At 50.2% G+C, this 67,828-nt stretch overlaps 8 protein-coding genes across 11 annotated transcripts; 5 read left to right on the forward strand and 3 right to left on the reverse strand.

Annotated features, from left to right (window-relative positions):
• Positions 1–11,724: 11,724 nt before the first annotated feature.
• Positions 11,725–13,284, reverse strand: LOC120709877 (protein FAR1-RELATED SEQUENCE 5-like). The gene has a single exon (XM_039995513.1). It carries the CDS (start codon positions 13,282–13,284, stop codon positions 11,725–11,727), a length of 1,560 nt encoding a protein of 519 aa, XP_039851447.1.
• Positions 13,285–14,401: 1,117 nt separating this feature from the next.
• LOC120709878 (vegetative cell wall protein gp1-like) lies at positions 14,402–20,643 on the forward strand. Its single transcript, XM_039995514.1, has 3 exons — positions 14,402–15,077; positions 20,151–20,314; positions 20,485–20,643. Exons 1-3 carry the CDS (start codon positions 14,402–14,404, stop codon positions 20,641–20,643), a joined length of 999 nt encoding a protein of 332 aa, XP_039851448.1.
• On the forward strand, positions 20,628–21,728 carry LOC120709599. The gene is made up of 2 exons (XM_039995277.1): positions 20,628–20,770; positions 20,863–21,728. Exons 1-2 carry the CDS (start codon positions 20,678–20,680, stop codon positions 21,178–21,180), a joined length of 411 nt encoding a protein of 136 aa, XP_039851211.1. The 5' UTR covers positions 20,628–20,677; the 3' UTR covers positions 21,181–21,728.
• Positions 21,729–22,211: 483 nt separating this feature from the next.
• LOC120709879 (proline-rich protein 36-like) lies at positions 22,212–23,985 on the reverse strand. Its single transcript, XM_039995515.1, has 3 exons — positions 23,961–23,985; positions 23,249–23,847; positions 22,212–22,550 (listed from the first exon to the last, which is right to left on the reverse strand). The coding sequence occupies exons 1-3, from the start codon at positions 23,983–23,985 to the stop codon at positions 22,440–22,442; spliced, it is 735 nt and encodes a 244-aa protein (XP_039851449.1). The 3' UTR covers positions 22,212–22,439.
• A 2,669-nt stretch (positions 23,986–26,654) lies between these two features.
• LOC120709601 (casein kinase I-like) lies at positions 26,655–31,301 on the forward strand. Of its 2 annotated transcripts, XM_039995280.1 has the most exons (14): positions 26,661–26,998; positions 27,122–27,162; positions 27,818–27,887; positions 27,985–28,133; positions 28,229–28,324; positions 28,436–28,506; positions 28,716–28,777; positions 28,879–28,942; positions 29,034–29,118; positions 29,209–29,335; positions 29,438–29,517; positions 29,602–29,662; positions 30,226–30,365; positions 30,471–31,301. In XM_039995280.1, the coding sequence occupies exons 1-14, from the start codon at positions 26,923–26,925 to the stop codon at positions 30,765–30,767; spliced, it is 1,419 nt and encodes a 472-aa protein (XP_039851214.1). In that variant the 5' UTR covers positions 26,661–26,922; the 3' UTR covers positions 30,768–31,301. The 2 variants fall into 2 exon arrangements, 1 of the variants encoding a protein (XP_039851214.1); XR_005689765.1 differs by lacking the exon at positions 29,438–29,517 and having other exon boundaries at positions 26,655–26,998; positions 30,471–31,284.
• Positions 31,302–38,124: 6,823 nt separating this feature from the next.
• LOC120709600 (carbamoyl-phosphate synthase large chain, chloroplastic-like) lies at positions 38,125–43,906 on the forward strand. Of its 2 annotated transcripts, XR_005689764.1 has the most exons (4): positions 38,125–39,544; positions 40,397–41,092; positions 42,032–43,687; positions 43,789–43,906. XR_005689764.1 is itself a non-coding variant. In XM_039995278.1 (3 exons), the coding sequence occupies exons 1-3, from the start codon at positions 38,255–38,257 to the stop codon at positions 43,574–43,576; spliced, it is 3,531 nt and encodes a 1,176-aa protein (XP_039851212.1). In that variant the 5' UTR covers positions 38,130–38,254; the 3' UTR covers positions 43,577–43,669. The 2 variants fall into 2 exon arrangements, 1 of the variants encoding a protein (XP_039851212.1); XM_039995278.1 differs by lacking the exon at positions 43,789–43,906 and having other exon boundaries at positions 38,130–39,544; positions 42,032–43,669.
• A 5,374-nt stretch (positions 43,907–49,280) lies between these two features.
• On the reverse strand, positions 49,281–52,112 carry LOC120709602 (IQ domain-containing protein IQM1-like). 2 transcript variants are annotated; one of them, XM_039995282.1, is made up of 4 exons: positions 51,963–52,112; positions 50,905–51,590; positions 50,588–50,764; positions 49,281–50,454 (listed from the first exon to the last, which is right to left on the reverse strand). In XM_039995282.1, the coding sequence occupies exons 2-4, from the start codon at positions 51,544–51,546 to the stop codon at positions 49,576–49,578; spliced, it is 1,698 nt and encodes a 565-aa protein (XP_039851216.1). In that variant the 5' UTR covers positions 51,547–51,590; positions 51,963–52,112; the 3' UTR covers positions 49,281–49,575. The 2 variants fall into 2 exon arrangements, with proteins under 2 accessions (XP_039851216.1, XP_039851215.1); XM_039995281.1 differs by having other exon boundaries at positions 50,905–51,882; positions 51,963–52,027.
• A 6,588-nt stretch (positions 52,113–58,700) lies between these two features.
• LOC120709881 (transcriptional regulatory protein AlgP-like) lies at positions 58,701–60,455 on the forward strand. Its single transcript, XM_039995516.1, has 4 exons — positions 58,701–58,823; positions 58,905–59,170; positions 59,657–60,218; positions 60,342–60,455. Exons 1-4 carry the CDS (start codon positions 58,701–58,703, stop codon positions 60,453–60,455), a joined length of 1,065 nt encoding a protein of 354 aa, XP_039851450.1.
• The last annotated feature ends 7,373 nt before the right edge of the window (positions 60,456–67,828 follow it).

The following is a 67,828-nucleotide window of genomic DNA, read 5'->3' on the forward strand; positions in this document are numbered from 1 at the left end:
TCAGACTTGAGGATTTGGGGGCAGTGGTGGTGGAGTGGCAGCTATTGCCCGAATTGGGGATTTCAACCGGCAGTGTAACCGAACAGTTAACCCTAGGCATACTTGTCAAGTGCGCCAGCACTGAAGCGTTACGAAGTCTCTAGTACCCACTCATATTCGCACAGCACGCCGCAAAAACGGGCGCTGTCCCAAGTCGCCGCAGACTCGAGAGGCGCTCTTGACACGTCAGATCGGAGGTAGAGGGGAAAGCTTGAGATATTGCTAACTACCATACTTTTGCACTTTGCACTCAATTTTGCAAATCAGTTAAATTCGGATTGAAATAGTTTGCAAAATGAGCCAACATTTGCATCAAAAGATCAGGCACTAACACAATTGGTCAATGAGGTGTGGGCCATATACACGCACAACCCCACTGGTACCCACGAAGTGGGGCTCAACCTGAAATATTGATTGTCGGTACCTCAGGACTGGGGTACCCCCTCTTGCCATGTCAAGACTCGTGTAGTTATCAGTAACTACGCCCTAAGGAGCTGAGCAGCCAGACCCCTGGGGTCCTGCTCCATCTCACCAAACCAACGGCACCGAACCCGCTTCCCGCTCGAGGCAGGTCTGGTGTCGTCACGTGTCCCAGAGAAGAAAGCACTAAGGGCCAAACAGCTGGGGGCCCCGGACCCCCCACGGGGTCCCGGACCCCCACATACTATCCGGACCCCTCAGCAGGGAGAAAACAGACACCCCGCCCGGGGGGTCCGGAGCCGCCACGTGCCCGCAGGTGGCGGCACGTGCGCGCGGCCGCGACTCTTCCCCGGGAAGGCTCGTCCACCTACCGCATTCAATGCGGTAGACGAAGGTACGCCCTGCTGAAGAGCCCGAGGTGACTTTAGCCAGGCTGTACTGTTGACCGCACGTTACCAAGGCGCACAGTGCAACTGGTGCCACCCACGCCACGCTCGTCAGTCTGCTACGCCAGCCAGACACAACAGCTCGGCGACGGAGTATCATAACTCCTACGCGGTAGACCCACAGTCTACGCCGCAACCTACACTGCCTCAACGAGCGTCTTGCTGATGGGACAAGACCCCCTCGGTCAGAGAGTCTACAGGATGAAGAAGTGTATCCAGCAAGAGATCCTCCAACACTGTAACACCATTAGAATCTATCTAGTATAATATACATCCTGGTTGGGCCCACTTGTCGGGGTCCAACGCCTGTGTACGCGTCCTCCTTGCTCTATAAAAGGGAGACGCCCGTTAGGGGATGACTCAAGTCGAAAGGGAGACCTGAGGGTAGAGGATAGACTCATCCTTAAACCCAAGAGCGATACAACACGCAGTGGACGTAGGGTATTACGCTCCGGCGGCCCGAACCACTCTAACTCCTGTGTGTTCTTGTGTTCTGGCTCCATGGGTAGATATGTAGAATAGCTTGCACCTCCCCGGGTAACCACCCTCTGAGGTTAGGCGGGTGCGTTCCGCCACCCGGCTGTGGCCCCCTTTCCAGAGCCACGACATTGATCGATATATGGAATGTTGATCACCGATCCAATTTGTGAGTCACGGTCTGCCCGGTGACAACACGCGAACACGTGAAGCAACCAAAGCAGGCCGCGAGGCAGATAGTCCGGAACACGAGAATTGTGAACACCGGTCCAAATGGTACATGGTAAAATCAGTCACAACTGATCACCGGGGAAACACATGTGGTTAACGGTGGTAGTCACCTCTGATCACCAGTGCCCTATTCCGATGGCGCAGTGCTCTCATCCTCAAACGAAGGGACTGATTGGTTTGATTCCAAAATTTTGCCTTGCCAAAACTAGGGTAGGGAAAACTTGAGGCGTATCTCAGCCATCCATTTTGAACCGCCAGACCATGAGTCGTCTGTCCTAACATAACCGTTCGCGTGGGGCCCGGTAACCCGATATCTTCGTCATTTGCCCTCGCGCGGCGTTGACTCTCTACCGCCGCCGCCGCCTCCGCCTGCTCTTTGCCATCACCATTGCGGCCGCACGCCGCACCGCCGTCCTCGCGTCGCCTCATCTATCCCGCTCAGCGACGCGGCCTCATCTGTCCAGCGCAGCGCCGCCGCCGCTCCAAACCCTAGAGCGCTGCCGCTCGCCTTAGGTCACCTCTTAGTGCGTACTCCCGCCAGCTCTGAGACCCGGTCGCTTCCTCGCGTCCCCGTCCTTCTCCTTCACCGGCGTGATTAGCCTCCTGACGGCTTGAAGGTGAGGATTTCCCATTCCGGCTACATTTTCGGTCTCAGAAGCTATCTGTTTTTTCCCTTTTTGCTTTCCTGTAGATTAATGGTTCTAGAAATTCAACAATGTTGAAGTTAGTGACCTATTAAAGTATCATGCATAAAGGTTTGCACTTGTAATTTTTTACTTTTCATAATAGTAAGATTAGTAATATTATGCTGTTTATACAACGGTTGAACTTGGTCCTAGCTCATCCTCAGTATTTACAAAAGTAAACTATTGGAGTAGTTGATTTCTTTTTTTTCCTTGGTAGTTATGCTCCCCTCTGTCCCACCTTATTGTCGCTGTTCAGATAGGTTACTTAGTTCTAGAAATATACTTACAAATTATTACATGTCCGTAATCCGATTCTGCAGTGTGTGGTTGGTTCAGTTGGTTGGTTGCTTATTAGGATTGAGGACAAGCATCTGAAGGTGTTTGCCATTGCTGCATTTGTTTCTTGTGTGGTCAGTGATGGCTAGGACCAAGCAGGCTGCCAGATGTGACGATGAGGGCGAAGGCAGCGAGCCACCTCGCAGACCGGCGAAGAACAAGGGCAAAGGTGTTGCAGATGAGCCTAGAAAGAAGATGAAGCAGTCCAAGGACGCACGGGTAGCATTAGCAGCAGCAGCAGCAAACTCAGGAGCTTTGGAGATCAGAGAACCAGCTAGTCAGGAGGTTGAGTCTCCACCTCGTAGGAGATTCACCCGCAGTCAACACTCACTTTCTGGGACGGATGCTCCACCCACCACTCAGTCTGGTATGAAAAGGCCCCGCAATGAGACTGAATCAGTGCTGCTAGTTCCTCTTGATGCTACAGCCAGAAAAGTCAAGAAGTCGTGGTTTGTTCCTCTTGAGGAGTGGTTCCCCGAGACGACCGTGCTGGTAAAGAGTTCTACACACTCCTACAGGCAGCTTTCTTCAGGGCATATGAGGCCAGGGGGATTTAGTTGAGCAGGCACAATGTGCTCGACTACCGCAAATTAAGCTGTGCTGCAGGAGGAGCACAATTTGAGCCTCATTTCACATACTTAAGAGGACTTGCCGAGTTGCTTTCCCGGTCAGGCAGATATGTGGCGCGTTTGGTTAGAATTTTCTACACCACAGTATGGATTGACCCGAACAGAGATTTCATTCAGTTCATGTTCAGGGGCAGGGCTCGTAGTATTTCCAGGGAAGAAATAGCAGTCGCCCTTGGAGTGGATCTCAACGACACTCGCCTTCACGAGCTGGCCTACCCAGGTGCTGAACCTCCCAGACGTGCACGTGTTGGCGGTGTCCTTCCATCTTGTGCGAGGGTAGCTATCTGCTACCGCCAGCCATTCCTTCTCGAGTTCCCCTGTGCACCCCAGATACTTACAACCGAGGCTATGGTCGTGCACAACGCCCTGCGACGTTCACTTCTTCCCAGGATGGGAGGTGGAGAGGCAATGACCAGCATCCAGCAGTGGCTCCTCCTTCACATCATGTCCTATACACCGTTTGATACTGTAGACTTTCTTCTGTGTGAGATTCAGGACAGTATTGCAGATGGATTGAAGGCAGGAAGACATCAGCCCTACGCACATATTATCAGTTATCTGTTGGACAGGATCATTGTTCAGCATTTGCAGAATCCAGTTCGTCACCCACTTGCAGAGAGACCTACTTTTAACAAGGTCTACAACCCGCCATCTTCCAGGGATCCTCTTCATGGCCAGAGAGCCTTGTTAGCTGCTCAGAGTGAGCTGAGTCCAGAAGAGCGAGAAGCAACTCAATGGGAAGATGATGCTATTGAGGATTTGGATGCCATTAATGGGTTTCGGGACGACGACTATGGCTCCGACTTATCAGACTCGGACTACACAGTTACAGCCCCACCTCCTAGAGCTAACGATGCAGAGGCATGTGGTTCCAGATCAGCTCAGCCAGATCCAGCACTAGCCCAAGCTCCAGTTGCACCTGCAGTACCGACTACTGCCGATCTGATGCAGATGATGATCAACATGCAGACACAGTTCAACGAGAGGATGCTGAAGCTGCAGGTGGAGACAGCAGTCCGGGAAGAGCGTAACATGTTCGTGATTCATGCTATCCAGCAGCAGCAAGAGCGGACGAATCAGGTAATGGCAAGAGACAGAGAGTTTGCGGCACTGATGTTCGAGCGCCTGTGGCAGCGTACCAGCACTGAGCCACTTACAGTACAACCTTCATTGGCTATCTCACCGCCCTCAGCACGCTTACTACTTCTCCCTGAACAGTTGCCGCTGTAGCCAGATACTTCTGATACACTTCGAGCTCAACCGATTACTCAGCCAGTTTCCACTACTCCATTTCCACCAAATCCAGGGTCAGCAGCTCTTGTTACCTCCACGGCTGACAGTGTTGCCACAGAGACCGAAAGAATGGACAAGGAGATCGTAGTAGAGGAGAATACAGAGCCGACGACTCTGCCACTTTCTAGTACTCCAGTTCCACCAATTCCAGAGTCAGCAGCTCCTGTTACTTCCACGACTGACAGTGTTGCTACGGAGATCGAGAGAATGGACAAGGAGATCCTAGCAGAGCAGAATATAGACATGGGGACCCTACCAGTTTCCAGTACTCCAGTTCCACCTCTTAATGTTCAAGATGATCGTCCAATGGCAATAATTTCTGTCGGCCGTGGTGGTATCCGTGTTGGTATTGCTTACATTTACACCTCCCCGGCTTCTCCTGCAGGTGAATCGCCTGTGCATGAGGCGTCAGGACCTCCAGAGCACGTCAACTCTGCCCATGAGGAGCCAACTTCTCTTCCTCCCACTCAGGACACAGCTCTGGAAAGTAGCAACTCAGCTGAGCCGAGAGACGAGCATCAGCACTCAGGGTTGGCAGGTCAGGACACAGCTCAGGCTGACAGTAGCTCAGATGAGACCAGGAGGCTGGGCGAGGACTTTGTAGAGCAGACAGCCGTGCAGCAGCCCTCACAGCTGGCAGTTCAGGCCACAGATCAGACAGGCAGGAACCTAGACACCGACTCCGGTACTGCGGCCGTTAGAGTTGAGTACCATTCGCCTTTCAGAGTTGATGACATGACTATATATATCAACTATATGCATGGTTTTTTGTAGATACAGTTCCATGATTTGGTCTGATGCTGGCTTTGCTATTTGGTGTTATATTTGACAGGAAGAAGTGAAGACCTAACCAAGTTGCTAGGAAGAAGAAAAGGCCTGATTATTTTGAGTTTGACATTTTTTGGGGGATATCTGGTGCAACGTCTTTTTAGTAGTTTGACTACTAAGTGAAGACCTGACCTATTATATATGTGTGCTATAAAATATGTGAAGTGCAGTCTTACTATATAGTTGTTTATGCAGCAACATGAATATCCAAAATGAATTGACTTGCAATTTGATATGGGGGGGGCGCTTTACGTGATTAGTAGGTAGCAATTTCTGTTCATCCAAATGCAAAGAAGGTGCTGATGTTGAAGCTATTCATTCATGCGTGGTTGTGGTCATGTAGAACTCTGTATACACCTCGTCACTTGTTATCGTCGTGTATACACCTCACGATCCTAACGGGCCCGACTAAATTGGTTAAGAAGGACATTCCATTCACCGGATGATCTTTGTGGAGTGCAAGGTAACATTCCAAGTTCACTGCACTCTCTGGATTGACCTAGGATGGCACCATATGTCCTCACCATATAATCTTTCTGGGGTGTAAGTTAATATTCCTAGATTAGTGCACTCACCGGTTACACGTGTGGTGTCACTGTACACCCTCACCGTATGATGTTTCTGGAGTGCAAGGACCTGACTATATCCAAAATGAAATGACTTACAATTTGAATTTTGAAATGGAGTTACTTTAAGTGATTATTGTACACAAGTCAAGGTTGCAACTTTCAAATGAACTTCGGTACAACAAACGCAGGACGGCATTGCTGAAAGCCACGGGCACCGGACTAAGTTCCATCACGAAATGTGCTGAGACAAAACAGAAACATCCACTGAATTCCCCGGTCTGACTGGTGAGTGCAGAAAAACATGAACTCGGTCGTCAAAATTCAAGTCCTTTGAGTTCATACTCAGATTGTTTAACGAACAACTTTAAAAAAAAGGATTGTTTAACGAACTTGCGCCACACCAAACATCTAGGCTTATTCTTGTTGCTGGGGAGGTTGACACACATTTAACTTTAGCAAATGGCAAAAAAAAATCAAGAAGTCGTGGGGATAGCTTACAACAGGATTGAATTGAGACAAGCAAAAGCAAACACTAACATACACACAGAGAGAGCGCGGCCGCGATGTTTGTATTCACCGATTAGTTACGTGGGTGTAGAAAACTTGGAAATCGTTTCATTCCTGCAGCGACGGTTGAGATTCCGAAAGCCCGAGGGAGGCTGAGGGGATGCGCAGTTTGTTTACTACAGCATCGGTTTGGATTCCCAAGAGCGGGGAGGAGTGCGAGCGGGCGCGGTGACGGTTGTGTTCCCGACGCATCCTTTGCGATTGCAGAGGGCCGTATATGCCTCGTCGCTTGGCATTTGTAGGGCTCCTCTCCTCTCCTCTCCACCGATCCAATACAACTTCGCCGGCCCTCACGCACAACGAAAGCCTCTATTGCAGGCAAGCCATAGAGTGACCCGATGGCTGGCCCTTGCTCTCGCTCCCGCTCCCGCTCCCATTCCCGCTCTCCGGTTATGGCTGCTGCTCCGGCTATGGCAGTGCCTCCGTCAACCACCACAGCTGCATGGTCGCCGACGCCTCCGCCGCCGTCCTCCCACGTGCTCTTCTATCCGCAGTCTCCTGCTTCAGCATGGCCCGCGAGCGAAGATGCCAGCAAGGACGCCGGAGGAGATTGCGGCGACAATGTTTCGACGCCGGCGCTGGAGATCACGTACACCACGTATTGGTGCGATGAGAGGAGTTTGCGACGACAATAGCTAGACGCCGGCACTGCAGAGCACGCCCAGCACGTCGTGGGGTGTTTGGCCGCCATCTCCGGAGAAGAAGCGCTTGCGCGCCACGCCGGCCGGTCCCCCGGACTTGAGGGATCTAGGTGTTTCATTCATGGGGAGGATCCTCCAAACGACGGTGACATGTGACATGTGACACGACAGTGGCGGCGAGATTTCTTGAAGAAATCCGAGGTACCCCACCACAACGCCGCATGATCATTGGATTGGACACAGAGTGGAAAATGCTCGATGGCGGCGGCTTCACGACGGCTCTCCTGCAGTTGTGTGTCGGAACTCATGTGCTTGTCTTTCAGGTCCTCTATGCCGCTGCCAGCGACCTCCCCGAAGTCTTGAAGAGCTTCCTGACAAAGGAGGACCACATCTTCGCCGGTGCACACATCGAGAATGACGTGAAGCGGCTGCTGGACGACTTCGGCGTCACAATAAGCAATCCGACTGACCTCCAGATTGTAGTCCCCCAAGTCGCTTCCAGATTCGAGCACCTCAGCGGTCCACATCCCGAATACGGATTTCGTCGATCGTCACTCGAGATGATCGCATTAGAGGTGTTGTGCCTACCTCGTGTCCGCAAGCCGGACGCCGACCACAGAAGGTGGCACGTGCGGGATTTGGGCTACTTGCAGGTGAAGTACGCCGCCGTAGACGCGTACCTATCCTACGAGGTCGCGAATCAACTGGAGGCCAGGGATGGCTATAGATTTAAGTAGTTTGTAATGTCTTGATCTCTAGGATTAGTTGTTGTAACTGTAGGTGTTGTGTTTGAAATGTCCGGATCTCCAACCAATTGACTGCCAAAAATTATGGTGGTGCGAATTAGGGTCGGAGGCACTTGCAGTAAATGCTATGAATTGATGCTTCTCGTATGAACTCAGGGTCATGATAGTGCTGTGAGCTGTGAACTGATATTTCTATCTGCCATCCATTTTCAATTTGCACTAAATTTGTCAAATTAGTTTGATTTGCATTGAAATAGGCTGCAAGAGGAGCCAACATTTATATCAAAAGATCAGGAACTAATAGAAAACTTGCACCAAAAGCTCGGGCTCTAACAGAACAAGTCGCATTGTTCAGAACTACAAACAGGCCTAACAAAAGAAAAGCCACAATGCACCTGCTAAAACCACTGGAGTTGCTCCATATCCTAAGGAACAGCCCCGAGCCAGCGGAAGGTGTCATCGCAGAGGTTCCAGATCCTGCATTCGTCGCTGCAGAAGTAGGACCAGTCGAGCCGTCCATCGCGGTCGGTGGGAGCGCCGCATCAGCCCGTGATCCATCCCCAGCGCGGGGACGCGCACTGGTGATCGTCGTCGCGAGGTACTGGCCTAGGCACGGGGGCTGGCAGCGGGAAGTTGGTAGGCCACACGAACCTCCACAGTGTCTCGAAGGCATGCACGAATGGACCCGAAACCCAGCGGTCGCTGTAGACGACGAGCGCTGGGTCGTCATCCGCCACCTCCGCCAGGAGCTGCTTTGCCCGGAGGTCGGCCTCGGCGCCACTGTTTGCTCGCCACAGGACCATGGCGAGCATGTACGCCGCCAGCCTGTGGCCGCCGCGGGCGGCCTGATCGAGGTCGTCAAGCGACGCCTGGAGAGCCGCGACGTGGTGTCCGAAGAAAACCCTCATCCCATTGATGAAGATCGCCTCCAGGTTGCCCGCGGCATAGGTGTTCGTGATCAGTCGCTTGCGAGTCTCCGCGTCCTCCGGCTGCCGCAGCGTTCGGCTCAGGTTGAGGCTGCGGCGCACCAGCGGCGCGCCGTACACCCTGTCGCGCACGAGAGTGCAAGCCCCCCGGAGGCGATGGAGGTCCGCCATGGGAGAGCTCGATGATGCCGCGACGTGGGTGGCGACCTCGACGAGCATCTCTTCTGGAAGCACGGGGAGGGAACTCGTGGGTGCCATAGCAGCTTCTGGGAGGCAGGTCGATGGCATTGGCGGAGGAAATTGGGGGAGAGTGTAGATGGAAACAGTGTCGTCGTTGATTTTATAGAATCCCTGGAATCAGGCGCCTGCGTTAAGCTGCATTTAACTCCAGTGGTCGAGTCCGAAGAAGTAGAGAGGCGTCTCCGTACCAGGAAATGAATGCATTGCAGAGGAAGCATCGCTGAGTCCCCACGTCGCGACGAAACGCAGGTACGCTCTCTCGGGTGACCGCACCAGTTGGACCGGTCAGCACCATATCATCGGGTGGTCGGGACCATTGAGTTTTAGAAAATCAATCCGGTGATTCATACCGGTGACAACACCAATTGCATCGGTCATACATATGTGTGTAACCATAGTGTGGCTGAGCATTGAGTTTCAGAAAATCAATCCGGTGATTTGTTCCGGTGGATCACCGGTCTCATGGTGATCCCCCACTGCATCCGGTGATTCGTACTAGTGACAACACCAATTGCATTGGTCATACATATGTGTGTAACCATAGTGTGGCTGAGCATTAAGTTTCAGAAAATCAATCCGGTGATTTGTTCTGGTGGATCACCGGTCTCATGGTGATCCCCCACTGCAGTTGACATGTGAGATGAAACAAAGTCACATGCACTCAATTCATATACAAATTATTCATCATTTTCACATCAGAACCGGTCTTCCTGGTGAGTGCAGTAAGACATGATGTTGCCGCACATTTCACTGCAACAATTGGTACTTCATATCATGGTAATACTTTGGTTACAATCCAACCAAGGAAGGTGTCTCGAGATAAACCCATGCTACACTAAGTCTAAAAACTATGAACAATGAAACTCAGGTCCACTGATGGTGTCATGCTGTGTCTTTTGAGGACGGACTTGTAGTCCGGTATCACAGAGGAGACCGGTGAAATCACTGGGATCAAGTCACCAATGGCGGACGAATCGATGAACACCTGAGCCAACAAACCAAAGCTGCATGGGAGTGGGCGCTGGACCCAGCCCACTAAGAGTAGGAGGGACAATTTTGAATTGATAGGCTCGCAGTTTACTAAAATATGGACCGGTGATGAAGATCTCATGCAAATTGAAGTCGTCTGAGTTAGCCCTTGAAAGTTTGTCCGATAAACGTGAAGCCCCTGAATTACTGTCCGGTGACTGTCAAAACCTTCAATCAGTCAAATCCCTGAAAGTTTATTCCTGTGACTGGCTAGTTCTTGAAACACTAGCCTGTGCGTGGGAACCACAGTTCCAACATAGTCTTGTAGTACAGGAAAATGCTTCGGTGTTCATGTACGCGACCCACCGAACACCCGGCGCGTGAAATCTGCCGAGTACATGAAAACATGTCCGGTGAATGGCAAGCCCTTGAAACTTTGTCCGGTGACCTTCAAACACAGTCCGGTGACCTTCAAACACGGTCCGGTGACGGTCAATACCTCCAAACAGTTGTAACATTGAAACATTGTCCGGTGACTGTTAATATCTTGAAACAATAAACCAGTGCGTGGGAACCTCAGTTCCAACAGAGACGAAGTGCAGGAAAACAATTCAGTGATGCTGTACGGTGAGAACACCGGTCTGACTTGTGAGTGCAGTGAGACATGATGTTGCAGAACAATTCACAAACGGTACAGAAAGAATTCACAAACACAAGCAGGCGCTTCATAACATGTTTAGAGTTTGGTTACAATTCTACCAAGGAAGGTGTCTCGAAATACACCCATGCTAAACTAAGTCTAATGATACAGTTCCACTAATCTCCATTGCTGTCACTAACGAGGTGCACGAACAAGATGGATCCTGCTGATATACCAAGTTCTCTACCACAAGGAAAAGAAAGAATAATTTAGTCATGTAACGAGGAGTTTGCCAGTGAAAGATGATGAGAAATTGCCACCTTACCTATAAACATTCTGTAGCTGCAATCGGATTATTGGCAAATCATTAATCTAGCACATCTTCTGGGAGCTTTATTTTCTACAAATGAAGATGAACATTAGTCATAACTACACATGCCTCAGACATATCTAGTTGTCAGCTTTGATGAACATTATCGAAAACTACCTCTGGTCTCAAGTGGCATGTTCGCCGATTGTGACCCTACCCCTTACACAGGCTACATTTGGAGTCGGCTCTAGTCTTATCTGAACTTGACTTCAACTTTTTCTTCGGTGCCCCTCTGACAGGCACATGCATGGGATCTAGGACATCTCTGAATTCTTCCCAATCAACCTCCGGTGCTTGTGGCAGCACCGGTCCATACATGTTCCCTTCGTTCGCTCCCGCATTTGGCATGATCATAGCAGCTTCTTGTTCAAGGACACGTTTGATCCGCTCATATCGTTCAGTTGAGCGAGATGCTACGAAGGATGCAGCGAGACTGATATTGCGTAGCTCACGGTACCTCAGTAGGGTAGGGGAATAGTCATGCATGGTGTTCTTCCTTATCGGCGGAAATGCATGCTTCGAACCCATTGTCCACCTTACCAGAACACAGCAGTCTGGAAGCATGCTCTCGTCCCGAATGCCCAATACAAAGAAGATGTATGAGCAAGGGGTTCCAAGGGATTGCAACTTACGACAAGAACAAGAAATCTCCTTCAGATTAGCCTCTTCCGTTAATTCACATAGTACATCATGTCTCTATCGCTCCTTCCTATAATATACTCAGTTGTATCATCGCCATCTAGAATCTCAACCAGAGAACACTTCTTGGCTGCTTCCACGCTGAACTGAACCTTCGTCTTAAAAACATTTGGTGTGAACCTTTTCTTCGCGTTTACTTCGAGAATTGAAGCATCTAGATCTGTGAATGGCTCATATTGCAGTGCATTAGCATCGTCATCCTCCTCAATTCTGCGCACCTTTGTAAGGCAGCTCTCATAGTGCTGTACCATTTCTAACAAGGTCATTTTACCATCCAGTTTCATCTGTAGTCTAGAGTTCATGCTCTCACTCCGTTGGTTGCTCCTCAATCCTAAATAGTGATTACCAGCATGATACGCAGCACACCAGGTTGCTCTCGCCTCATACATCTGATATAGCCACGAGTCCTCTATGACATCATATTTTTCGAAAAATGCTTGCCATTTCCTCTCAATCTCTTCTATGGAGCAAAGGTCATATATAAAAATCCTAAACTCAGCCTTCACTGTATCATCGTGAATATTGCGCACAAGGTTCTGCTCAATATGCCATCCGCAAAGCCTATGCAGTGAATTCGGCCACACCACACTGATTGCTCTCTGCATAGCGAGGTCTTCATCAGTGATCATGGAAATAGGATGCTTCTGAACATTAGCTTCAGTAAATATTTTCAGCAGCCACACATATGACTTGATATTCTCGTGAGAAATAATTTCACATCCGAAAATAATTGTGCGGTAATGGTGATTCACTCCAACAAAAGGAACAAGGGGCAGGTTGTACCGATTTGTTTTGTAGGTGCTATCAAATACAACAACATCACCAAATGCTTCATAATCAAGCAGACATTGAGTATCACACCAGAACAGTCCCTGCAGGTGTCCTTCCCCATCAGTCATGTACTTGAAAAAGAAATCAGAATCTCTATTTTGACGTTCTATCAGGTGACTGATTATTATTTGAGCATCATCAGCAGCAATTATCTCCTGCTTATAGAGATGGCAGAAATTATACAAGTCCCTTGATGTATAGCCAACCTCGTCATACCCACCGTACTGCATCTCCATAATTTCAAATATCTGGTGTTTGCGGATCCCAGCAACCCCCAACTCGACAATTTCAGCCTTCTGCGCATCGCTGATTGATCGATGTGAACGCAGCAGACAACCAAGGTCAGCTGGAGCCAGCAGATGGTTATGTTCATCGATGAAATTCTTCACATACCACTGCCCACTGTTTCGATCTAGTGCAATCACCAATTTTGCAGGGCATCCAACACGAGTTATATCCCGTGGCCTCCGCTTCTTAATCTCCTTCTTCACATACTTATCTTCACGGTAACCTTGACGACTGCAAACATACCGCCGAAGGGTGATCTCAGTGTGGTCACTGTTCCACTCAACATAGCTTTTCCTCACACTAAACCCTTTGCCAAGAGCGTATGCATTATAAAACTGATATCCTTCATCTTCGTCAGCGAACATCTTGCTAACGATTTCACTGTACTCCATCAAATTCTCAAGATCCGCCATTTCCTACTGCACCTATCAACAACATTAAACAAATTAAATATACACATAGAAAATTCGCAGCATTTCTTTCACCTGAGAATGCAGACTACAAACAAACATTTCGCTCCAATCATCTAATACTATCTTGAGCAATTTATCATCTAATCATGAAACAAGAGACCCATCAAGAGGAGGCGGAGTTCAAGTACCTATGAATGGATGCCCAAACACAGGGCAACTGGGAGGGGACGAAGCTGACGCAGGCGGCAACCTCGCGACTCGAGTGCGTAGGGAACACAATCGGCGGCGTTCAAACCCTACCTAGCGCGCGGAGTAGGGCGACGGCCTATAGCGGAGAGGTCGAGGGCAGGGAGGTCGACACAAAGAGCGAGTGTGGGGCCGAGTGGAGGGTGTTAGCGGTCACAGCAGAGGGGCAAGAGCAGGGCGGTGGCGACGCCGGCGGCGACTGGGGCGGAGCAAGGCGGCGGCGAACTCGCGGCGATCCAGCGAGGGGCGACCGGGCGAAGGGAGGCAGTAGCACTGTGCGGGCGGATAGTCCAGGGATGTGGGGTTTGGGGGGAGGGGGAGGGCGAAATTACCACAGTACCCTTCCACACATCAAATTAATTAAATTAATTATTTAGGGGAGGCACCGGGAGGCACCTCCAACCATTGTAAAAGACCTCACAAGTTTCACGTATAAGCAGATTGTTTGACTTGGGAGTGAACAGTGTACAAAACACAAAAAAATTCCAGTAAAATATATGGACACATGTTTCAACTACCTGAAAGGAAAAATGGCTATGCATTATTCAGATACTGTCTATTAAACTGGATGGACGTGCATGGCCATGAGTGTGTGCTGCTACGATTGGTTGTTGTTCCCATCCCACGATTGGTTCATTGAAACAAGCAGGTTGCTTAGGATTGTCCGGCTGGGTGCCCTTGTTGCTTAGCATCCTGAGAGCAACTCCAATGGAGTGATTAAATGGGCTGCCATCTCCATATTTACTCGGTGAGCCCAAAAAATTAATCTCCAGCAGGCTTTCCAAATGGGCTGCCATTTTGGTAGGCCTTCCAAATTTCTCAGCCCACCCCCCCCACCCCATTTGGTGGCCCTCTATTTGGGCTGCCAACTATGGGCCCCACTGTTTTATTTTTTTTCATTCCGACGCCCCTGCACTGCAACCCTATCTGCTCCCCGTCCCCGCCCCTGGCGCCACCGCCGCCCCCCGCCCCGCCCTTACCGACGCCGCCGGCGGCGGCCCCCGCCACGGGCCTCGCCCACCTCGACGTGCTCCTCTCGCCGAGCTCCTCCTCCTCCCCGAGCCGTGCGCCGCACTCCGAACCGGCGCCGCCACTGCCATCTGCCTCCTCGAGCGCTTCCTGCTCCTCGCCGACGCGCACGGCGCCTTCCAGGAGGCCGTCCTCGACCTCCGCCGCCAAAACGCCGACGCCCAGGCCGCGCTCCGCAGGCGCGACCACCCCCGCCTCGCCATCGCGCTCCGGGCGCAGCGCCACGCCGAGAGGGACCTCGCCTCGTCCGTGCGCGCCGCCGCCAAGTTCCCCCTGCTTCTTGCCGGCCGCCAGCGACGCAAACGCCATGGAGAGACGTCATCTGCAGCAGGCTACCAGCGGCGGGGCGAGCTCAAGGAACTTGGCGCCGCCGGCCCGCTCCATCTCCGGCGGCCGCAAGCCACCTCGGCCGACTACCTCTACCCCGTCCAAGAAACAGCGCCCGTCGTTCGTCGCTCCGCTTCCCCGACCGACGGCTCCTCCCGGCGGCGCTAACGGCGGCTTCCTGTCTTGGCAAGGTAGTATTTTGGTTTGTGTCACTTTACTCTTCGTTAAACCATCATATTTTGTTTTGCTCTGATCTGCCTTGTTAATTTTACTTGCTGGTTATGAAATGGAAATTCCTGCATAATCTTTGTTGTTCTCTGTTGATAGATCAGTAATGGTTGTTGTAACTATGAAGTTGTCTTTATGAATCTCGTGTGCACTACTAATGATTTTATCAGCATTGATTGTTGCCTAGCTAGCTGTGCATCTGTCTTTAGTTGTCTCATGTGTGGATCCCTAATTCCTATCTGAAGTTGATTTATAATGTTAAGTCAGTGTCCCACCTTTGTCTTTTAGAATTAGGCTCATCAATTTGGTCGCGGCTATGTTGATGGGAACTCGTAGAATCACTTGGGCCATCCCTTGCTCTGTTTGCACTCCCAGATGCAGCCTGAACCCAGTGCCATTGTTACAGACCAATTAAGAGATTAAATGTTTTACCAAATAAATATGCAACAAGCAGAAGCAGCACTTGCCTGTGAACGTGTGCTGCTACTGTCTGGTGGGGCACTTTGATTCTGTGGTTCAACTTGGGAGACAAATGGCATAATAGATTGGGATGTTGTGGTGCTATGTCTTTCTTGTGATCTGTTCTCAAGTCTTCCTTGTAAGCCATATACAACTAGGCAGTAGGTTGTGACAGAACCACCTAAATTAAACCGGAAGTGCGCTAACTATCATCTTAAGTGTTAATCAAGTAACCGCGCACTTAAAACGGTGTAATCCGGCAGCCTGTTAGGTTAAGGATCGAAAACACTAGAAGTCTCGCGCGAAGACGAGCACAGATGATTACAAGCAGATAGAAGTTTTCATATATAAAATACAAAGCAAAGCTTTACAAAAATGAGTTTAAAGACATTATCAGAGTTTATCATGCAGCGAAATTTAAATAGAAGTTTAGTTTGAAAACCACGATAACTACGATGACGTGAGGACGTCACATCGAGCCCACCAATGTGAATTTTGGTTAGCTCCAACCAGCAACAGTTACCTGAAAACAGAGTGACAACAACCTTGAGTATACTAATACTCAGTAAGACTTACCCGACACGGATATACTTAGCCCACTATTTAGACATGCAAAGCTTTTTGGCTCTGGAGTTTGTTTTGCTAAAAAACTACTAATACTAGATCCTTACTTTCAATATTTTAGCTCAATTTAAATTTATCAAGTACCAACTAGAATTGTCTGAACACCTAAAGCAAGCATGGCTGATCACATTAATCTTTACAGAGTACCACAAACATATCTCATCATACTTCTCTTCTCATTTTCACTTCTTTACTACGATGTGACACAGTGACCAAGGTTCTCTTAACCGAGAGAGACGGCGAATCAATCCGATTTAACCTTGCAAGGTGGACCTAACTCGCACGACATGTGCAGCCACGCCGGACCACACACGTCAACTGTTCCCATCATCACCCCGACGTCTGAACCACGCCTGCCAAAACCCGGGTGAAGGGCCCCTCACGGTGAACTCCCGGAGAACCCGGAGGCGACATCCAATCCAACACCCGCCATCATTCCACTCCCAGAGTAGCAGGTCGCGATTCAAAGTATCGTTGCAAACCAGGTATTTAGCTTACCGGTTTCGACTACCTCCTACTTCCGGCATGTGGTTAGTACTGTTCAAACTCGGTCAGCAATGCCAACAACGGTACGGTCCTCAATCGACACATGCGGAGGCTTACTTTCCATTCATTTCATATCCAGAACCAATTCATCTCCGCCCGGTCTTCATTTCTCTTTCCTCATTGATTCATTATCAAACCACATTGCCACAAGTAACAAGATCTTAAATCTCGCGAGTGACAGGAATCACTCGACTTCTACCAAGATCCTACTTAGCAGAGTATTTCTAACGACACCTGCATACTAGTAGAGACTCATAGGTACCTAGGGAGAAACATGCATACTAGGGTTTCATACAATTCCTAGCAACGTAAATGCACAATACTTAAATAATAACATTGAATACTAAAATTAAGGATTATGCTCTGGGGCTTTCCTGGGTTTGACACAAAGTCAGTTAGTTAGCTTGTAGTCTTGCACCGGCTTGACATCATCCTAGTCCAAGCACGCACTCCAGTTGGTCCTTCCGTCTTCTGGATTGGTCCACCCGTGCACCATCTTCTGGCTCGGCTTCAACATTGCCCTCCGGTTCCACGTGTCGCACATTTAACGTACCTAGATGATATGCAATGATGCAAATGCAATGCAATTAAAGGAAAGACATGAATGGGCAATCATTTATCGAGTAAACACAACAAACAAACTCAAAAGGCAAAAGGGTTGGTGCTGCAATAAGAGAATTCATGTTCAATTTATTTTAGCCTGAAGTGTCTCCTATAAAGGAAGGCTACTAATTCACTTAGGAAGATTAAGCATTACGAAGATTAAGGATCCGCCTAGAGCCAAAAAGAAGTAGCTATGGACTTAAATTATTAGCAAGCAAGCATAAACATAGTACACAAACCAAGAACACTCTGAACCTAACAGGGTTAGCATGATTTACAGGAACTGCATGCTTTTGAAGTAACAGGACCACAGATATTGAGAGATAGCTTATACAGGCATTAAACACGATTAAGACAAAACCTCACCAATTGCTAAACGAACAACACGTTGAACATTTTAACTAGGCACTACAGGTGACCACAAAGCTAAACCAGTTGGTTGCAGAATTTAGCATGCTACTAACTTCAATTACGCATTTACATGTTACAAAAGGATTTATTCTAGCATAAGAAAAACTACACAAGGCATAAAAGAAATGAAGCAAGTGATAACTACATTAAGCAAGTTTAAATCATACAAGCAGTTATACTGAGTTATACTGAGTTCCAGGACTCAAACTTTACTGTCATGATTATATACTCAAGGAAAAGTTCTTGTAAAAAATATTATCTTTTTCCAGGCATAGAAATTATTTTCCTTGATTTAATGTAGTTCTCCTTAACAAAAATCATTTGGTCTAGTTAGGCATAACTAAAAAAAATTCTCAAACTTTTCTATAGCAAATAGGAACCAAAGTAAAGGTGTTGTAAAAGTTTTAACTCATGGAACACAGTATAACACCCTGAACAGAAAGATCTAATCAAATATGGCATAAACAAGGATTCAATTAAAACTAAAGATAAACATGAGAAATGATCGTGAAATTTTTACACTAACACTAGATTCACATGTACACACTACCATAAAAATTTCATGGTATAACATGGCTCCAAACATTAGTTATTAAAAAGGTAAGAACAACTAGTCTTCATGCACTATTAAACATAAATCTATTTTTGCAGCAAAACTTTCTAACTAAAACTTGTCGTATTATGGTTCCAGAGGGTAAAGATTTTAATAAGGATTCCAAAAAGTCCTTATTTGCTATTTTAGGATTTTTCTACAATTTTTAATTGAATTTCCAAGTTTACTGTAAAAATGCAAAAACAAAACTAGATATTATGTTTAAGTCCCTGGATTTGCAGAAAAGGGCTCAGAAAGAATTGAGACTCGCAAATAGGCCCTTGGCTGGTTAAAAACAGGGGACGACACGCAGGGAGCGCGGCGCCGGCCGCTTCCGGCGGCGAGGGGACCGGGGCGGATGGGCTAGAGGACGTCGAGAGCTACCTTGGGGAGGCTTCGGCTCGAGCTGAGGTGACCGGAAGGGGGCACGCCGGCGAGGACAGGGGGTGGCGGTGGCACTCCGGTGTGGCGGGGCGGTGGTGGCCGGGCCGATGAGCATCAGTGGGCGACGGGAAAGCTCGCTAGCTGGTCAGTGGGGGCAAAAGAGGGTCGGACAGGGGAGCTCCACGGTGAGGTAGGGGCGGCGGCGGTGTGCCGTGGCGGTGGCTTCGATTCCCGGCAAGGGAGGGCTCGCCGGCGGTGGGGGATGGGTTTTGGAGCAAGAGGACATCGAGCTCTACCTATTGGTGGATCGAATCGGGGTTGGGGATGGCCGGAAGGGGGAGCTCCGCGGTGAGCTCGGCGGGGTGGCGGCCATGGCGTGCGACGGCGGCATCCCTGGCGCGCGGGCAAGGGCTCGGCCTGGCTCTAGGAGATGCGGAGCGAAGCGAGGCGGCCTGGGACGCGAAGAATCGCAGTGGGGCGGCGGAGGATGGCCGGTGCAGGGGCCGGCGGCGGCTCAGCTCAGCTCGACCTAGCTCGAGCTCGAGGAGAACGAAGGGGAATGGGGCGCCGGGAACTCGAGGAGGATAAGGCGCACGGGTTGGGCTCGGGGAGGATAAGGTCGAGGACGGCCAGCATGGGCAGCACAGGGCGACGGCGCGCGGCGTTTGGCGGCGTGGCACACGGAGGGGCACCGAGGGCGCATGTCGCCGGCTCGAGGTGCCAGGGGAAAGCGGGTTGGGAGAAAACTGGGGGCGCGGGGGTGGTTTGGCTCGTGGCGCGGCGCATGGCTGGCCAGAGGACGGGGCGCCGTCCCCGATGTTCGTCGGCGCACGGACGCCATCACGGCGAAAAAAACAGAGGAGGGAGGGAAATGGAGATGGTGGTGATGGCAATCTTGTAATTAGATCAAAGTTCAAATTTTTTTTGTAAACTCAATTTTTCTCCATTTTCATGGCCTCAAATGAAAAACTTTTGAATACGAAAGTTGTTCAAAATTTTGAGATCTTCAATTTTTGTTTCAGGCAAAACTTCATTTGAGATTTGGTTTGAAAGTTAAATTTGAATTCTGGACGATTGTGCATAATTGCCATATTCCAGTTTAATTTAAATTTTTCTTCACTTTTTGTATAGAAACTTGAAAATACTTGAACATGAAAGTTGTTCCACATTTAAAATGCTACCACTTTGCTTTTGGGAAAAATTTCATTTGAACTATATTTAAGAAATTATTTTAAAAGCAGATTGGTTTGAAATTTGAAGATAGTTTAAATCTTTAAAACCCATGATTCAATGCTAATGATGATGTTAAACACATGATTAATCCTAATTACTTGGTAATTAACACCTGGGGTGTTACATAGGCACACACTTTGAGTTTGAGCAGAGCGATCTCCTTACTACGGCTTTCTTGTTTCAGCCCCGATGCCAAGCATCTCTGAGCCGGCCCGCCTACCATCTCTGCCACGGTACGAGGACACTCAAAGCACCTCCTCAACACCAGAACTCGACTACGAGGCCACCGTGGATGGCACCAAAGCACCCAACCTCTTTGACTGGACCCCCACCCCGTACTCCACCCAGGTAATCCAGTGTGATATCGACTTGCATTGTGTTTGCATTGTGTGCTATGAAATTTCCATGTTCCAAATTCAGTTTCTGGTTTCACCATTTCGATGTACAAAATTCAGTTCATAAATCATGTTATATGTTTTCACATTTCTATTACCTTCTAACATGTCGAGCTTTTGTAGGATTCAATTCCCCCAGGAGGTTTTGTCAATTTTATGAGAGAGGTGGCAATTACCACCACGATGAGGATATCCAACTCTGCAGATCTTGGATTAACATCACAACTGATCCCATCACTGCAAATGACCAACCAAGCAAGTCGTCGACCACAAATGTTTTGAGTCTGATAGGACTGCTGCTTCGCTCGAGAAAAGAATGGGAGGCATACTGAAAGACTGCATGAGATTTCAATCATTCTACGACGAGATCGAGCGTCGACATCCAAGTGGTATTCCTTACACTGAGCATGTAAGTGGCATCGAACATCGCCTTTGTTACTTTCAATGTTCGAATGCTTATTATCTTCTAATAATTGCTTCATTGTTTTCTCTTTCTTGCAGATAAAAGAAGCTCAAGCTCGATATGCTCGATCTGACCCCAAAACCAAGTCCTTCACCTTCATCCACTGCTGGTTGGAGGTTAGGCACACCGAGAAGTTTCTATCTCTGCAAGAGGCCATGAAGCAATCAAGGAGGCCAAGCACATCAGACAAGCGTGCTACACCAGCTGAAGATGAAGGAAATGAAGGAGGTCAAGACTCGACACCAGCTAACTCTTCCATGCCTGCTGCCAAGCAAGATCGACCTCCGGGTCGGAAACAGTCGAAGGAGAAGGTGAAGAGAAATGGACGAGAAGTTGATGAGTGCATAGAGGTCTAGGGCAGCTTTGTTCAGATGAAGGTGGAAGAAGCAAAACAAAAAGATGAAAGGTGGAAAGAAGCTACCAGGATTGAGCAGAAGAAGCTTGAAGAATCTACTAGGATTGAGGAGAAGAAGCTAGAGATGGAGGAGCGGCGGTTGATATGGGAGCAAGAGCAAAAGATTATGTTCTGTGATCTCAGCTCGATGGACGAGAGTCAAAGGATCTACGTTCGAGCGATAAGGGCACAGATTGCAGCGGCAAAGGTTGCCTCACTCAACTCGGGGGCAGGCGAGCATGCCAACGGGGCAGCTGGGGATGCCGTAAGCTCCGCGTGATTTGAAGCTGCTAGCTAAGGATAACCTGAGATGCTGTAGTGTTTTTTTGTTCAGTGAATTATCTATGCTTGCTGGTGTAATCTGAATTTTGGATGCTGCTGAACCTGTAATGTGCAACACAGACACTTGTAATGAAAGTTCAGTTATAGTATATGTGATTCTGCCATTTTGGTATAGGTGCTTGCTGCCATGAATTCTTTTACCAGGTGTTCAATTATAGTATTCAGAAATGATGACTGTATCCAGAAATCCAAGGACAGCACCTCCTTTACCAGCTGAAATCTGTATTCAGAAATGATGACTGTATTCTTTTATTGGGTTATTTTCTTACTTTGATGTATCAGTTAAAATTGGAGTCTGGACTATCACAGAAAGTGATTGACCTGGTTGCAGGATTGCTGTTTCACTGGATGTGATCATTTGAACAGCATTTAATACTAACTAGCATGGAGCTCATACTCCTGCAGGACTGAAAATATATCCGGACATGAGCATTATAACATTCATGCTTTCAGAGAATGCTTTGCCGAAAAAATCTGCCCAGCATTTTAATTACCTGGATACAAATGGCTGTGAGCCTGTGACAGTCAACAATAATTACCTGGACATGCTTGGACACAATCCAGATAACGAAGCTGGTGTGCAATATAAACTGAGAACAGAAAAGAATGAAATGATACTAGCTAAATGATGCCTGAGGCAGATAAATTTACTTGACACAATCCAGAATTAGAATGAAATGATGCTGAGGCAGAAACAATCAACCACCATCAGTTGAACACAAGGAGGTGTCCATTAAACATAAACATGTACTGAATTACAGATCATTCACCACAATGCAGTGCTTATACTTTTTTAAAGACCACAAATGAACAATTATAGCTACCTAGAACTATGGATCGCCCATAGGAAAAGAGTACAGTTACAAATCCCAATTATAGCTACCTAGAACTATGGATCGCCCACAAATGCTCACCGAGATCGTTTCGGAGCTGCTCATGTGTCGATTTATCCTCGATCTCTTGATGCATCTTGAGGAACTCCTCCAACAGCTGCGGCACCAACCACGAAGAGGTCAACATCATCAGATTCCTCCTCTTCATCCCACCACCGCTTATGAGCAATGTAGCTAGAGGGAGATGGAATACTGCAAAGTACAATCTTATGAACAATGGGGTAGCTGCTTATTTCCACATTATATATACATGTAGCATGAATGGTTGTAAACAAAGAAATGTTCTGTGCAGGACTGCTGGCTTTAACCTTTCCTGATTACCTGGTGCTGCATATGCGCAAGTTTGTAATGGAGGCAGGATGGATGCCAAAGAAACTTGGTAATACCCCCCTCTTTATGTGAACATGTGTGCTGTTGACTAAATGATTTTTAACTCCATTAGAGACTGGTTTCATAGAGCTTCCAGTACAGCACATGTTCAGTATTCACATGACATTTTTCAGGCATTTCTAAAGCAAGCTCCGACACATACATATATGCAGTTTATTTACACAGCAAATTAGATTGTAATTTGTTATCTGAGTACGGGGTAGGCTGAGAAATTTCAGAAGTCATGGACCATAGTTCATAACCACTTCTTATCATGAAATAATCAGCTTGTACTTGGAAGATAGAAGTGTGATAGAAGACAAGCCAGCTTCAATTGCAAAGATTTCCTTTGATATTAGGCCTACTGTATCATGCTAATCGTGATACTGAATCAAAAGAACAATTTTTGATGACAGAGGTGCCCACCTGGTTCCTTGTTGATGGGCAAGGAGGGCGGGGCGCAGCGGCGAGGGAGGCTACCAGCAGTCGGGGCGGAGGAGGGCGGGCGAGGTGGTGCCGGAGGTTGCTGCGGCTACCGCCCCTGCTGGTGCTGGAGGCTACCGCCCCTGCTGGCGGCGGTCGCTGCGTGCGCCGCCAAGAGGCACTAGCACCAGCAGCAGTTCGTGGCGGGGGCGCGCGACGAGTACGCCTCGTCGTCGTCGTCGAGGGAGCAGGCGGGGGCTTGCCGATGACGAGGCGCAGCGCGGCGACGTCGTCGTCGAGCTGCAGCAGGAGCGGGTGGAAGCGGCAGGGGAGGCTGGCGGAGCAGATCGGGACGACGGCCGGGGGCGGAGCGGCGCCGGGATGGAGCGCGGCCGGTGAAGGAGCGGCAGCGCGGATGGCGGCCGGGGGCGGAGCGACGTCGAGGACGGGAACAGGACGACGGCAGGGGGCGGAGCGGCGCCGGGACGGAGCAGCGACGCGGATGGCGGCCGGGAGCAGAGCGATGTCGAGGAGGGGATGGAGCAGATCGGGATGACAGGTGGGGCCCAGTTGTAAGTTGAAAAAAATGAAAGCCCAATTTACTAGAATTGAGGCTCATATTTAGGTAAGTAAAATTTAGAAGTGGATTTTTAAATAGACTTTTGCTCACTCAAATTTAGCAGTCCCACACTCCCACTGGAATTGCTCTGACAACCTCTTTCATGTCGGGCCGGTTCCATTCGTAAGAACTATAAGCTAAAGATATATCTCTCACAACAAATTGCCTGTCCCTTACTTAATGTCAAATTCACCGTGTCACATTCTAAATTAATCATAAATAAACACTCTACTATACTATTATATATATAGTTAAAAATTGTACAAAATCGTGCAGATTTATTTAATATCGTGACCCTTACACTTGCAAACAAAAATTTTAAACCATACTATTCTTTTAAGATGACTATTTTATAAAGTTCAAAGTAAGAACGCTAATATTTTAAAGAGAAAAACGCAGCCACCAAGAAATAAACGGCAGAGCTACAACCATCCCGGCACGGGCCCGGTTTTTTGGCCCGGCCCAAGCCCGGCCCGGCCCGGTGGCCAACGGGCCCGGGCTAGCACGGCCCGAAGGAGCGAGCCGTGCTTGGGCCGCACCCCAGGCCCGAGGCACGCACGGGCACGGCCCGCTCCAACGGTCGGCCCGGTGGCGGCCCGTTACCCCCGCCCCCCTCCCAACGGCTCTTTTCCAATTCCAGGCGCAGGCGCGCGGCCCAGCCCACGACCACCGCCGGGCCTGCCCCATATAAAAGACGACGCGGCGACGCCCCCCCCCCCAACCCTAACCACTCACTCGATCTCTCCCCTCCCGCCCGCCACACTCGCTCTCTTGTTCGTGTCTCGTCTCGGCTTTCAGCTCTCGCTCTAGATCCATCGGCCGCCGCTCGCCTCCGACCGTCCCCGGCTCCGGTGACCACGCCGACGCTCCTCCATCTCCCTCCCTCCTCGTCTCCTCCCTCCCTACTCTCCCTTCTTCTACTCTGTCCTCTCTATCTCGCCGGACTATGTGAGTTCGTGTTACTGTCCAGTCCCTCCGCCGCTCGCCGTCGATTCCAGTTTCTAATCGGTTCTGTCTCGTCTCCTTTGGGTGGCCCTCGTCCGGCACTGGGCTCCGGTAGCGCAGGTAACTCCTCGAAACTAACCCTAACCCTAGATCTAGATCGATGGCTATCTCTCTCTATCTCTCACTCACTCTCCTTTGTCCTCCTGCACAGGTCGGTGTCTGATGCCGAGTCTTCCTCCTGACAACGTTATTGATGTCGATGCCGAGGCCGGTGCCGGCGACGGTGGTGGAGGGGCCGCCATGGCAGCAGGGTGCGGCTCCACCGACACTCATGGTACCTCATCTTCAGGTAAACGCAAATCCAGTGTCTGGGCTGATTTCAAGGAGGTCAAGGAAAATGATGTGCGAGTTGCTGCTATCTGTAACAATTGTAGCAAGAGATTGTCTGCTAGATCTTGTTCTGGTACTGGTTCTGTTGCTCGTACTGAGTTGTACCGGTTGATTGCTAGGCTGGACCTTCCATTAGGCATAGGTGAGACACAGGCCTGGGAGGATTACATTACTCGTGCTCATAATCCTCAGTTTGTTAAGGTGCTGGAATTACTTGCTGAAAGTATTGGAGGCACTTACAGTTCATACTATGCTGATGTTAAAATTGAATTGTATAAACTGTTTACAAAATATGAGAACAAGTTTGGTGCAGCTAGATCTCAAAGGGTTGCACAGCCATCAGCTCAATCAGGTAAGAAAAAGCAGGCATGGGGAAGGATCTTTGGAGGCCGTGGTGGTTCTGGTTCAAGTGTTGCCGGTCCTCCTCCCTCTTCCACTTCATGTTCATCTTCCTCTGCTGTTAGTGAGCTCTCTGCTTACTTAGATAGTGATTGTGTCACTGCTTATGATGATGACTTTGACATACTTCTTTGGTTGCGTGACCATAAGCTAACCTATCCAATCCTATCTATAATGGCTAGAGATATCATGTCTGTTCCTGTATCTACTGTCTCTTTCGAGTCTTGTTTTAGTTTAACAGGAAGGATCCTTGAAGAGCGGCGACGGCGCCTCTTGCCAGAGAACATGGAGATGCTTACCTGCATCAAGGATTGGGAGTTAGGGGCAAAAAGAGAACAGCATGAAGCCGAGGACACAGAGCTGGAGGAAGCATTCAAGAACCTCTTTCTTGATGATGAAGGAGCTGGTGGTGGTGGGGCTCTGAGCTGAGCTGAGACTCTGAGAGTGACTGAGAGAGTTATTTTGCTGTGAGATGAGTGAGTAATCTGTGGACTCACTGTAATTTTGGGTGGCCATTTGAACCACTATGGATTGTAATAACATTAACACTTAATTCTGAGCTGGCTGTACTCTTTTTTCCTTTCTAAGGTTTCTCACAAGGGTGAGTTTTACCTAGAAAGTTTTTTAATGAGGCAACATTGCACATCAGCTCATTTTGATATATTCTTGCTGTCTCTTGACTTGTGTTGTGACTGTGAATGTGTTATGTGCCTGTGAATGTGTTCTCTCTTGAATTGCTGAGTAACTGTGAATGTGAAAAATTTAAAGTGTTTGAGGTATATTTTGAGCATTATGGGCCATGGGCTGGCACGGCTGGTGAATTGGGCCGGGCTTCACGGGCCGGCACGGCACGAAAAAAGGCCCACAGGGCCGTGCCTGGGCATGAGGCCAAGCACGAAGCCCGCTGAGGCACGGCCCGTGAGGCCCGTCGGCCCGTGTCGGCCCGATGCCTTTCGGGCCGTGCCAGCCCGACATCGTGCCGGGCCGGGCCGGGCCGGCCCATTGGCCATCTATACCCGGGACGCTTGAGCCCCCAGGCCTCAACTCTGCAAGGCAAAAGCCGAAGCCGATGAGGTGAGGTTGCGGGAAGTGAGGGCCTCTGCTCCTGCTCGCTCGCTCGCAGAAACGGAAACAAAGCACCACCGCCTTCCAAAAAAAAAAAATTTATCCCCGGTTCCGCCGCACTCCGATCCTCCTCCCAAACCCTAGCAGCTCCCAATCCCCACCCCCGCACTTCCCGATTCCCCCCGTCTCCTGATGCCCCCGCCCCGCGGGGCCTAGGGGCGGCGGCAGCAGCGGTCTTCCGGCGGGTGAGCACGCGCCGATGGAGCCGCGCGTGGCCAACAAGTTCCGCCTCGGGCGCAAGCTCGGGAGCGGCTCCTTCGGGGAGATCTTCCTCGGTTCGTGCTGCCGGCTCCCCCCGCGCTTAAATGTTGCGGCCCGATGCGAAAGCTCTCGCCTTTTTTTTCTTTCTCTCCCGTAGTTCTGATGGTTTGTTTGTTTGTTTGGTGCTGTTGCTGCAGGTACTCACGTGCAGACGAACGAGGAGGTCGCGATTAAGCTGGTGAGTTCACGTGAAGCGATTAATCTATTTCGATGTTCCCTGAGCTCCTTTGTTGTGTTCACTTGTATACATTGGTCAGTGAAGATACTTTCTTTTGATGTACGCAGTTTCGATTTAGGGTAGTGAACTGATTGTGTACTTTGTCTCAAGGAAAAATCTACTAACTTGGTGGGGAGTTTTTAGCTTGTTGAATTATGTAATATTAGGGCATTGATAGCAAAAGCTTATCCATGGTTTCATATGTATGTTTGTGAATCTAATGCTGTCTACAACTCGCCTTCATAGAAACCTTGGAGCAGTAGTTAGTGAACTTTATTCATGTTAGTCCCATAGAGTTTAACTTCATAGATTGATTTCGTGTGAAAGAAGGTGCAGCCGGACCCTTTTGGTAAATCTCATTCTCCTAAGCATATCAATGTAATCCACTTCTTTTTATTCAAGAAAAAAAAAGTAGAAACAGCATGATTGGCTTCTATTTGAAAATGATTAACTTGTCTGTTTCTGTTCTATAAATGGAACCCATTTCACTATGTCATACTTTTCAAAATGATTACTTGTGTATGAATCAGTCTACTTCTCTTGATTATCACTTTAAACAACTGCAGGGTTTGCATTGTACGTACTGACAAGACCTTTCTCTTTGTGTCTTGTCCAGGAAAGTGTGAAGACAAAACACCCTCAGTTGCTGTACGAGTCAAAGCTGTATAGGATACTGCAGGGTGGAAGTAATGCATGTTCCTTTCTAGTCATGTTGTCCTACATTTATTTATTTATTTATTTTGTTTATTTAGGTTATAACTTGCATTCTGTTTTCTCTTGCAGCTGGAATTCCAAACGTCAAGTGGTTTGGCATTGAGGGTGACTACAATGTTCTTGTTATGGACCTTTTGGGGCCAAGCCTTGAAGACCTTTTCAGCTTTTGCAACCGAAAATTGTCCTTGAAGACTGTTTTGATGCTTGCCGATCAAATGGTACATTATATATGCAAGCATAACCTTCATTATTATTCAATACGATACTGGCTAGTTAAATATATATCAGTGTTTTTAAGTTTAAGTTTTTGTAGATCAACCGGGTTGAGTATGTTCATCAGAAGTCCTTCTTGCACCGAGATATTAAGCCAGACAATTTTCTCATGGGCCTTGGAAAGAGAACAAGTCAGGCAAGTCCTTTAGCACTGAGGCATTCACTTCTGCAGACGTAGTTTATTGGTTTGAGGGTCTTGGTCTTCCCTTAGGTAGTTGGGATTTTCACATTCTCTGTTCTCTTGCAGGTATACATAATTGATTTTGGACTGGCGAAGAAATACAGGGACAGTGCAACCCACCAGCACATTCCATACAGGTAATATGTCAGTTCCTCAATCCATGACTCTGAGGGTGACAGCTAAACCTTTCTCCTTTTTTTTCATCTGCATCATGATATTGGTGTTGTACTTCCTGGCATTTGTATATTAGATCTTGTCAATCTTGTTAGATAGAATGATGAAGACTTGATTAGGCATACTATTAGCCCTGCCTAAGAAGGTTTATGACATTTTTTCTGACATGCAGAGAGAAGAAAAATTTGACTGGGACTGCACGTTATGCAAGTGTAAACACGCATCTTGGAGTCGGTAAGTTAACATTTAAAGTTAAGCATTGGATTTATTTTGTTTATATTCTATTATGCCTATATTCACAAAATAGTAACTTTATTTTTCTGCTTTTCTAATAGAACAAAGCAGGAGGGACGACTTGGAATCTCTTGGATATGTACTCATGTACTTCTTAAAAGGAAGGTTAGTCTTATGGGTGCTTCTTTTTGTGTTGTTATTCTATTCCCACCTCCTGTAACTTGTTGTATTCTAACAATTGCCCTTACTGTGCCAGTCTTCCATGGCAGGGTCTAAAAGCTGGGACCAAGAAACAGAAGTACGATAAAATTAGTGAAAGGAAGATTGCCACTTCAGTTGATGTGCTAATCTTTGCTGGAAACTGAATCATGATTATGAGGAGTTAGTGATTAATGAGGAATTATTGCTTATTATGTTTTTCTTAATTGCAGGCTCTCTGTCGTGGATACCCTTCTGAATTTCAATCCTACTTCCATTACTGCCGCTCTTTACGTTTTGAAGATATGCCTGACTATCAATACCTGAAGAGATTGTTCAGAGAACTTTTTATTCGAGAGGGTTGGTTATCTGTTTATAGCTTGATAGCTACTGTTTTCCAGCATGCTGTTTGAGGATACGCTCCATTGGAGACCCTTCTAAGAAGAAATTTCTTACCTGTAGGATTTCAGTTTGATTATGTTTTTGACTGGACCATTATTAAGTACCAGCAGTCACAAATGGCCGTTCCACCTCGTGCTATGGTTTGTACAATCCATAGTGCTCTCTTTCTGCACTTGTCTATAACCACATACAAATATCTTTATGAACTTGATCTCTTGTTATAGGCTGCAGCAGCAGGTCAAAGCTCTGGGCTGGCTCCTATGGCAAATAATAACAGACTGTCAGGTGTGCCTGTGTTGTGATTGATTATTCCATACTCGTATCATTAATTAGTTGTATGCGAATGTGATTTTTGAGCGCTTAGGATTGGATATATCATGCAAAATGAGCTGCATCACCAATTGGGTGATAAAAAAAAAATGAGCAATCAACGTCTTTCTGGTTCTCCCACCTAGATTATGAATACATCAAATATTTTTTCTATATGATAACAATACCTGCACAATTTGCTTCAAAAAAAATACAAGCACAAATTACTTCAAAAAAAAACAATACCTGCTCAATTAGAAATGTGTAACACAAATTAGAAGTACACCAATTTTTGTTCTATACGGTAATTGCATAACCTACTTTTGTAAAAAAAAACTATTTATTCCATGCCTGGTATCTTGACTAAGATGGATTTTCAAAAGTATCTCTTAATTTGCATTATTTAAATGAAGTGGTGTTGTGGTTGTAACTTAGTTCTCTTCTTCAATGGAATGACATGGAGCTCTCCTGCGCTCTGGACAAAAAAATGTTAGTCGATTATGTCTGCTTAGGGCCAACTTTCTCCTGAATTAATTTAGGCACTGAAGAGGGAAGGAGAAGTGGGTGGTCCGATGATCCTTTGCGACGTCAGATTCCACCTGCGGGAATAAATGCAGTTAGCTTCTCAAAACAGAAATCTCCAGTTAGGCAAGAACAGTCCTCATCAAAAGATGCTGTGGTAAGTTTTCAGTTATTTTTTGTTATCATGTATTTTTCGCATGGCAACTGCTCTAGGTGCCTGTGATTTTTCTATGTAATTTCTGACCCCTCAAATTACTTATAGTTCCCCAGTTCAACTTTCTTGGGTCAGTCAAGTGGATCCTTGAGGTGTCCTGCTGTTTCTAATAGCCGAGTTCCAACTGGCGAAGCTGAAATACGCAGTCGTACACCAGATGCAAGCCCAGGGACTTTCCAAAGAAATGCTCCCCCACGTAGGACCTCGCAGATGCTGGAGTATGCAGACCCCAGGCTTAGGCTTTCATCGTCTGGCAGGCTCATGTCCAACGCGAAGAACTATGAGTCCACTTTAAGGGGCATCCAAGGTCTAAATTTTGATGCCAATGATAGGATCCACTACTAGTATCTTCTAGATCCAGTGGACATGTATCTATATGATCTATTGACAACCAGATGAAGTGCAAGGATGTACTTTTGGAGCTACTCTCAGTCTCATTTACCCCCCTGTGATCAACAAGCTACATGCTGGAGCTGCAAGGCAGCCTGCTGATCCAAAGCATCGCAGGTTGGTTGGCAAAATAATGGGTTATCTATGCTCTTGAGCAGCTTTCGACAAAAAGCATCATGGCCATGTTTTAGGCTCTGTACAGGTTCCAATGTGTTCTTATTGCGCTTTAAGATTTTGCTTTAGTACCTTCCACATAATATTGCGTCTCGAGCTGTCAGCTGGCTCGTACTCAGGCTGCTGGTTTCTGAATGCAATTCCTGTTTGTGAAGGCTTGCAAATTGTAAGTAACCAAAGTGATTGCTATTCTAGTATTTGGGGGGGCTTGTCGTGTAGGTTGTGGACTTTTTGCATCTAAGAAAACGTGTAACGAGAGGATGCAATCTCAAGTGAAAGTGTTAACCCCTTCATCTTATTTCAGTGAGCAAAATATAACTATGGCGTGCTTGATTCATTTCCTAAATCTAGCATGGTTAGTGTTTGTTCTGCAGTCCCGTCATTTGTTTTATAGGGCATATTAGGGTTTAGTGTACTTACTGTCAATTATTCTTAGCAGTAGCTGCACAATCAATGTCTTATTTAAAGATTTGTGACATGAATCTATTGATATAACTTTTATAAGTTGCACGCCCATGTAATTTGACAAGATGTTTGTCGGAATTTACGTTGCTTGACTTCTCTAAAAGCTGAAACACGCACTGTTGGAAGAAATGGAGAAATTGTCCTGTGTAACGTACACATTTGTCTATTTGTTTTGTCAAACTAAATCACATTTGAAGCGACTTTGCCCTATGGCCACCATGGCCATCACTTTTTTTTTTTTTTGCTGAACCTTGGCGCAGCAGGTCACCACTTAATTCCTGGCATTTTCGTGGCAAATCACTCTTTTATCAAAGTAAACTGTGAAGCTAAACAACCAAATAAGCCCTCTGTACGTCTTATTACACAAATGATATACATAGGATTTATTGTTGCTTAAAGATGTGCATTTCAATGATTCCAAATTCTGTATATGAAAGCCAGAGTAGGAAAAACAAAGATTGGTGCTACACTTCATGTCGTAGATCAATCAATCGGTGTATCTTCCTTGTTGAGTTACAACAACTATGCTGTTTTTCTTCTTCAATTGCTTGTCTTCTTTCCCCTCGTCTTGTCGGCCTTCATCGAGCGTCCTGCTTCTAGCTGCTACATGTGTCAAGTGCACTAGCCTAGCTCTACAGGACTGTCTCCTGCACTCCATCACCATCTATGGTGGTCCTCTCTCCACCATCACCCCCAGTACCTCACCGTTGTCCTTGCCTTGTAGTCACCATCACCATCCCCATGGAACTAGTTTGTGTTTCAGATAGTTTGTGTTACAGTGGATGATCAAGATCCCGCATTTTTTTAATAAAAAAATACATGCCCAGGCAAATCCTTTGGGGAAAAAAAATCTCACCAAGTGATGATGTTGGGATAATGAGATTAGTTTTGGACTTTTTTTGCTTGATGCAAACGTAAAAGCAGTCCTATGAGCGATCACTGTAACAAGCCATAGCATATGGTTTAAGTATATAAACCTACTCTACCAAGAGTTGCTAATAACCCATCACGGGGGACAAAAGGCCCATCAAAGGAAAAAAAATTGACCCTTTTTTTTACGGGGGCCATCAAAGGAAATCAACAGTTTAGCCTATGAACATGCAATGTGTCTCGGCAGCAGGATACTCCATTGGTTGATCGGATCAAGATTAGCAGGGAGCCGTCGACTGCCACGTCGCATTTTATCGATGGATCCTCAGGAAAAACCCGTTTGATGGAGAGGTTGCTAGCTAGAATCGCGGATCGCCAAGTCTGCGCGCGCCGGCGCTGCCCACGCCGGCGAAGGAGTTGCTCCGCGTGACCGGCACCGACCGCGGCTGCCTGGGCCGGTAGCTCTTCCACGGCACCGCGGCGTCGTCGGCGCCGCCGTCCTCGTCGCCGGCGCTCGGGACGCGGCACCTCTCCCCGAGGATGATCGTCTTGGTCCACAGCGTGCCCTCCTCCCCGACCTCGCCGCCGCCGCCGCGGCGGCACCCCACGACGAAGACGTCGTCCCCCGCGTCCGCGGCGGCGGGCGGCGCCGCCTCCTCCCCCGACCCGCCGCGCCGCATCGAGCGTATCCTCCCGAGCCGCTCGGCGAAGCGGATGTGCTTCCCGGACAGGGACAGGGACAGGCTCCGGCGCGGCGGGAGCGGGTCCGGCGGCGGCAGGAACGCCGGCGCGATGGGCCCTTGCGTCCCGACTTCGATCACCGTGACCGGGCCTCCTCCTCCGCCGCCGCCGCCGCCGCCGCCGCCGTCCGCCGTCTCGACGCCGGCGGCTACGTTGGCCTTGGCCGCCGTGTCGCTCGGCGTCGGGGACACCTTGGCCGGCGCCCGCACCAGCGACGCCGCTCTCCCTGCTGGACCCGCGGCGGCTGGACGCCGACCGCGAGCCGCGCCGGCGCGACGACGAGGGCTTGCGCGCGTGGATGGTGCAGAGCGCGACGCAGACGGCGACGGCGGCCGCGACCCACGCGGCGTGGAGCAGCAGCGCGGGAGACGACGAGGCCAAGGAGGACGAGGCCGCGACCGGCGGCGCGCGCTCCGACGACGATGAGGTCGCAGGGTGCGCTCTCGCCATCGGAAGGAAGGAAGCCAATGCCCATTGGTGGGAGGCGATCAGGCGGGTCTCTCCGGCTACCCTGCTGCCGCGCACTGCTAATTAATCCTCCGCGGCCGGTTCGTTTGCCGATATGATATGATTTTTGTAGCGATCAGCCGCCGCGGAGATGGAGCAGTTATGGCAGATCGATGCCACGCATGGCTCTGAGGAGGGAAGGGGAAGGAAAATGGTGGGGGATGGGATCGGAGCTGGGTGATTGAAGAGACGTGCATGGAGTGATGGAGGGCGGTTGATCCGGGAAAGGTGGCGCGAGTGGGTTGGCCGGTTCAGCTCATCTCATCGATCAGCTAGTAAAACAGAACGAAGAGGCGCCAACGCCATGGGGGAACTGAAGCGTCCACACTCCACACGCCGCGTGCAAGGGGGACAGTTGAGGGTCGGACGGACAGCGTGTCCGAACGCAGGCGCGCGGCGGGGGGGAAAGCCTGAGTTAGAGATCTCCATCACATTGCTCATATTCATGTTCAATACCTAAAAACTACCGTTTGAGAGATTTTAGAGATGAGAGGGAGCTCCAGCAGATTATCAATAGGTTTTCTGATACCAAAAATTTTGAGCAATTGCCAAAATCCCACCTCCTCTCCCCTAGATGTAGGGGAGAAGCAAGCTGTTGAAGCTCTCTCTCCCCTATCAATGGTTGGCTTCGTGAGCCGGACATCTCCGCTTGCCCGGCGCCATTGCTCCGCCGGCGGGGCGCATCTGCTCCACCCCTAGCGCAACGGCGGCCATGCCCGGCGTCCCAGCTCCACCCAGCGCGGTGTCGCCCAAACTGCGACGCGCCGCCTTACTCCAGTGACCCGCGCCCTGCGGCACGCCTGCGGCCCGACGGCGGCCGGTGCCTAAGCGCCCCACCTCGCGCGCGGCCGCCTCGCGCGGCAGCCCGACGGGAAGAGCAGCGGAGCGCTGCTGTGCTGGCCGAAGAGGATAAAAAAAAGGAGGAGAAAGAAGAAAATCACTAAAGTCTATTTTGGTAGTCCGCGGTGAGGTTGATCAAAAAAAATGTAAAAATAACTATTGGAGATAGAGAGAGAAGATATTTTGATAGTGGAGGATGAGCAATTTGCTGGAGACGCTCTTATCGTACTCCACATCATCCCTGAACGTAGGAAAAGGGAGTACAGGCAGATACAAGCTGCTACGACTGTGTTGTGGTCCTGTGGCTGCTGCTCTTATGACGTGCGATGATGCAATTTGTTGATATGTCGCATGAACATTTTTCCATCTTGATTTCACCCTGACTCCATACCACTTTCGACGTGAATATAAAAATATGGACCGTAGTAGATCCATATCCATGCAGTCCGTTGTTAACAACTGTAATAACTACAGTATTAACTAAGCTTGTGTCTCTTTTAAGCGAGAAGTGAGAAAAAGGCTGTGACGAGGAGGGTATTGGCAGCCCATTTGTGTCGCCGCTGCCCCCGCTGATGTGAGATGGTGATGGGCCAGGAAACTTGCAGCCCATCATCAATATTGACTTCCCACTTGCTTTTATCTACGTTTTTTTTTTGCTAATAACTTTGTGATGGACACTGATCTTTTTACATCTTGTGTTATTTGCATATATGATTAAACATTTTATATTTGTAAAATAAAAAAATCAGCAGCAGACGTCAAAACACGGTATGTTAGTCAATCTATCAAGCATTTCCCCAATTCTTGGACGGGGATGGTTGGTATGGGGTGCATTGGCTGCTCCAAGAGACCAAGGCCCAAAAACCTGAGTTTGAACGCAAAGTACGGTTGAATTTGAAGGTCGTTTTCCCTGGGACGTCAACCCGTCATATGTTAGGACAGTCCTAACCAGACTCTACCACAGAGTCTAACTATATTTATAGTCTTCTATTTATAGCTTTTTTGCTGATATGACACCCTAATTATTGAAGAGAGAAGAAAAAACAAAATTTGATTTTTAAATAAGACCTCAAGTCTACGCCCCATTCAATGCCCAAGAAACCAGGGAGAATGGCGTTGTGAAGGAGGCGTGGAGTCCATAGATCTTGTGATGGAAGAAAAATAATAAATGATTTTATATATAGAAACTACTATTACACACTTTGCATTAAGAAGTATAGTTTCTTGTGATGGAGTCTTTGAGGCTCAAGACTCTACGAGTGGAGTCTGCACTAGGACTGCCCTAAGAGCAAGCTTGTTTTGATTGATTCCAACCAAATAATCCCAATGGCAACAATTAATCCAACAGTCAAGAGTGTAGAGACCTGAGAGCAGCACACTGAGAAGGGATCGAGGTGCCAGTGCCACCATCTGTGTGTGTGCTTGGTAAGAACGTCGCTGTAGTCGTTGGGACCTTGGACGGCCTCGAGATCAAATCGTAGGAAACCAGCAGGAAGATGAACTTGATGTGTGGACGCTGCGTTTTCGTTCGGCTGATGACTAGTCACGGATCTCGTTATTGTCTGCACACTACCATTCATCGCCGTCTCTGGTGGTAGGTGAGCTGACGCTTTCATACATCTTGTAAACAATAAAATCTTAAGCAATACTCGGTGTGTCCGTGGAAACTCGAGGATGCCACATCTAACTTGTTTCTACAGCCGGATTGTTCGTATGCATCCTTTTTTGTTTGTTTTTAGTTGACTTTCTGTCCCATGGTGTTACGGCTCTACATACACATTCTTTTTTTTTAACGATGGATGGTAATGTCCAAAAGAGACTTATCAGTACAAAGCGACATAGGCAGGTTCCAAGTAGCAAGTGATGTGTATCCTTTATTTTCTTTTATTAAATTTATCTCACCGTGGTAAAAACAAATGAATACAACTTTGCAGGTTATCCTCTAACTTGGAGTATACCACAAAATACTGTAAAGCTGTAACTTTGTAATCCATATATTATTCTAATAACCACAGCCTCTGATAATGCGGAGAAAGGTCTTTCAAAAAAAATGCGGAGAAAGGGATGGAAATCGACTGCTCATGACTGAATAATGGAATGGAATTGTTCGACTGAGTCAGCTAGATAGTTACTGATGGACCTTTGCTGTTATCTTCATGGGTTCTAATCTCAACTTGCTTTTGTCCAAGTCAATAACACTACGTCTCACCAAATATCTGTATTACGATAGTCATGTACCTTATTCTCAGCCCGTTCCAGCTTGTCACAAAAATGGCACAATGATCCAAGTAAAACAGTTGGCAGCCCAGGTCAAAGATCCTTCCTAGACAATAGGGCACCGTTTCGGAAGGAGTTCTGATCATGAGAGTTTTCGAAATCATTACAAGATTAATTGGGCTTCGTTACAGTTTTGACCTCTCGACGATTACTCAATATATTGAGTATAGGTATCAAGAAAAAAGAATAGCACAAAGAGGCTCAGTATAAAGTAGGCTCTTTTCAGTGCAGATGGCACGGCAACGGCACGAACCGAATCCAAACGGCACCTTAACTAAGCACAAAATATGCCAAACATCCCTCTCAGCGTGAACCAAGTGTACTGAAGAAGAACATGGCATGATTAACAGTTGGTCAAATTTCTCGCCAGAAATAAAAAAGAAGAATTGTTCAAATTGCCTGGACGTGAAGTTTGACACTCCATTCCTGTTTGTTTTTTTTTAAATTTTATCCATATAAGAGAGGGAGTGAGGGACCATTAAGATGGTGTTACCTCCCTATCGCGGCATCAATCTCTGGCTTTATGACAGCCAATCTCCGCGGGCCCACCTTGTGCCGGAGCCGCTCCCGTGTTCACACGTTCCGTTGTTTTAGCCAAACTTTTTCTTTTTTTTTTGCGAAAGGTTTTAGCTAAACTTAAAATGGCCCACAAAATTGTGACTCATCGTGTGATTTGTCTCTTCTTTGACTTGTGTATATATGTATAATAACAGAGCCGTTTACAATTGGTTTCCCTGCTAAACTAAAACGTATCCCCAATTCGTGAAATTTGTCAACTTTTGTTCCTTTTGCGAGCTGGATGTTCCTTCGAGAGTTCCTTGTCTCAGGAGGGCGTAAACTTTGTTAGTCGGATCCCTTTCTACTTGAAGCGCGGCAAAAACAAAGGCTTTTACAGTCTACAGAGACATGAGTGGAGCAATTAGCGTGAGATTACACCCTTCCCGCATGTCGCTTTGGCCCACGATCAAGGAGATGTGTGTATCTTAAATACAGCTAAAAAAATATTCTCAATCCTATCCCCATCTAAAAAGAGGATAAAAGGTTCGTCTTCCTCGGCCACTTTTGTTATTCACCATTCTGCGACCTCGCCGCAACGTTTGCTGCTGGCATCACCCCAAAAAAGGACAAAGGCCTTTTGCAGTTCAGTTTTTCTTCCAACTTTTTAGCTGCATCTTTCCATTACATTGCTCTGAATCTGGCAACGTTCCCTAATCCGATCGAGCAAACTTCAAGCCTCAAACGTTGGATCAAAATTTGCCCAAAAATACCCTAGAACGAACATAACTCAAGTTGAGGTTCGCATCGATGCAAATACTGAGTACTACTCGCACTTGTGCTAGTAGGCTCCTAGCAGAGTTTGATTTGGAGCATAGCAGGGCTAGCAGCATGGCGACCGAGCCTTGACTTCCGTGCGGCAGTAGAAAATTTCGTCTTTGGCGGGGGGCTAAACCCTGGGGTTACCACCTAATCCGCCGCGCTACAAAAAACCCTACCTTTCCAATCCAGACACTCCCCTCCCACTCCCGCCCCCGCCGCCGCCTCCCCCTCTCACCTCCCTCGGCGCCGCCATGGCCACCTCGCTCTCCACCCCGTCCCAGCTCCGGCCTTCCCCCTCCCGGGCCGGCCGCCGGGGCCACCTCCTCGGCCCCTACCCGCGCGTCTCGGTCGCGCGCCGCGCCGGCGCCCTCTCCGCGCGCGCCGGCGCCCTCTCCGCGCGCGCCGGCGCCGGCGCCGCCCCCGCCGACGCCATCACCGTGCGGCGCTTCCCGGCCGCGCCGAGCAAGGCCGGGCGCCTGGAGGGCGTCAAGAAGATCATGATCCTCGGCGCGGGGCCCATCGTGATCGGGCAGGCGTGCGAGTTCGACTACTCGGGCACGCAGGCGTGCAAGGCGCTCGCCGAGGAAGGCTACGAGGTGGTGCTCATCAACTCCAACCCGGCCACCATCATGACCGACCCCGGCCTCGCCCACCGCACCTACATCGAGCCCATGACGACGCAGGTCGTCGAGCGCATCATCGCCGCCGAGCGCCCCGACGCGCTGCTCCCCACCATGGGGGGCCAGACCGCGCTCAACCTCGCCGTCTCGCTCGCCGAGGAAGGCGCGCTCGACCGCCTCGGCGTGCGCCTCATCGGGGCCTCCCTCCCCGCCATCCGCGCCGCCGAGGACCGCCAGCTCTTCAAGCAGGCCATGGACCGCATCGGCCTCAAGACGCCGCCCTCCGGCATCGGCACCACGCTCGAGGAGTGCCTCGCCATCGCCGAGGGCATCGGGGAGTTCCCGCTCATCGTGCGCCCGGCCTTCACGCTCGGCGGCACGGGCGGGGGCATCGCCTACAACAGGGCCGAGTTCGAGGACATCTGCAGGGCGGGGCTCGCCGCGTCGCACACGCAGCAGGTGCTCATCGAGAAGTCCCTCCTCGGCTGGAAGGAGTACGAGCTGGAGGTCATGCGCGACATGGCCGACAATGTCGTCATCATCTGCTCCATCGAGAACATCGACCCCATGGGCGTGCACACGGGAGACTCCATCACGGTGGCACCTGCGCAGACGCTCACCGACAAGGAGTACCAGAGGCTCAGGGACTACTCTGTGGCCATCATAAGGGAGATTGGTGTGGAGTGTGGTGGCTCCAATGTGCAATTTGCCGTGAATCCTGCGGATGGGGAGGTGATGATCATCGAGATGAATCCAAGGGTGTCCAGGTCGTCGGCGCTTGCCTCAAAGGCCACAGGGTTTCCCATAGCCAAGATGGCTGCTAAGCTCTCAGTAGGTTACACTCTGGACCAGATTCCAAATGACATTACCAAGAAGACTCCTGCCAGCTTCGAGCCTTCCATTGATTATGTGGTCACCAAGGTATGGTTTCTGTCTCCATTTCTCAGCTCTTTTAGAGTTGTGCAAATGAAATTTCGCTGCCAATATGCATCTGCAGTACAAATTTGACTTTTCTGTATCTTCTTTGCTCACTCGTCCTTGTCAGTTGTCACCTATCAACTTGTAATGATTAATATTTCAAGTATAAATATCAAACTTATTGAACCAGATAAGTCCGTCCAGTTGCTTATCCTGTTCGTCATGCATTATTTGACCGTTGAATATGTTGGTAGACTTAATGAATTGTGGCATATCCTTTTGCATCTACCTACTACTTAACAGTACAATAGTATTTGTTTGTACCATTTAAAAGGACGGGCAGTAGCTTTTTGCAGGCATATACTGCCCAGTCATCATTTTAGTTGTTTTGCTTGCTTGCTCAGTGTTATTTCATTGCCATCTTGTTCTGGCAACAATACTATTTTCTTGATGATGAAAACAGCACAATCAATAGTTTTTTATATGATGAAATGTCCATATCTTGGAGATTTGTATTTTGACTGAACCTTTCCCTGATAAATCTTTACAGGATAACCTGATATCAGTCGCATTGCCTTTACCTGTGAATTTCTGTCTCATGGCTATATTCTTTGATATTATTTCGTGTTATCCAAAGCATATTATGCTGCTATTTGAGCTGCATATAAGTATTTACAGTCGGAATATGCTCTAGGATAATCAAATGATATTCTAATCACTTAATAAACTTATTTATGGTTTTGTTACAAAGCCCATATTTATACCTGATATGTTCGTCATACAGGATTTGTACTTATAGTCCTAATTCAACTTTCATGTTCTACTTTTCTGATCCACCAAGCATTTACTATGCAGATACCACGATTTGCATTTGAGAAGTTCCCTGGCTCTGAGCCAATATTAACCACACAGATGAAGTCTGTTGGTGAGGCAATGGCACTGGGGCGTACCTTCCAAGAGTCTTTCCAGAAAGCTGTACGTTCACTGGAGACTGGCTTTGCAGGATGGGGTTGTGGACCTATCAAGGAACTTGACTGGGATTGGGAGAAGATAAAGTATAGCTTGCGGGTGCCTAACCCAGATCGTATCCATGCTATTTACGCAGCTTTCAAGAAAGGTATGAGGGTTGAAGATATCCATGAAATTAGCTTTATTGACAAATGGTTCCTTACAGAGCTCAAGGAGCTAGTGGATGTTGAGCAGTTCCTTGTATCAAGGAGCCTTGATCAGTTGTCAAAGGATGACTTATATCAGGTGAAGAGGAGGGGTTTTAGTGACAAGCAGATTGCATTTGCGACATCTTCATCAGAAAGTGATGTTAGATCTAGGCGTTTGGCATTAGGTGTCACTCCAACATATAAGCGTGTTGACACTTGTGCTGCTGAGTTTGAAGCAAACACCCCATACATGTACTCTTCCTATGAATATGAATGCGAGTCAGCTCCAACCAATAGAAAGAAGGTGCTGATATTGGGTGGTGGGCCTAATCGCATAGGCCAGGGCATCGAGTTTGATTACTGCTGTTGTCATGCTTCATTTGCACTCCGAGAGGTTTGTTTCTGCATAATTTATATCCATCTTCTTTAACTAATCTCTTTCATCAGTTGTGTTGTCTATATCTTTATAAATGGATTCTTGTAGTAAGCCAAACCAGATAGCATGTTTTCTTAGTCAACTACATTCTATCATATTCACTGGCGGAGCCACATTGTATCCATATTGGGATGACTTTTCGAACAACTTGTTTACTGTATGTGCATTGGCATGGCTGCATGCATAGCATTTTCAAATGACCCTATGTTTAAGGCATGTGCACTACTGCACATCTGCATGGCTGCATGCATATATACTCTCACCCTTGCGGTGATACTCTTAGTGGTGTTGGGTAACACTAAATCACTCATCGATTTATTCTGTTTTTATCAACTTACCTGGTTCCTGGATCTGATTTTTTATTGACTTGGTTTGCTAGTTTAGCCGATGTGAGGAGTATACTGATTCATATAGATATTGTATGCATACATGTTTAATAATTCATGCATACATGTTTAATAATTCATCGATTTGTGCCATTATTTCTGATCTGATTTATTGATCGGTGGTTGTGTGATTGGAAGAATGTAGTTGTTGATTGGTTTGTGACCAATTTTCCCCATTAGTGCCTGTTGTTTTTCTATCGCTGAAATTGTATCACTCCTTGTTGGTTAACCAATTTTCAAGCCCATGTTTCAATGCCTGTTGTGAAGCCAACTGCAAAAATGCTAACCATCCTACAACCTATTCATTTTACTTCTTTCTTATATATGTGTAATTAAATTCAATAAATTAGTTTAGCTTTGCAAATAGCACTTTGAATTGTATGCCAGTTTATACATTACTACATTAATTTGAGTTTTGACCATGCTCCACCACTGATTATATGACCCTCTGTTTTTTCTTTTATCACTTTTGATGATACTAATGTTTTGTTCCTTTTTCATCTCTTGACAGGCTGGATTCGAGACTATTATGATGAACTCCAATCCTGAGACTGTCTCAACCGACTACGACACCAGTGACCGTTTGTACTTTGAGCCATTGACAGTTGAGGATGTATCAAATGTCCTTGATTTGGAGCGCCCAGATGGTATAATTGTGCAATTTGGAGGGCAAACTCCTCTAAAGCTTGCACTTCCTATACAACAGTATATAGAGGAGAACAAAATGGTTTCTGCTTCAGGCACTGGGAATGTGAAGATATGGGGAACATCACCAGATTCAATTGATGCTGCTGAGGACCGAAAAAGATTTAATGCAATTCTTGAAGAGCTTGGGATTGAACAGCCAAAGGGAGGGATTGCAAGAAGTGAGTCTGATGCCTTGGCAATTGCCTCAGAAATAGGTTATCCTGTTGTGGTCCGTCCGTCATATGTTCTTGGTGGACGAGCAATGGAGATTGTGTACAACGATGAAAAACTGATCAAGTACCTTGCAACTGCAGTGCAAGTAGATCCAGAACGGCCTGTTTTGGTGGACAAGTATCTAATTGATGCAGTTGAAATTGATATTGATGCATTGGCTGACTCAGCTGGGAATGTTGTGATTGGTGGAATTATGGAGCACATTGAGCAAGCTGGTATTCATTCTGGTGACTCAGCATGTTCCTTGCCCACTAGAACAGTCTCAGCCCAGTGCCTAGAAGTTATCCGTTCATGGACCACAAAACTAGCAAAGCGTCTGAATGTCTGTGGACTGATGAACTGCCAGTATGCTATCTCTACTTCTGGCGAGGTGTTCCTGCTTGAGGCAAACCCAAGGGCTTCACGTACTGTCCCTTTTGTGTCAAAGGCAATTGGTCATCCTTTAGCTAAGTATGCATCATTGGTCATGTCTGGTGTGAGTTTGGCTGAACTTGGCTTCACTCAAGAAGTGGTTCCTAAGCACATATCTGTTAAGGAAGCTGTTCTTCCATTTGAGAAATTCCAAGGTTGTGACATTCTTCTCGGACCAGAGATGCGCAGCACTGGAGAGGTGATGGGTATTGACTACGAGTTCTCTGGTGCCTTTGCCAAGGCACAGATTGCTGCTGGACAGAAGCTCCCCTCAAATGGCACTGTGTTCCTTAGCCTGAACGACCTGACAAAACGGCACCTCGCTGAGATTGGACGTGGATTCCGGAACCTTGGCTTCAACATCATCGCCACATCTGGAACAGCCAAAGTGCTCCAGCTCGAGGGCATCCCGGTGGAGCCAGTTCTGAAAATACATGAGGGGCGACCCAACGCTAGAGATATGCTGGAGAATGATCAGATTCAGGTGATGGTGATAACAAGCTCTGGTGACGCGCTAGACTCAAAAGATGGCCTCCAACTCCGCAGGCTAGCCCTCGCCTACAAGATCCCAATAATCACAACTGTGGATGGGGCACGAGCAACCATGGATGCTATCAAGAGTCTGGAGAAGAACAAGTCGGTCAAGATCCTCGCCTTGCAAGATTACTTCCAGACTGCTGATGCATCGCCTGACTTGCAAGCAGCGCCACAAACCACTCCTTAGAGGCATGCCCCCTCCCCTAATTCATGTAATACGAGCCTAGTGCGAACTAAAACACAGCCCATGCGGTGTTATACATGTTTACTTGTTAGCATCCGTGCACCTGCTGCATGCATACACTGTGTTCGGCTGGTCTCCAGCCCTCCAGCGCTACAGTTTTTCCCTCTCACATCGCTCCAGCTCTAGCCTCCAGCTCCAGCCTGCCGAATGCGGTGATAATTGCTAAAAGGTGGGGGATGACTAGCTGAGTATCAGTTACCATTTTTTGAGAACACTCGAAATTTACCATGAATTGCAACATATTAATAGGGAAGCGGGATGTTTGGTTGCAAAGTTGCACAGTTAAAAAACCAGTTGCCATTTGAGCGAGTAATTTTGATTTGAAGACTCTGAGTTTCTTTTATTCTTCCCTTCCTTTATCTCCTGTTCTTGTTTATGCAGTCGCGGCGCGCCACGCGCTCGCAGGCAGCAGCTAGCGCGCGCAGCGGTGGCCGGCCGGCACGCGTTCTTGCGGTGGCAGCAGCCTGCGCTGAGCGTGCGAGCTCGCGGGGCGACCAAGGGGAGGCGCGTGGCCAGCGGGCCTGTATGCGGAGCGGAGCAATCCTGCACGCGTGGGCCGGCAAGCGCCGGTGGCCAGCCCACCAGTGAGCCACTTGCCAGCAGGCCGGACGGAGGAGGGAGCGCCAGCCGCCAGCAGGCTGCCCAGGCCTCTCGGCCACGCAAAGAGCATTATAATCCGACTCTCAACATAATAGGCTACATTCTAGAGAGTTACAGACGCGAGTAACATGTTGGGACTCTTAACATCCGAAAATGTTGGGATCGGAGTTGCGAATCTCAGACAGAATGAATGGGGAAAAAAGAGAAATATACGAAGATAAAATGCAAGTGGAACAATTGCACAATCGTAATTGTAGGGGGCTATTTATACCCTCTACCTTATTACATCATTCCTCAAATGTCCCCTCCGATATTTCCAAAGGTCTAGAGATTACAACGTGTGTGTTTTTGTCAATTTCTCATGTCGAAGTGTTCGACTGTACACTCCACCTTGATTACGCTGCTCGCGCGGTCTTTACCTTGACCTTCAGGCCTAACCATCCATCATCACTTGCCGCTGTGGTATATGCGACAACAAGCACGAGATGGACCTTCGCCTCTCGACCTTCGGCTCCGCGATCAGCGACCCAAGGTTCCTTGTCATGGGAAACCCGCCGTCATTGAGTAGCCTTCTGATGAGCTCTCCCCACTTGTATTGAGGCTCCTGCACAACAAAAGGCAAGGTTGTGGGTAATTTTGGTTAGGAAAAAGTTCAATTTACTCATCTGAAGTATAATTTGGTTAAATTTACCCCCCTAAACTATACCATTTAGTTTATTTTTATCCCCTAATATAATTTATCTTTTTTGTTTCTCCATACACAAGTTGAGTTTTAATTTCAAATTTTGCAACGTAGTAGTGGACATCACAATGCATATTTAGAAAAAGTTTTATATTTTTCTCCCATTAGTTTTCATATAATTTTGTACTCCAATGATTAATGTATTATTAAATATTCCAACCTATCAAAATAATAATAATAAAATTATGATCTATTTTTTCTAACATGTGTTATGGCGCGTACTATTATGCTGTAAAATTTCAACTCAAAACTCCACCTATATATGGAGAAATGACAAAGATAAATTATATTAGGGGGTAATTTGAACCAAATGGTATAATTTAGGAGGTAAATTGAACCAAACAATAATTTAGGAGATTATCTAGACTTTGGCTATAGTAGAGGAGAGTAATTTAGACTTATTCCTTTTGGTTAACCTTCGGCGATGCTTCGGGTTAGGCAAAGCACCACACGGTGACACGGAGCATAATAGCCGCGCTGTCTTCGTCACTTGAGCATCAGCCTCTAGTCCCACACTGTCATTAATCTTCAGATAGCCATGAGCAGGATGGGGGTGCGATTACATATCGCTCGAGGCGATGTTTCCTCAAACTATCGCTTTAAGCGCATCTCTGGATAGCAATTTGGGCCGCAATTAAGCCCATTAACACTATGCGTTTTGCTTCCATCTACAGAAAAAAATCTGCCCATGCAACTGATGATGTCACCCAAATGCTTGCTAATTCGTAACTAAAAGAGCTACAAGTATTAAACTGAGCATCAAAATAAAATTTGGATTGCATTATTATCTTTCTTGTAACAAGATCTTCGAAACAAGATTACACTTGTCTATGTTTGCACGATAATTTTTAAAAATATTTTTTAAATACTTAATAAAGAATTTCGGATACTGGGAACAAATATTTTGACCAAACAAACAATTGATTATTTTGTACGAACAAAAAGGTTAAGCATAACGAACAAATAATAATACACAATGAACAAAATATTATACATCGCGAACATTTGATTGCATAGGATAATAATAAAAAATAAATATTGCGAACAAATTAGTCAACATCATGGAACAATTTAATCTACAAAGTGAACAAATAATATGGTGTTGCGAACAAATTAGTAATACGATGATAAATAGTTTTATATGAGGACAAATGCATCTATATTGTAAAAATATTATTTTATAAGCATAATTTTTCATCATGAATATATAGTTTGTATAGTAGATAATCTAATTAAAGATATATTTAATAATATACAATCATGGAATGATGAAAGGAAGTAGAAACAAGTTTAAAAAATATAAAAAAGTCAAGATACAAATAAAAAAGGAAAAGAAGTAAAACAAAAGGAGAAAGGAAAATATTTTGTATATGCATGCGTACAATAAAAAATATTAAAAGAAAAGGAAAAGAATGTAGAAAAAGAATAAAAGAATAAGAAAAGGAAAAAGAAGAAAAAACTACTCACATGACCCCGATCATCGTCCGCATGCATGTACATGCAAAAAGTAAAGAAAATAAAAAACAGTGTGCAAATTAGTAATAATAAGAAAGAAAAGCAAAGGAAAAAGAAAGAATAAAAATAAATGCTTCATAGTAAATTTGCATCGTGCATAGATGCATGCGTCCGTATATAAAAGTTATAAGTCTATAACGCATATGTACATATATGTATGAATATGGACAACAAATCTGCTTACTACATGCTACTAATAAGATTGTTATTGGGCTGAAATCAATCTCGTCAGTTCACTAACCAGCTTCAGGTGATAGATCCTAAAATCATCAAGCGCGCAATATATAGTCGTTCCTGCAGAATGGTGCCATTTTTGAGCCGGTCCTGAGGCTCCGGTGCTCGGTCGTAGTCGTAGCAGAAGCTTCCGAGAATTCAGCTACACATCTCTGCGCCGGAATACACACCAGGCTAGCAGGGTAACAGGGTGGGATTGAACTGTCGCGTGTTGAGAGAATTCAGCTGCACATCCCTGCGCCGGAATACACACCAGGCTAGCAGGGTAACAGGGTTGGATTGAACTGTCGCGTGTTGAGAGAATTCAGCTGCACATCCCTGCGCCTGGGCACGTGTTCCTCAATGATCTGAAGTTCTGAACTTTTTAGCCGCGTGTGTGTGCTCCTGGCAATCTCGATGCCGTACACACGTTGAGACCGGATGACGTGACTTGTAATCCATGAAAACTTGGGCAGCAGCAGAGACTTGGACTTTTTCTCGTAGGCAGAGAGCCTTGCTCCCTGCGACGGGACTCGGGAGGCGCTCGTGCCGGTCGATCAGACGCGCATCCACACACACCCTGTGGTCAAACGTGATTTCTGAAACCTATTCAGAAACGAAATGAAACTCGATGCAGCGAGACTTGGAGTACGGAGTCACCGTGATCTTACCGTGACAAACCCGGGAGCAGCTGGGGTCTAGTTAAGGATGGATTCGGATGGCTGAAAATTCGAATTATCCGTATTTGTATCTACTTAAAATATAAATATGAATAACCGTATTCGTATTCGATTTTAATATGGATGTCATATGGATGCATTCGAATTCGATTTTGAGAACTTTTTTCTATCCGATTTCATATTCATATTCGAGGAATATCCGATCACATCCATATCTGTTCGTATCCGCAAAAGAAAAAGTGACTAGTGAGACAATCTTAAATTTATCTTTATACCTAATTACTTAATGATGTACACTATTTAAATTATTTAGAAGCTAGATAACTAATAATATATTTATTAAAATTAGTAATAATATAAAAAATAACTTTAACTATTTAATATATTTATTTCATGATTAAATTTATTTATACAAGTCAAATTAATTAATTATTTAATGATAAAATCTTTTTTATATATCTTAATTATTAAGTATTTAAATATTTATTTATTTTACCTTTAAAATTAGTATTATATATTTAATATAAAAGCTATACATAGATAATTATATTCATTTTTATTAGCTATCTTCTAATCCTTTACTCCCTACTTGTATAATGATTTTGATCTACTATGAAATTGTTGACAAAATAAACTGATACTCGTGATAGCTCTATGTTTCAAGTCGAGAAGGTATCTGGATTCGAACTATCCGTTTTGTATTCGTATCCGATGAGATTCATATTCGCATTTGTATCCGAATTAAAATGTGGTAAAAGATGACATTCGGATCCGATTTCATCTGTATCCGATCCGAATCTATCTTTAGCTCTGGTAAGGGAAACTTGCCGACAATATTAATGCTTTGCAGTTCTAGGAATTATTGTTAGCCTGTTAGGAGGCAGCAGCAGAGGCCGTCTGTGTCGTGCAATCAGAACCCAAGGCTTTAATCGTGTGGTACTTTTGAAAACTCATTCAACTGAAGGTCCCTGTCAATGTAAATTTGTGATCAGATAGAGTCAGAATTCACAAGTCCAACGCGGCATTGTCTACGAAACAAGTCCAAGACGACATCGCACAAGGAGACACGAACCCGGAACCGGGACCAGAAAGGTCCCCAGTTTTTCAGAGATCTCATGGCCCTTCCAAGTTCCAAAGATCAAATGCAAGTGGAACAAGTTGGCAGCAGACCTGCAGACTCGAGATACATAGCACTAGCATTCAGGCTAGCCACTTGAGCTCAGCCTCACAAGATGGACTTGCGGCCTGTGCAAGTCAGAACTCTCAGAGCCCGTTTAGTTACCAAAAATTTTCACTCAAAATTTTTTGCCTCACCTTTAGACACATGTATGGAGCATTAAATGTATTTTAAAAATAAAACAAATTGCACAGTTTAGATGTACACGACGAGACGAATCTTTTGAGCCTAATTAGTGCATGATTAGCCATAAGTGCTACAGTAACCCCACATGTGCTAATGATGCGGTCAAAGACCTCAAAAGATTCGTCTCGCGGTTTTTAAGCGAGTTCTGAAATTAGTTTTTTAATTAGTGCCCGAAAATCCCTCCCGACATCTGGTCAAATATTTGATGTGACTTTTGTACCAAAAATTTTCATCAACTAAACACGTGCCCGCGGGCCTACGCTCAAAAACAACGCAGAATTCCTGCTCCAAGACGCAAAGCGTCAGCCCAGGAGAAGGGAAAAAGAAAAATATAAGTCAGAAAACACGCGCCCGCGTGCCTGTTTCGTCGCATGGCCCTTTTTCCTGTGGATTTCCAATTCCGTTATTCTGCTACTACCAGGATTGTGACGCCCTGGATTGACCTTGTTCCGAGATTTGATTCACTTTTGCCTTTCATTCAGGAGTGCCGCTGTTTTCATCCCAAATTCCCAATGGACAAAGCTCAGGTGTAAGTATCCACTCAAAATTGTAAAACAAACCTTGAGACATTCTCTTATTCAGAAAAGAGCCTGCAGTGCTCACATTTCTCTGAGAACTGCAGCTTGTGCTGCACCTCAGGTCACAGAAGAAGAAAAAGATGAACAAACGTACAAAAGAATGAATTGTACAAGATTGAAAAAACATCTTACAACAAACAACCAACAAAATTGTTAACCCTCATCACGATCTAATCATCAGCTGGGCGAATGCTGCAACACCTTGGAAAACGGCGCTGCGACTGCGATCCGAGGCAGGCAGGCACGGCTGCTCACTTGGCCTTGTGCTTGGGCAGCGTGAGCGCCACGGCCGGCGTCCGGAACCCCGTGAACTCCTGCCTGGGCGGCCGCCGGCCGGCCGGGCTCGGCACCGGGAGTAGCCTGGCCCCGGTCGGGGTCGGGAGCCCCATGTACTGCAGCCGCGGAGACAGCCTGACCCGCGGGCTGGGGCGCGGCGACGGGATCGGCGCCGGCAGCGGCAGCCTGGCCTCCGCGCCCGGGGACGCCGCCGCCACCCGCGGCGACAGGTTCACCTGCTCCAGGGCCATGCTCTGGACGTCCGCCGGGTAGTCCCGGAGGCAGCCGATGCGCGCGCCCGTCGGCGTCGACCACTTGAACGACGGCCGGCTCGCCATCACCTTCGGCCCCGCGGCGGCGTCCTCGTCGCCGGCGGCCGCCGCCTCCTTCGCGATGTCCACCTCGGGCAGCTCGACCGCCGGTTGGCTCTCCACGGCCTCATCGGCCGTGGGCGCTCCGGCGGCTTCCTCCGGCGCCGCCTTCTTGAACGACGGGAACTCGTCGTCGTCGACGGAGCAGCGCTTGACGTTGGCGAGGTCGACGCTGTTCTCCTCGAGGAAGGCGATGAACTCCCGGAAGTTGTCCTCCGTCGGGAGGTAGTGGCCGCTGTAGGGCCAGATGGCCTTGAGGACGCCCTCCTTGGCGACCAGCCTGCCGGCGGCCGTGGTGGCGGCGCCGGACAGGAAGCTCGAGTGCTGGAACTTGCCCTTCCTCTTCTGCCCGACGTAGAGCGACCGGCTCGTGCTCAGCACGAAGATCCACTTGGACTCCTCGTTCGTGCTCACCAGCTCGCCGCTCTGCTTGTACAGCAGCCGCCCTTGCTCCACGATGACTTCGTACGCCGCCCTCTCGTTCTGCGATTATTGGAGAAAACGGCGTTCAGATCGATCAGTAAGCTTGCTTATATTGTGTTGCAATTGCAAATTTGCAATACAATTGGGGATAGATTTTTTTTTGAGATCTTTAGAAGGATCAATGAGCACGTACCGGCCCGAGGTACATGATGAGCTGCGAGTAAAGCTTGGTTCTTGGGCACTTGGGGTGATGCAGGTCTCGCCCGGCGCCGATGTCCAGCCAGTAGAAGAAGGGCTCGCAGCTGGAACTGGCGGACCAGATGTCGTAGTAGAGGTGGAGGCTGTGGCCGTAGCGGTGGCGCGGGTCAATCTAATAATTGAATTCAGGAAGAAGAAGAAGAAACAGAGACAAATGAGAAACATTTTTTTCATCCAATCCAATCCAATCCAATCCAAGAAAAAATTTGTTGCTGTAAGAAACAAACAAGAACAGGACGAATGAACACTTACCGCTTCGAGCCAGTGCTGGAGGGCGAGCTTCTGCGCCTTGTCGTCCTTGGAGAGCCCCTTGCCGACCTTGGCGATCCTCTTGCCGGCCCTGGACCAGCGCGACGCGGCGGTCTCCTGCTTGTCGCCGTCGAAGAAGGAGATGGACTTGATGTTGAGGTAGACGGAGTCGTAGGCCTTCCACCAGAGCTCCTCGGCGATGATGGCGCCGTCGGCGAGGCTCCGGCGCGTGCGGTGGCCCTTGTAGATCTTCTGCAGCCTGGTGGCGGCCTGGTCGAGCTCCGCGCGGGGCCGCGGGGAGATGAACTCGATCATGGCCTGCGCCGCCGCCGGGGACGCCGCCTGCCGGGGGCTCGGCTGCTGCGGCTGCAGCGCCAGGGTCCCCGGGCGCGCGCCGTTGATGCCGCCGCCGCCGTTCTTGCCGCCGGTGACGGCGGCACCCGCCGGCTCCGGGTCCTGACTCTGAGGCGCGGCCACCTGCGCCTCCCAGTTCTTGAAGCTGAGCGAGCGCTCGAGGCCGCCGCGCGCCATGGCCTTGCGGGAGGGCGACGGCCTCAGCGGCGAGGAGCAGCCATCCCGGCGCGGGCTGTGCGGCCTCGGGGAGAGCAGGTGGTTGCGCTCTGTGTTGAGCAGCCGCAGACTCATCTCCCGGCTGCCTGCTCCCTGCAGAGCCGACGGTGTCGTTCTTCCTGCACGCGAATCATGGGCATGGCGATGATCAGCTTGGGGAATTGCTGTAGCTCGATCGTCAGAAAAATCTTTTTTTTTTTGAAAAGTTTGCTCGTCAGAAAAATCAGGACGGTGGCTGCTGGCCTGGTAGCATCTATTCGTAGCAGTTGTTTACAAGCTGAGAAACACTAGGCTTGGAAAAATGCTTGGCCTTATAAAAAAAAAGCAGCAGCAGCAGCAGCTTATCCTGTGGAGAGGAAAAGTCGCGGCAGGAACGGGACCAAACCGGAAGCTCGGCCTTTATTGCCAGCGCTGTATAGTACTACGGCAGGAGATTAAAGAGCATCCATGGAGCGGAAAATAACTAGCGATGAACTCGCATCAGTACATACCCAGAGAGCCGGCGGCGGATGGGAGATGGAGAGAACGGGTGGTGTTGCTTGGAGGGTTCCACTCGGGTTGCGATGGTACTCTCGGGGCGGGATGGGGGGCGCCTATATATACGCGAGCGAGCAGAGCTACGAGGAGGCACAGCGCATGGAGGAGCACGAGTCCAAGGACGTACGGGGGTCGGGGGGTGTAGGCCGACGGGCGACGAAGCCTCCGCGTCCCTGCTGCCCGGCTGGACTCGCGCACGCACACGCGTCTGCCGCCGCTGTTGCCCGCGGCTTGCGATCGCCCGGGCGCAGCAAATATCCGTACCGTGCGGGACGGGGACGCTCGGCGTTGGTTGGGCGGTTGAAGCGATCAACCACGGAAACATCAAACACGCGCGCCCACACACACACGGTGGTGGTGGTAGCGGCAGGCAGGCAAGCACAACACGAGTCCACGATGTTTTGTTACCACGGCTCAGTAGTACACACAGTCAATTTTTGTTTCTTTCGCTGCTCCCTTGCTTGGGCCCAGAGACTCCCAGACTTATTAGTTACCGCGTTGTCTCGGACCAAGCTCGTCGATCGTTTACGGTCCAAGCCACGGTACGGTGTTCTTCTCAACCATGAGTAAGCGTTTTAATTATATTATGGGAGCGACTAACCTACGACCGGCCGTAATTTGAGGTTTGGTACGGCCGTTTCATTTATGGAAAAAAATGAATTCGGCTACTACTCATTTCCCCCCTATTTTGACGGATCCATCATCCAAAAAGAAAAAGGTGGGATAAAAGATACACAAAAACAGAATCCGAATAGGCAAAAATAAAACTACATCATCAGGCAAAACAGTGATTTCGTTAAGCAAAAATGCTTGTGTCAATAGGCAAAAAAACTAGTATCATTAGGCAAGAATGTATAGTATTTACACAAAACAGAATCTCGAATAGGCAAAAATAAAAGGGTCAGTTGGATCCATGCCACTACAATTTCACGAAGTTGGATTTCATGTTGAAATCCATGCCATTGAGTGGCATGATTTTCAACGTGAAACCCAATTTCACGGAGTTGTGGTGGCATGAATCGAATTTTCCCAAAATAAAACTACTTCATCAGGCAAAAATAGTGAATTCGTTAGGCAAAAATGTTAGTATCAATAGGCAAAAATACTAGTATCTTAGGCAAGAATGTAATAGTATTTTTGCCTAATGAAATAGTTTTTTTTGCCTGACGAAGACCAACATTTTTGCTAATGAAAACTATAAATTTGCCTAATAGGTGATGGAGGGGAGGGGGAGAGGAGGCTCGTCGAGGCCGACGAGGTAGCACGCGCCCAGGAGGAGCGCGCCGGCGGCGGCGGCCAGATCCGGCCGCCATGGCTTGCACCGCCACCACCAAGGACCGCAGTGGCCCGGATCCGGTCGCCCTGAAGCCGATGGCCGCCATGGCCGGCGAGGAAGGCGGTGGTGGCCCGGATCCGGCCGCCCCGAGGCCACTGGCGGCCATGGCTGGGGAGGAAAGCATGGCGGCGCCCCGGATCTGACCGCCCCGGGCCGGTGGCCGCCGTGGCAGTGCCGCCTCACCGTGGTGGCCCGGATCCGGCCGCCCCGGGCCGGTGGCCGCCATGGCCGGGGAGGAAGGCGGCGGCGGCTCGGATCCGGCCACCCCGAGGCTCATCGACGCCATGGCTGACGATGAAATTGGGAGGGCGGCGGAGGAAGAGGAGAGAGGGAAGGGCAAGCGCGCAGCATGGAGAAAGAGACAGGGAGCTTGCCGTGGCCGGCGAGGGAGCGAAGGGAGGACGTCGGAGGAAGAAGAGAGGGGAGGGCGAGCACACGGCGTGGAGAGAGAGGAGAGAACGAGCGGCTGAAAGATAGCGGGAGTGGAAGAGCGAGAGGGAGATAAATGCGAGAGTGGGAGAGGGGGCCGGCCATGCGAATTGATCTCGTACGGCCGGCCGGTTTTAAGTCAAACAGCTCTGCTCATTGATTCTAGTTTTCATGTATCTATAGAGCGTTAAAAATAAATGTGGTTTGGTTTCATGTTTAGATTCTGTCGGTGCCCTGACCCGGCGGTCCGGACCCAACTAGTAATGCTGCGTGTTTCCTCGTCCCAGATGTTGATGCAAGAGGTAACACAATAACACACGGGTTTATCCTGGTTCCGGCCGCGGGGCCGTACGTCCAGCAAGGGGGTGTGCGAGGGCACTGTATTATCTTGCACCGGAGGTGCCTGTAGTAGGGGGTACAGTTGAGGCGAGAGAGGGAGGGAAGCTCCCAAGTCTCCGCTAGAGGTGAAGATGATTGAGGCGAGTGCCAATATCGGGTGCTCAGTGGTGCTGAGTGTTGCGTTCTATCGAGTGAGTTTGATCGCGCGACGTCGACCCCCTTAAAGGAAGCCCGCCCTCTCCTTTTATAGACACAAGAAGGGACGATGTACATGCGCAGGGGATCGGGAAGTCGTCGTCTTTTCCCCGAATCGCGGGGGTGCAGTGGCCGAACACTGTGGGGCATGGCGTCGGGCGTGGCAGTCATCCTGGATATCGTCCTTGGTCTTGCGGAGATCGCTCCGGCGTCCTGCCAGCCCCAGCAGGCGGCGTGGTCGTCGCTGTAGGTTGTACAATCTTCCAAATGTGGTGTGGCGGCGTTCCGTGGGCCCTGAAGGATAGGGTCTGGCATATATATGTGCGCCAGCGGTAATGGGGCACGTGGCGGTCCCGGACCCCCCTGGGCAGAGTGCTAGCGCGTGCACTAAGGAGGTCCGGGAGTCACGTGGAGGTCCCGGGGGGAGGTCCGGGCCTCCGGCTGCTAGTGCTGAGCGTCCCTCCTTGGGGGACACGTGGCAACACCGAACCCCTTCCTGAGCAGGGGGCGGGTCCGGACAGCAGGAGTTGGCAGAATAGTAATGGGAACTGTGCCGAGCACGTCTCGTCCCGCGTCGCAGGTTCCCACAGCGTTGCCACAGCGTCCGGCATGGCAGAGCAGTGACCGGGGTTGGCGGACGGGACTCTGGTCACAGCCACTGTGGGGAATGGCGGCCTGACGCCGTCTGTCCTGGGCGCTGTGGAGGAGTGGTTGTCATTTAATGCCTCCGTACGACGGGCGGGTGAGCGGAAGGGCCGTTTGTCTTTTACATCGAGGGGTAGCCTCGAGCGAGGCGGAGATGATTCGCCCTGATCGAGGGTAGGTTCGCTACCCTCGAGCGAGACGGAGATCACCCCGCGGGTCCGAGGGGGGTGCGGATGGGCCACGTGCTGGGCTTCTTTGAGTCCTTTCCTTTCTTCCAGATTGGAAGGAGGCCGTAGGCCTTCGTGGGCTCAGTTGCCTAATATGTGTTTGCGTTCTTAGGGTGATTTTAGTACCCCGATTAGGGTGTCCCTAATCGTGGTCCCCGACAGTAGCCCCCGAGGCTTTGGTCGAGTCAAGGGATTCGGCCAAAGGGTATTTCGGCGATTTTACCCCTTGACGTGATCGATGTGCCTGGGTGCCGGCCCAGCGGATGTGACAACTCGTCGGTCGGGGTAGTGCGCCTGCGGAGAGAGTATTCCAAGGCGCGTGCCCCTTTTTGTTTTGTTCCAGGGACAAGACGCGTCATCGTGCTGAGCGGGGCAGGGCCATGATGGCGTCTGCTGCTCTGCAGCCGGTGCTTTTGCCACGCTGTCCCACGCTCAGGGTCTCAGTTCCGCTTCCCCTTGTCGCCTTGCGACACGCCGTTCGAGGGCAGTCGGCCAGCGCCGATGCTGCGCCGCTCAGCATCCAAGGGCTCAGCTTTGCTTTGTCCCGTCATGCCTCAGCACGGTAACCGAAGGTATCTCTCGGTCGTGGGGAGCTGCACCGTCACGGGCGGTCCAAGCCTTCACCCTTCGACAGGCTTAAAGCTTGGCGTCCGACACAGCTATAAATAGGGGTCGTGGTTCTCCCTTTCCTCTCTAACTTCCCTGCTCTTACTTCTCACATCGCCTAAGTCTCGTAATGTTTTCCTTTGCCTTTCACGACCGGCCCCCAGATGGGGTGGCCTGACTTTTTTAGGCTTTGATGTTAGAAGAATGCTGGTGAGCGGCGGGGGAAAGCCGGAGAGGGCGTGCGCACCATCTCTTAGCTTCTGTGGGATCAGCAGAAGAGCATCGGGCCCGTGGGGTCCTGCTTCTGCGATGTCCCTTAGTCTGAAGGGGGATTGTGATGCCTGACCATGGCGTCGGTGCCAGGTTTGGTGGCTGTTCTTCGCATCGTCCCTCCTGGCGACAATGTCGCTCTCGGGGAGATGGTGTTGAGGGTGCTGTTCGCCAGCTTGACCCCCCGCAGGGTCTTCGGTGGAGGAGATGCTAGAAGAAAGCTTGCGAGGAGGGCATCCCGCTGGACCCGTGCAGTCTGGGGGCTGTTCCTCGCAATCCCTAGCAGCCTGTCCGTCGCACCGGCCATGGGCTCGGTGCTCTTCATTGTCGCTCCCTCCTCCCCAAGACAGGGAAAATTGCCACGCAGGTGGCAATGTGTTTGTACTTTTCGACGGCTTTAAGCCGGTAGCCCTTTGTAATCTTTGTTTGTAAAGAGCAATGAAGTCTTCTTCTCCTTCGCGGAGAGGACGACAGAAAGTGCATGGGTGGGTGCCACACCTGTAGGACATTTTGGTCCTCGAATGTCTGAAGTTTCCTCCATGGGGGCGCGTCAGCGCATCCGCGGGTGTAGCCCCCGAAGCCTTGGAGGAGTGTTTGCACTCGTCCAAGGGCTATAAACGTCGCCTCACTTTGTTGCTTCACTGAAGTGGCCGTCCAGTGTATTTTTCAGTCGGCATCGGCACTCCTTTTAGCCGGCCTCGGCATTTTTCGTGTTGGCACAACGACCCAGTGTCCATCTTAACCATCTGGAAGGCGTGCGTCAAGAGTGGGAGTTTTAGTTAAACACCCGAAACTTCATAATCGACGGTCGTCGATCCATTCGAGGGTGTGGCCTGAGCCGCGGTGTGCGAGGAGCCCCCGAGCCCTGGCCTACGTAAAGGCGTTCGGGGAACCCTCGACTTTGGTTACGGCCCTCGTCGCCCTTCCGCAGGGAGGAGGGGTGAAGCGTACCATGCTACCCATGCCCGTGCCGTGAGCTATGGCTGCTTCGGTGAGCTGTTATCGGGTAGTTCAAGTGGACGTCCGTGCCCCGTTCGATAATGGTCGGCTCGTGGTCCATGGACATGTCACATAAAGCGCTCACAAAGGTTCGCTAGGCGGGGTTCGGACCCATTCGATAGGGTCCGAGGGCTCGATGCTCTCCCTCGATGGGATCCCCCTGCTAGGCACCCTCGACTGGCCTTGAACACTGCGTAGAACGTCTAGAACTCCGCGTTCGAGGGTAGCTTGTACGGCACGTCCATGCAGTCCCTGACTCTGGCGATCTGGGCGCCTGTCGAACCCTCGACGGGCCAGGCTTCGAACCCCTGATCAGTAAGGCCTCGGAATAAGGTTCCCTCGAGGGTGAAGAGCCCCCGAAAGGAATATTCCGTCACGGTTCGCAAGCGGCACGGAGTCGCTAGTCGTGTGCGCGGGTCTTCCGCTAGTCGTGGGCGACGTGGCCCGGTTCGTGCGGTGTAGTACGGGCGCGCCTTTTCAGGCAGCTACCTCGGGTAGACGAAGCGGCGTGGGCGGCGACTGACGGATGGAACAGCGCAACAGTCGCACCGCACCCGTCGGTTACCGCGCCATAGTTATTGCCGAGTGCGCGCGAGGGAGACTCCACGGTCATGGGACCCATCCGTTAGCGACGACAAAATCTACCGCATTGAATGCGGCGGATTCGGGCCATGGAGGCGTATCCGCGCGTTGTGGTGAAATAAAAGCAAGAGAGGGGGGACTGTTTGGGCTCACCTGGCCATTTGCCTTCATCTCCCTTGCCTTCTCCGCCTCCCCTGCATCTTGTGCCCATAGCCGAGAGCAAGAGAAGGAGAGAGCGAGAGCGTACCTTAGGCACCATAGAGCTTGCCTTCCCACATCCCCCCGTAGTTTGAAGCAATGTTGGATGTCCGGGAGCCATTGCCGTGGGGGAAATCCACCGCCACAGAGGCGGTTCTGGAGCAGCTGGTCGCCGACCGACTGCTACCGATGAACATCAGTTCGGAGCGGCCGGCGTGGATTCCCCCGCGGCCGGAGGAGACTGAGCCGAATCCCCCTGAAGGCTACATCGTGAGCCTCGTGCGTCTCCACGAGCGGGGATTCGGCGTCCCCATCGGGAGATTCATGCGGGCGTTGTGCGAGCACTACAGGGCGGAGTTGCACAACTTCGGCCCCAACTCCATCTCGCAGGCGGCGGTCTTCGTCGCCGTCTGCGAGGGATATCCAGGGATCAAAAGCACACTGGGATATGTGGATCCACCTGTTCCGCGGTGAGCTCTTCGTCGAGAACGTGCGGGGGCAGCCGAAGAGGTTCGCGCGCGCCGGAGGCCTGATGCTCCATTTGCACCCGATCCAGAAGAACCTGTACATCCCCAACAAGATGGCCACGAACAACGCCGGGTGGACCCGAGGGTGGTTCTACCTGCATTCACCAATAAGGTGCTTCGGGAGAGACCAGCCAAGTGGGACTGGGGGGTATCGCCCCGGCGCACCAAGCTAGGCTCGAGGTCCTCACCGAGGCATTGGTGCACCTAGCGAGGAAGGGGTGGACGGCGGCTGCCGTCATCGCGAATTTTCACCGGCAGAGGGTGATTCCTCTCACGGAGAGGAGCCTGCCGATCTTCGGCCTCACTCCCGGGGTTCCAGCCTTGGGGTCGAGGACGTCGATGGTGCTGCTCCCCCGAGGCATCGCTGCTCGGAGGGCAAGGAATGCGGCGGCGGAGTTCCCCGACGACGCAAACGATCTCTGGGAGATCAAGATGCGCCCCGAGCCGGGGTACCTTTCAGTGGTGAGTCTCGATTTCAATATGTTGTCATCTCGTGCTATTCCCCTCCCTGGTTCCTGACTTTGATTCGATTGCGTTTTGCAGGGGGTGAGCCGTAGGTGCCACCCCTCGAGGCCTCTGATCCCGGAGGAATGCGAGGTCAACCGCCTGCACGCAGAGGCGGTGATGAAGCGGAAGGAAGCAGCGGAGGAGGCTGCCGAAAGGAAGAGGAAGAGGAAAGCAAAGCACGATAAGGTGTGCAAAATCGCACGCGCGGAGGGGAAGCCGCGGATGAGGAAGAGGACACCTCGGACGCCGAGGCCAACCTCCCGGGTGATGACGGGGTGGCAACAGGCGCGGATTCTCCGCCGGTCTATCAAGAGGCTGGCGACGAGGACGCGCCAGCGACGCCGCGTGAGGCGAGGCCCGCACCGGGGTTGTTGGCGGACCCGGCCCTCGTGGGGACGGAGCGAAGGTCGCCCACGCCAGCGGCGGGACGAGGGTCGCCCACGCCGGCGGCGGGCGGCAGATCATCTACGCCCGTGACAGAGCGGAGGCCGCCCCTGCCGGCGACAGGTTAGGGGATCCCTGCGCCCGCGATACCGATGGGCGGCGACGGGTCCGTGGCGAGCGCGGGGAAGCCCGCGCTGACGGCCTCGAGGCCTCGGGCTGGTCTGGGGACGACACCCTCGGATCAGTCGTCGAGGGGCGTCAGCGTACCACGGGCCCGAAGGAGTGGCACGGGCAAATGCAGCATGAGTGCCCGGTCCGGGTAAGTGTTTTTGGTTTTATTCTTTGCGTACATTTAATCGATCCCCCAGTCCCGCTAACCTCAGCTTTCCTTCCCCGATTCACAGCTCCGGGGCCGTTGCCATGGATGCAGCCCCGCTCGCGCCAATCAAGGCCCTCAAGACCGGGGCGCACGCCATGCCACACTCGGCGCCGCAGCCCCCGCCCATCGTAGATATTGTGGCGGAGGCCGCGAAGCTGCGGGAGGAGATGGCGCGAGGGGCCCAAGCAACCCAACAGGTTCGAGTGCCGGGGAATGGGAGTGATGCCGGCCAAAGTAGCATTGAAGCAGCCGCTCCGGCTGACGCCGTGGGGGAGGCCGCCCGGGGCGGCGCAGACGGCGCCGTCCGGCCGGTCGCCGAAGTCCAGGCTGGTCGGAGCGACGCGAATAGCGCCGCCCGACCGGTCGCAGAGGAAGGAGCTGGTGGAGGTGCGCAAGAGCGCCCCGCCAGCCAAACGGAGGTGGAGACCCTCATCCCCGAGCCACCGAGGGTTGGGGTCGAGGGCGTCGCGGAGGAGGAATCGGCGCCAAGGGCGCCGGTGGTGGAGGAAACTCTCGTCTCGGTGCCTGCAGAGGCCCAGGACGAGGGTGTCGTTGCGGCGGTGACAGCGCAGGTGGTGCCGGAAAACGTAGTGCCGGTGGTGCAGCTGCCAGACAGCAGCGAGGAGTTCGGGGATTCGAGGGACATCGACCCCGCTGCTGCGGCAAGCGTCACCGACAAGATTGCTGAGTTTACGTCAGTCTTTGAGGAGGTGCTCGATGAGGGGACATCCGAGGGGCCCCATCATGGGGCAATCATCCAGTCCGAGGTCCCCCCGGAGTTTCTCCACGACGAGCAGGAGGAGGAGGCCGTCTGGCAAGCATAGAGCGAGGCAGGCTCTCAGATTCTGAACCACCTCGATCGCGCCCTGGAGCTTCATAGGACGACAGATTACCAGATCAGCCAGGTAAGCGGCTCCCTCTCGGGAATTGTTCGTATTTTGGCCTTGATTTCATTTGTTTTACCCACGCCTTTCCTTTTGCAGCGGCTGAGGGACATCTCGCGCAAAAAGAGCGCCGAGATGACCCGGCTGTACTCTCAGGTGCGCTGGCTTGGTCAGCACAATGCTGGCTTGGTGCTCCAGAACATCGACGCCAACACCAAGATGGCGGATTTGGGGGCACGTCAGCAGGTGCTAGAGGAGGAGCTGGCACGGGCCGCTGGCGAGCGTGACGTCCAGAGGGCCGCAGCGAAGCAGAAGGCTCGGGAAGCCGAGGCACGAACCGCCGAGCTGCAGCGCACTAGGACGGCGCTCGAGGAGAAGGAAGCCGAGTTCCAGCGCAAGGAGGCCGAGCTCGAGCGCGAGAGGGCAAGCGTCGCCACGCTCACCGGGACCCTCTAGGAGAAGGGCAAAGCCCTCGAGGGAAGAGAGGTGGCCCTCCGAAATGTGGAGGCTGCCCTCAAGGAGAAAGAGAACTCCTTGTCTTCACTCGAGGAGGCCACCCGGGCCCAGCGAGAAGAGGCGCAGAAGAACATCGCAGGTGGGTGCTCGAAATTTCGTTGCTATTGGATTCTAGTTTTTCATAGCTTATCTTGGTTCCTTTGATCAGAGCTGAGGCAGCAAGTGGCATACGAGACTGCGGCGAAGGAGGCGGTCAACACCGCGCTCATGGCGGCGCAGGCGGAGTACGCTGACCTAGAGCGAACTGCCGTGAGCGTGTGCCAGGAGCTTGAGGGGGAGGGCGCCATGTCTGGTAGCTCGGTGATCAGCCGCCTGCGAGCTCTAGGTGGCCGGATCACCGAGCATGCCAAGAGCACCTTCCACCTCGGTGTCCTGCGAGCCCTCACCGTGGCCTCGACGCACTATATCATGGATCTCCAGAGGGTGTCGTCGGGGTACGTCATTCCCAACGATGTCGCTGCGGATGCCGCGTCAGCTATCATGGACGACGCCGACGCAGCCGCCGAGGAGTTCGCCACAGTCCTGGCTAGGAAGCTCGAAGCTGACATCCCCCCGATAGCTGAATTCGATGCTGCTGCAGACCCGCCAAGGGGGGATGATAACCTGTAGGTAGACTGGGCCTCGAAGCTCATGTAATGGATTTGTACTTGACGTGATTGCACTTTGTAAGTTAAGACTGGGCCTCGAGGCCTTGTGCATTCGAGCCCCCGTTTTCTTTACTCTACTTTCGTGTTCTCGTACGCGACTTTGGTAAACTTCTGCGAGGAATTTCGCGTTCATAAGCGACTTAGGCATGGGGTGGTGAGGGGGGTGCCGTATCCCGGAGGCGTAGGCGGCCCCATGACTCGGCCGGCCCCATACCGTAGTTGCTTATGCCTCGCGTCCGTTTTTTCCAAGTGTATGATAAGCATAGAGACGAAAATTTTTCGAAAAAACATTGGCGATTTTTGGGGACGTTCGGGGGTTCCCCCTGTAGTAGCCCCCGAGGGAGGCTTGGTTTTGCCGAGGGTAAAGCCAGGCGTACCTCAGTGTTCGTGCGCATCCGAGCCCCCGAGGGTCCGAAAGGTTCCAAAAAATAAACAAGTAAGGCATACTTTTTTATTATTTCGCTAAATCAAAAATGCGAGTACAAACGATGTACAAATAGCTCGGAACTCTAAGGATAGAAGCGACGTAGCTGCTGTATGTTCCTGTTATCGCCATAATTTAACAGGTTAATTAATGGGCCACGAGTGAGTTGGGCTTAATGGAGAAGTTGAAGGAGGCTTACCAATCGGCTCCTGCGTGAGCAATTGGGCCATGTGGGCCATGTATCCTTAGACTTAGTTCGGATTGAGTTAGAGATAGAGTCCGATATAGACACATTAGTTTAGATTATTTCCCAAGTCTCCGGACTATAAATATGTACCCTATGGTATTTGTAAAAAAGAGAACGTCATCACGTTTGCAATCAACAACTCTCGGCGCACCGCCACCCCTAATTCTTGGGTTTCATCCAAGTAAGCGCCATGCTGCCCTGATCGCTTATTGCGATTAGGGCAGCGTTGTTCTTGCTTTTACCTTGGTATTACACGTACTGAAGCGTTTTTGATGGCGAGTAGTGGTAGTTATCTTGATGTTCGTAGCATGGCTTTAGTAGATCTATCGTGCTTTTGTTGCTTATCATTTACGAATATCAAATTATTTCTGTGCAAGTCACGTTTCAATCTTATGCTAATTCTTGTTGCATAGAATTAGTTGCACGGAGACAACACCCTGCTTCTTTTCCATCTAGTAGATCTAATCTGTTACGGTTTATTCTTATACTTAAGAATTGGCGTAATATCTGCTTGATTAGGCCTTGCAAACGGATTGGATGATCCGGTGATGTATTAAATGCTTTGTCTTAGTCTTTACAGGGAATTGATCCGGGAATCGGCTTTTGCTTGTTCTTAGGCCTCTGTTCTGGTTAAGGTTTAGTTATTTATTATGTTCATTAGGCCTAATTACGTGTAGGATGTTCCGATCTAGCAGTGAACTTTTACCGTCGTGGATTAGATTAGTTAGATTTAATTGAAGCCGCTTTGCAGTTATTTGCTTTATTTACCAATATCCGGATACAAGTAGATCTAATCTGACACCGGGACTCGATCGGCTCTTTAAAGCCGATGCAAGAGTCGTCCCGGGGAGCCGACCACGGCTCGGACTTACGTTTCCACGTGTTTGTGTATGCAGGCAAATCGTCGCAAGCACGTTCGCACCTTCCTGATCGGGTATAGGTCAGGTGGCACGCCCTGCGTCTTCCAAAGCCGCGGCGTGTGCCTGCCAGCGCCCCGGCGACCTCCCGGCTCTTCGTGTTGTCTGTCGCTACTCGCCGGTGGGTTTTGACCGACAACAGTTCCAAGCGTTGGTGAAGACTTCGCCGTTTTCGTTCGCCAGTTTGTACGTGCCAGGCTTAAGCACCTCGGCGATGATGTATGGGCCTTCCCACGGTGGTGAGAGCTTGTGGCGGCCCCTGTTGTCCTGTTGAAGCCTCAGTACCAAGTCCCCTTTATTGAGGTCTCGGCGCCGGACTCTCTGCGCTTGATATCTTCGCAAAGACTGCTGGTAGCGCGCAGAGTGTAGGAGTGCCATGTCTCAAGCCTCGTCCACTTGATCAGGAGTGCCATGTCTCAAGCCTCGTCCACTTGATCAGGAGTGCCATGTCTCAAGCCTCGTCCACTTGATCCAGCGAGTCTTCGTGGGCTCGCTGGTTCCGCTGCTCTTGATAGGCCTTGAGCCTTGGCGACCCGTACTCTAGATCCGTGCGGAGTATGGCCTCAGCGCCATAAACGAGGAAGAACGGGGTAAAGCCCGTGGCTTTGCTTGGGGTCGTCCTCAGGCTCCAGATAACCGAGGGTAGCTTTGTGAGCCACCTCCGGCCAAACTTGTTCAGCTTGTTGAAGATCCTTGGTTTCAGTCCTTGGAGGATCATGCCATTGGCACGCTCCACTTGCCCGTTCGTCTGTGGGTGTGCCACAGCCAACCAGTCCACACATATGTGGAAGCTGTCACAGAACGCCAAGAACTTCTTACCCATGAACTGGGTGCCGTTGTCGGTGATGATCGAGTTCGGGACCCCAAACCTGAAGACAATGTCAGTAAAGAACAGAACGGCTTGCTCGGATTTAATCTTGCCGATGGGTCGAGGCTCGATCCACTTGGAGAATTTGTCGATTGCTACCAACAAGTGGGTGAAGCCCCCGGGCGCCTTCTGAAGCGGGCCGACGAGGTCCAGTCCCCACATGGCAAACGGCCATGTGACGGGGATGGTCTGCAGAGCATGGGCCGGGAGATGCATCTTTCGAGCGTAGAACTGGCAACCCTCGCAGGTCCGCACGATGTCGGTGGCGTCGGCGACTGCGGTGGGCCAGTAAAAACCTTGTCGAAACACGTTACCCACGAGGGTGCGCGGCGCGGCATGATGACCGCAGGTGCCAGCGTGGATGTCGCGGATCAGCTCCTTGCCCTTTGGGGTGGGGATGCATCGCTGCAAGACTCCCGAGGGACTGCGCTTGTATAGCTCATTGTCGATTACGGCGAAGGACATAGCCCGCCTAGCGAGGCGCCGCGCCTGAGCGCGGTCCGAGGGTAGGACCCTTCGAATCATCCAGTCGAGGTACTGGGCGCGCCAATCTTGTGAATTGGGGGCCTCGTCGATCTCCATTGCTTCGGCCTCATCCGTGGAGGAGGTCCTGAAGTCAATGTCCATGGGCTCGGCCTCGTCCGCCAGGGGGTTCCTGCTGGAAGGCCCGGCGTTCGAGGGGCCTGGTTCTGCCGGATCCTTGAATTCGACGGAGGGCTTGGAGACGTCGCGAACGAAGATGTTCGGGGGAACGGTGGTCCGCCCTGACGCGATCTTGGCTAGTTCGTCGGCATCCTCGTTGTACTTGCGCGGGACGTGGTTGAGTTCTAGGCCGTCGAACTTGTCTTCGAGGTGGCGTACTGCTTTGCAGTATGCCTCCATCTTCGGGTCGTGGCAGCTAGACTCCTTCATCACCTGGTCGATGACGAGTTGAGAGTCGCCGCACACGTCGAGGCGTTTGACGCCAAGCTCGATGGTGATGCGGAGGCCGCTGAGGAGGGCCTCGTAGTCCGCCATATTGTTAGACGCAGGGAAGTGCAAGCGTATTACGTATCACATGTGATCTCCGAGGGGTGAGATGAAGAGGAAGCCAGCGCCAGCGCCGGTTTTCATCACCGACCCGTCGAAGTACATGGTCCAGCATTCAGCCTGGATTTGTGGTGGGGGTAGCTGAGTGTCTGTCCACCCAGCCACGAAGTCAGCCATGACTTGGGACTTGATCGCTTTGCGAGGGACGTAGATGAGAGTTTCTCCCATCAGGTCCACGGACCATTTGGCAATTCTACCCTCGGCTTCCCTGTTGCGGACTATCTCTCCCAGAGGGAAAGACGAGACCACGGTGACGGGATGGGTCTCGAAGTAGTGACGCAGCTTGCGCCGTGCCAAAACCACTGCGTATAGCAGCTTCTGAATCTGCGGACAGCGTGTCTTAGTTTTAGACAACACCTCACTGATGTAGTACACCGGCCGTTGGATAGGCAGAGCATGGCCCTCCTCTTGTCTTTCGACAACGACCACCGCGCTGACCACTTGGGTCGTCACGGCTACGTATAGATAGAAGGGCTCGCCATCCGCGGGTGGTGTGAGAATGGGGGCGTGAGTGAGCGATGCCTTCAGCCTGTCGAGGGCTTCTTGAGCTTCGGGGGTCCACGTGAAGCGCTCGGTTTTCCTCAGGAGTCGATATAGGGGTAAGCCTTTCTCGCCGAGACGCGAGATGAATCGGCTGAGGGATTCTAGGCATCCCATGACCCTCTATACCCCCTTTAGGTCTCGGATCGGTCCCATCCGAGTGATGGCCAAGACTTTGTCAGGGTTGAGTTCGATGCCCCGCTGGGAGACAATGAAGCCCAAGAGCATGCCTCGAGGGACTCCGAACACACACTTCTCGGGGTTGAGTTTTACCCCTTTGGCTCTCAGGCAATCGAATGCGATCCTGAGATCAGCAACCAGGTCGTCCACCTTCCTGGATTTTACAACGATGTCGTCGACATATGCCTCTATGTTCCGCCAAAGATGGTCCCCGAAAACGTGGAGCATACACCGCTGATATGTAGTTCCGGCGTTTCTGAGGCCAATGGGCATCGTGACGTAGCAGTACATGCCAAAAGGCGTGATAAAAAAAGTTGCGAGCTGGTCGGGCTCTTTCATCTTAATTTGGTGGTAACCGGAGTAAGCATCAAGAAAGGATAAAAGTTCACATCCCGCAGTTGAATCTATAATTTGATCAATGTGTGGCAAAGGAAAGGGAACCTTCGGACATACTTTATTTAAACTAGTGTAGTCTACGCACTTCCGCCAACTCCCATTCTTTTTCTTCACTAATACAAGATTAGCTAGCCACTCGGGATGGAATACTTCCTTGATGAATCCGGCCACCAGAAGTTTCTGCAGCTCCTCGCCGATCGCCCGGCGCTTGAGCTCGTCGAAGCGTCGCAGGCGCTGCTTCACCGGGTTGGAGTTGGATCGGATATCACGGGAGTGCTCGGCGACCTCCCTCGGTATGCCAGCATGTCCGAGGGGCTCCACCCGAAGATGTCTGCGTTGGCGTGGAGAAAGTCGACGAGCACCACTTCCTATTTGCTGTTGAGGGTGGCGCTGACCTGCAACGCCTTGTCGTCGGAGCGATTCGGGTCGAGGGGCACCTTCTTGATACCCTCAGCGGGTTCGAAGCTTCCCGCGTGTCGGTGCGTGGAGTCCAAGGCCTCGCTTGCCATTTTGTCGAGGGTGGCTGCGAGGGCCACGTCCTCCGCTTGAGCCTCCGCGTGCTCAACGCACTCGACATCGCACTCGTAGGCATGCTCGAACGAAGAGCCGACGGTGATGACACCCTTCGGACCCGGCATCTTCAGCTTGAGGTAGGTGTAGTTGGGGATGGCCTTGAACTTGGCGTAACAGGGACGACCAAGAATGGCATGATAGGATCCCCGAAACCCCACCACCTCAAAGGTGAGTACTTCCTTGCGGAAGTTGGCTGCCGTGCCGAAACAGACGGGTAGATCGATCTGGCCGAGGGGTTGGACTCGCCTCCACGGCGCAACGCCATGAAATGGCGACTTGCTGGGGTGAAGATTTTTCAATCCAATCCCCATGAGCTCCAAGGTGTGGGCGTACATGATGTTGAGGATGCTGCCTCCGTCCATGAGCACCTTGGAGAAGCAGGTGTTGCCGATGATGGGGTCGACAACGAGCGGGTACCGTCCTGGGTGCGGGACGTAGTCGGCGTGGTCTTCGCGGCCAAAGGAAATGGTGTCCTTCGACCAGTCGAGGTAGGACAGCATGACCTTAGTGACGGAGAAGACTTCCCGGCGCTCACGCTTGCACTGCCGAGAGGTCATGTTCGTCGTTGGTCCTCCAAATATGAAGAAGGCATTCTCCACCGGGGGGAACTCGTCATCTCCACCTTTGTCGCCAGCATCCTTCCTCTTGTCCTCGTTGCGATGCGCGACGTGGTTGTAGTACTTCTTGAGCATTTCGCACTGCTCGAGGGTGTGGTTGACCGAGCCCTTGTGGTAAGGGCACGGTTTCTTGAGCATGTCATCGAATAGGCCGCCTCCACCTCGAGGGTGGCCTCGAGGTCCTTTGCGGTCCGTGGCGGCGATGAAGGCCTCGTCGGAGTTTTCCGCCTGCCCTGGTCCACGCTAGATTGGTGAGGCCTGCTTCTTCCCTTTCCTCCCCCGCTTTTGTTTCTTGGCGG

Source organism: Panicum virgatum, chromosome 5K (genome assembly GCF_016808335.1).
Source record: "Panicum virgatum strain AP13 chromosome 5K, P.virgatum_v5, whole genome shotgun sequence".
NCBI classification, from domain to species: Eukaryota; Viridiplantae; Streptophyta; class Magnoliopsida; order Poales; family Poaceae; genus Panicum; species Panicum virgatum.

Bases quoted from the DNA above. Each gene is read 5' to 3' on its own strand.
- LOC120709877 (XM_039995513.1), bottom strand. From the start codon at position 13,284: ATGGCGGATCTTGAGAATTTGATGGAGTACAGTGAAATCGTTAGCAAG.
- LOC120709878 (XM_039995514.1), top strand. From the start codon at position 14,402: ATGGGCCCCACTGTTTTATTTTTTTTCATTCCGACGCCCCTGCACTGC. The intron at 15,078-20,150 runs GTAGTATTTTGG...TTCTTGTTTCAG, and splicing joins CGGCTTCCTGTCTTGGCAAG to CCCCGATGCCAAGCATCTCT. The intron at 20,315-20,484 runs GTAATCCAGTGT...GAGCTTTTGTAG, and splicing joins CCACCCCGTACTCCACCCAG to GATTCAATTCCCCCAGGAGG.
- LOC120709599 (XM_039995277.1), top strand. From the start codon at position 20,678: ATGGGAGGCATACTGAAAGACTGCATGAGATTTCAATCATTCTACGAC. The intron at 20,771-20,862 runs GTAAGTGGCATC...TCTTTCTTGCAG, and splicing joins GTATTCCTTACACTGAGCAT to ATAAAAGAAGCTCAAGCTCG.
- LOC120709879 (XM_039995515.1), bottom strand. From the start codon at position 23,985: ATGGAACCGGCCCGACATGAAAGAG. The intron at 23,848-23,960 runs GTTGTCAGAGCA...CCTCAATTCTAG, and splicing joins ACCGGCCCGACATGAAAGAG to TAAATTGGGCTTTCATTTTT. The intron at 22,551-23,248 runs GTGGGCACCTCT...TTGGTGCCGCAG, and splicing joins GCCCATCAACAAGGAACCAG to CTGTTGGAGGAGTTCCTCAA.
- LOC120709601 (XM_039995280.1), top strand. From the start codon at position 26,923: ATGGAGCCGCGCGTGGCCAACAAGTTCCGCCTCGGGCGCAAGCTCGGG. The intron at 29,518-29,601 runs GTTTGTACAATC...CTCTTGTTATAG, and splicing joins CCGTTCCACCTCGTGCTATG to GCTGCAGCAGCAGGTCAAAG. The intron at 29,663-30,225 runs GTGTGCCTGTGT...GAATTAATTTAG, and splicing joins AAATAATAACAGACTGTCAG to GCACTGAAGAGGGAAGGAGA.
- LOC120709600 (XM_039995278.1), top strand. From the start codon at position 38,255: ATGGCCACCTCGCTCTCCACCCCGTCCCAGCTCCGGCCTTCCCCCTCC. The intron at 39,545-40,396 runs GTATGGTTTCTG...TTTACTATGCAG, and splicing joins TTGATTATGTGGTCACCAAG to ATACCACGATTTGCATTTGA. The intron at 41,093-42,031 runs GTTTGTTTCTGC...ATCTCTTGACAG, and splicing joins CTTCATTTGCACTCCGAGAG to GCTGGATTCGAGACTATTAT.
- LOC120709602 (XM_039995282.1), bottom strand. From the start codon at position 51,546: ATGAGTCTGCGGCTGCTCAACACAGAGCGCAACCACCTGCTCTCCCCG. The intron at 50,765-50,904 runs GTAAGTGTTCAT...TTCAATTATTAG, and splicing joins TCCAGCACTGGCTCGAAGCG to ATTGACCCGCGCCACCGCTA. The intron at 50,455-50,587 runs GTACGTGCTCAT...CAATAATCGCAG, and splicing joins TCATCATGTACCTCGGGCCG to AACGAGAGGGCGGCGTACGA.
- LOC120709881 (XM_039995516.1), top strand. From the start codon at position 58,701: ATGGTGCTGCTCCCCCGAGGCATCGCTGCTCGGAGGGCAAGGAATGCG. The intron at 58,824-58,904 runs GTGAGTCTCGAT...TGCGTTTTGCAG, and splicing joins AGCCGGGGTACCTTTCAGTG to GGGGTGAGCCGTAGGTGCCA. The intron at 60,219-60,341 runs GTAGTGCCGGTG...GTCTTTGAGGAG, and splicing joins CGCAGGTGGTGCCGGAAAAC to GTGCTCGATGAGGGGACATC.